This window comes from Haliotis rubra, unplaced genomic scaffold, assembly GCF_003918875.1.
Source record: "Haliotis rubra isolate DU_JTF1 unplaced genomic scaffold, ASM391887v1 Scf87, whole genome shotgun sequence".
NCBI classification, from domain to species: Eukaryota; Metazoa; Mollusca; class Gastropoda; order Lepetellida; family Haliotidae; genus Haliotis; species Haliotis rubra.
In genome coordinates, this window is record NW_025767601.1 from 712 (window position 1) to 61,659 (window position 60,948).

The 60,948-nt window shown below is 39.5% G+C and overlaps 2 protein-coding genes across 4 annotated transcripts; one reads left to right on the top strand and one right to left on the bottom strand.

Moving 5' to 3' along the window:
• The first annotated feature begins 5,340 nt into the window (after positions 1-5,340).
• On the top strand, positions 5,341-16,653 carry LOC124263173 (protein DGCR6-like). Of its 3 annotated transcripts, XM_046697742.1 has the most exons (6): positions 12,985-13,004; positions 13,310-13,378; positions 13,987-14,136; positions 14,342-14,502; positions 14,832-14,938; positions 15,300-16,653. In XM_046697742.1, the coding sequence occupies exons 3-6, from the start codon at positions 14,024-14,026 to the stop codon at positions 15,510-15,512; spliced, it is 594 nt and encodes a 197-aa protein (XP_046553698.1). In that variant the 5' UTR covers positions 12,985-13,004; positions 13,310-13,378; positions 13,987-14,023; the 3' UTR covers positions 15,513-16,653. The 3 variants fall into 3 exon arrangements, with proteins under 3 accessions (XP_046553699.1, XP_046553698.1, XP_046553696.1); XM_046697743.1 differs by lacking the exons at positions 12,985-13,004; positions 13,310-13,378 and adding an exon at positions 5,341-5,345; XM_046697740.1 differs by lacking the exon at positions 12,985-13,004 and having other exon boundaries at positions 13,218-13,378.
• Positions 16,654-27,725: 11,072 nt separating this feature from the next.
• On the bottom strand, positions 27,726-59,346 carry LOC124263181 (glutathionyl-hydroquinone reductase YqjG-like). Its single transcript, XM_046697754.1, has 7 exons — positions 59,136-59,346; positions 53,582-53,760; positions 52,549-52,621; positions 49,078-49,276; positions 33,920-34,013; positions 28,153-28,269; positions 27,726-27,866 (listed from the first exon to the last, which is right to left on the bottom strand). Exons 1-7 carry the CDS (start codon positions 59,332-59,334, stop codon positions 27,726-27,728), a joined length of 1,002 nt encoding a protein of 333 aa, XP_046553710.1. The 5' UTR covers positions 59,335-59,346.
• Between the last annotated feature and the right edge of the window lie 1,602 nt (positions 59,347-60,948).

Genomic DNA, 60,948 nt, shown 5'->3' on the forward strand with positions numbered 1-60,948 from the left:
TTAAGTTAACAAGCATAGGGCCCACCTGATGAGATGCAATTGCAGTCCTTTCACTCCACTTTCGCCTAGATTTCATTATATTTCATAACTGCACACTCACATGGTCAAGAAAGATTTCAATAAATATCAGTAAATGTGTGACAGAAATACTATTTCACTAACTCAGCTGTCCACAGGGATGGCAACAGGAAAATAAATTTGCAGCTGAAAACTTAATATTATGTCTTCAAATTGGGGGTTAAAGGGATTCAACAGATTTAGGCGATTAAGCAGAATTGATCAATTTGAAAAAAATATTGGCGGATCTCTATGGATCCAGCGGAAAATACCATCCCTGTTTCCAAAGGTGACAGGCCATACACATCACTGTCTTATCATGGCACCAGCATGAGGCCAGGTTTAAAGAAGAAAACAGATTTTGATCTCTTCCAAGCATTGTTGGAACTTTGAAACCCAGAAAATTTGAGATGAGATGTTTGGATTTCCTCATGTGTGTAGATCTGTAAATAAGTTAAACCCAAAAAACGAACACTTTGTTTCAGTGTAACCCGGCGTCAGATTATGAACTACCCAAATCTGTGGGGATACACCCGTGACATGTATCAGCTCCCTGGGGTGTCAGCCACTGTTGACATGGAGCACATCTTGAAACACTACTACGTAAGTACACCTGTAGTGTGCACAAGTAAGATACACTTATAGGATACCTGTGGTGCATACATGTAAAGTTACAACATGGGATGCACCCGTAGGATACCTGTAGTGCACACCTGTAAGTTACAACATGGAATGCACCTGTAGGATACCTGTAGTGCACACCTGTAAGTTACAACATGGGATGCACCTGTAGTGTACACCTGTAAGTTACATGGGATGCACCTGTAGGATACCTGTAGTGCACACCTGTAAGTTACAACATGGGATGCACCTGTAGTGCACACCTGTAAGTTACAACATGGGATGCACCTGTAGGATACCTGTAAGTTACAACATGGGATGCACCTGTAGTGCACACCTGTAAGTTACAACATGGGATGCACCTGTAGGATACCTGTAGTGCACACCTGTAAGTTACAACATGGGATGCACCTGTAGGATACCTGTAGTGCACACCTGTAAGTTACAACATGGGATGCACCTGTAGTGTACACCTGTAAGTTACATGGGATGCACATGTAGGATACCTGTAGTGCACACCTGTAAGTTACAACATGGAATGCACCTGTAGGATACCTGTAGTGCACACCTGTAAGTTACAACATGGGATGCACCTGTAGTGCACACCTGTAAGTTACAACATGGGATGCACCTGTAGGATACCTGTAGTGCACACCTGTAAGTTACAACATGAGATGCACCTATAGTGTACACCTGTAAGTTACAACATGGGGTGCACCTGTAGTGTACACCTGTAAGTTACAACATGGGATGCACCTGTAGGATACCTGTAGTGCACACCTGTAAGTTACATGGGATGCACATGTAGTGCACACCTGTAAGTTACAACATGGGATGCACCTGTAGGATATCTGTAGTGCACACCTGTAAGTTACAACATGGGATGCACCTGTAGTGCACACCTGTAGGTTACAACATGGGATGCGCCTGTAGGATACCTGTGGTGCACACCTGTAAGTTACAACATGGGATGCACATGTAGGATACCTGTAGTGCACACCTGTAAGTTACAACATGGGATGCACCTGTAGGATACCTGTGGTGCACACCTGTAAGTTACAACATTGGATGCACCTGTAGTGCACACCTGCAAGTTACAACATGGGATGCACCTGAAGGATACCTGTAGTGCACACCTGTAAGTTACAACATGGGATGCACCTGTAGGATACCTGTAGTGCACACCTGTAAGTTACAACAGGGATCAGCCTGTAGGATACCTGTGGTGCATACATGTTAAGATTGCAACATGGTATGGTATGCACCTGTTATGGGATACCTGTAGTGCACACCTGTAAGTTACAACATGGGATGCACCTGTAGGATACCTGTAGTACACCTGTAAGTTACAACATGGGATGCACCTATAGGATACCTGAGTAAAGTACATCTGTAAGTTACAACATGGGATGCACCGTGATACCTGTGTGTACACCTGTAAGTTACAACATAGGATGCACCTGTAGTGTACACCTGTAAGTTACAACATGGGATGCACCTGTAGTGTACACCTGTAAGTTACAACATGGGGTGCACCTGTAGGATACCTGTAGTGCACACCTGTAAGTTACAACATGGGATGCCTGTGGGATACCTGTGGTGCACACCTGTGAGATTACAACATGGGATGCACCTGTAGGTTACCTGTAGTGCACACCTGTAAGTTACAACATGGGATGCACCTGTAGGATACCTGTAGTGCACACCTGTAAGTTACAACAGGGATGTAGCCTGTATGCACCTGTGGTGCATACATGTTAAGTTGACATGGGGGTGCACTGAAGGAATACCTGTAGTGCACACCTGTAAAGTTACAACATGGGATGCACCTGTAGGATACCTGTAGTGCACACCTGTAAGTTACAACACAGGATCCGCCTGTGGGATACCTGTGGTGCATACATGTTAAGTTACAACATGGTATGCACTTTGCTTCATACCTATAAGTTACAACATCCGGATGCACCTGTGAGTGCACACCTGTAGGAGTTACAACATGGGATGCACCTGTGGGGTTACCTGTGAGTGTGCACCTTGTAAGTTACAACATGGAATGCACCTGTAGTTATCCTGTAGTGCACACCTGTAGAATACAACATGGGGATGCACCTGTAGGATACCTGTAGTGCACACCTGTAGAAGTTACAACATGGGGATGCACCTGTGGGATACCTGTAGTGCACCCTGTAAGTTACAACATGGGATGCACCTGTGCATACCTGTAAGTTACAACATGGGATGCACCTGTAGTGCACACCTGTAAGTTACAACATGGGATGCACCTGTAGGATACCTGTAGTGCACACCTGTAAGTTACAACATGGGATGCACCTGTAGGATACCTGTAGTGCACACCTGTAAGTTACAACATGGGATGCACCTGTAGGATACCTGTAGTGCACACCTGTAAGTTACAACATGGGATGCACCTGTAGGATACCTGTAGTGCACACCTGTAAGTTACAACATGGGATGCACCTGTAGGATACCTGTAGTGCACACCTATGAGTTACAACATGGGATGCACCTGTAGGATACCTGTAAGAGGATTGCAACACCTGTAGTGCACACCTGTAAGTTACAACATGGGATGCACCTGTAGGATACCTGTAGTGCACACCTGTGTAAGTTACAACAGGGATGCACCTGTAGGATACCTGTGGTGCATACATGTTAAGTTACGACATGGGGTGCACCTGAAGGATACCTGTAGTGCACACCTGTAAGTTACAACATGGGATGCACCTGTAGGATACCTGTAGTGCACACCTGTAAGTTACAACATGGGATGCACCTGTGAGTGCATACCTGTAAGTTACAACATGGGATGCACCTGTAGGATACCTGTAAGTTACAACATGGGATGCACCTGTAGTGCACACCTGTAAGTTACAACATGGGATGCACCTGTAGGTTACCTGTAGTGCACACCTGTAAGTTACAACATGGGATGCACCTGTAGGTTACCTGTAGTGCACACCTGTAAGATACAACATGGGATGCACCTGTAGGATACCTGTAGTGCACACCTGTAAGTTACAACATGGGATGCACCTGTAGGATACCTGTAGTGCACACCTGTAAGTTACAACATGGGATGCACCTGTAGGATACCTGTAAGTTACAACATGGGATGCACCTGTAGTGCACACCTGTAAGTTACAACATGGGATGCACCTGTAGGATACCTGTAGTGCACACCTGTAAGTTACAACATGGGATGCACCTGTAGGATACCTGTAGTGCACACCTGTGGAAGTGTCATCATTACGTTCAGATTTGAGAATTGCAAAAATGTGCAAATATCCAAATTTTATTTCCCTCAATCTTTCATGGGTAACATACCCCTGTTATTATGACATGACACAAAACAAAACCCCAGTGACATCTGTATTTTCAGGAAATGAGACTATCAACCCCTTGGCATCGTTCCTGTTTGTCCACGTCCAGACTTCACAGCCCACGACAGAGCCAAACTATCAGCGTAGGATGTCAGATGGTCCATAAAGAGAGCACAGCACTGTATTATGTCTCAACCCAGGAACATATTTTGGAAGCCATTGAATGGCATTTAGTACTGACAGACACTTCTTTTTCATGATAAGGAACACAATGTTTTCGGAGTATATTCATACTGAATGAAAGCTAGGATGCAGCATATATTTATATGTGAGAACAACAAAAGTTGGATGGATACATATACCCAAAGGGAAACTGGTAATTAATTGGCACTGATTGGTTTATAGCCATGGACAAGCGGAAACGAGGTGTAAATTGAATTCCTTCAAGGGAGATTTTGTTCATGTTGTTGGAATTGTAAATGCTTTGTTAAAAAAGGAAATTGGTATCCTGAATAAAAGAATTTTACAAATCAATTGTAAAAATTATTTGTGATTCTTCTAACAAACTACTTGGTCCATCAATCTGTGACAATAATATGTATCAACCAAATGGGATGGTGACTTGTTGATTCAAGTTTTAATAAAAAGATTTTCAAAATATAAAAATCTTTCAGAGTGTATATCCTTTGCACTGGTCCAGTATATCCTGACTGAACTATGACTGGAAAGTCTAAATATAGGATGGGTGATTGTGCTCCCTTTCAGGTGTAGATGCCCACGACACTCAGAAGACCGCGATCATGGATGTCACGAATAACCACAATATAAGGGCACAGACTGTATAGAGTTAGATTTGAAAGTTGTAGTTCGTTTGTTTTTCATGATACAGATATCAAAATGCTTTTCTAAATCCTTGAATTTAAAGCTTCCAGATAGGTTTTATGCCATATCTTTCTTAGAAAGATTTCTCATACTTCCACCAAGCAGACCTTTGTTGTTGTTCAACAGATCAAATGTCAATAAAGCGTTCTAAAATCTTAACTGTTGGGACATTTCCTGTCAGTGTCAACTTTCAGTGTTGTCACAACCCCTAGTGTACAGTACACAACCCTGTGCACTTATAAGAACCACGAATCCGTTGGTATATGACCAGGCGGTGGTCACATACAAATGTGCAAACACCTAGTTTTGCGGGTAAAGCAGCGTGCAGTAAACTTGGACAAAGTACTGTGACTGTGTGTCCCAGTTCACCCAGCTGTGAATGTACCTTGTAAGGATGGGAAAGCCACAGTAACTTGTGCGCCTTGTGGCAGCAAGAGTTGTATGGTCCCCAGGGAGCTGTGATTAATAATAAGATGTTCCGTTGCGATTGACATCGAATTATTGAGGGGAAAAATACCCAGCGCCTTGAGCATGCACTAGTGTGTGGATATGTGCGCTATATAAATATTAAATAGCCAATAATAATAATAATAATAATTTGTTATGCACTTTTAGTACTGTCAAAGTGAGTTCACCAGACAGATTGCCTCCCCTTGTGCTCTGTAAGAAAATACTGTTTTGTTGCATATTTCAGGGTTTTTTTCATACACACAGACAAGCTACGTGGTCACTCTAAGTGTCATAGTAATAGAAACTATATTTTGCACCTAAGAATGCTTGCATTTCTATCCCTTGTGAGTGACTAAAATATAATATATGCAAATAACTCCATTCCATTAAAGAACATTTCCCATTGGACTGTTTGTATACTTACTTAACATAGTTGATGCCGCCTGTGTGTGGTCTAATTGGGCAGACCAAGCGTGGTTGGGTCATACCAAATGATGTTAAAAGATGGCTAGCAATTGGCATAAAGAGGGGTATAAAGCGAGAACTAGATGGCTAGGCCTCAGTATACAGTGTTTGAATATATCCATGTTAAACTGTAGCATATTACCTCAGACCTATGCGAGTACACACAAGTGATCATCGTGTGTTGGTATTTAATTTGCAATATTCTTAAAACAGCCTATTCACCTCCCTCATCCGAGATCATCTGTAGAAATCATGTTTCCTACAGATTAACTTGATAAATTGTTTTTTCTTTTTAAGACACATATTGAGTATAACTTATCAGCATTAACTGAACAAACTATAAATAACAATTAATACATTTATTTCTATGAGAGTGACATCAATTATACAAAACAACACTCAACAACTGGTATTGACTATATCAGTACTTGTAATTTCATAAAAATAATTTCTAGAAAATGTCATGAGTATCCCAATTGTGTAGGTCAATGCTCATGATACTTGATAACTGGATTGTACCAGACTTGATTATTTACGACTGCTGCCATCATATAGCTGGAAAATTGCCAAGTGTGGCAACAAACAAACTTGTATGGATATAAAACAATAAACATCAAAACATTGGAGGTTATGTTGAAAAATGTAATGGTCAGACAAAGAAAAGCTAACAGCGGGACGTTTCTCAGCCATCTGTTCCAGAACATTCTGGTTACTACAACAGAGGCAGTAACTATATTTCAATTTCACTGAATAAGAACACTAAATTAAAGTTGATGAAAAATAATTGCCCTCTATTTTACACCTCTGCACCTATAAACATCTAATCATTATATTATGCATACATTCTCTGCATTCAATATGATGGACATATTCTAAACTATAATGTTAATGGTCCTTTCACCAGAGATAGTGGACAACATTAATAAAGAGAATCATGCAGATAATAAGATAATGTACCTTTATTAAATTTTAGCAGGGTGCATAAATTAGAATCTATGAAAGAAACAAAAAACTCATCACAAAAAGCAAAAATAGTGAGCTGTTGCCACAATATGTTCTTAATTAAGAGTATAATCAGTGTACATAGAGGCTGCATTAAATCCAGCAGCTTGTGAAATCGGTTATCAGATCAAGAAGTGCTTTGGGACCATTTGTGATAATGACCTACTCCTACTGGAATCAAAGACACTTTTATAGTGTAAATGTCTTGATAATATATAACCTGGACATTACATTATGCTACATCACTGTTGGGCCTTTTCTGTGAGCGGTTCTACTGCTGAAGAGTACAAAAGATCTGACCTGTTGAGTCTGGTGCAGCTGTCAAGGAGACAGATTTAAAGATATCTGTATACTGCAGCACTCTCATAATTTGACATGCCCTTGGTAATATACTTATATCTATGTTACATCTAGTTTTACATGATTCTAAATTTAAAAGGACATTAGCAAAATTAAATCATCTGTGTGCCAGCGTCACCTGAGAATTACTGCTTCTATCAAGCAGAGATGATGAAGAATGAAAATAAAGGCGAGGAATCAAACAACTGACAGCAGAGGAAAGGCTGTGGAAGGCAAGATTTCCATGGTGCAAACATCGTAAAGTGAAACATATTCTGTCTTCTTTAGTCAATGTTTGGGATGCTGTAGGGAGGTTTTCAGCACTCACAACTGCCTGGGTGCCATTAATACCCTTGAGTAGATTTGTGGCTTTGCTTTCCAATGAAGCGACTCTGGTACACAGTGTACCACATTGACATTTATCACCATTGTTGCCAGTGCCGTTGTTCCTGTGAGTCATTTACATGCCATGGTGATGTCATTGTGATGTAATGGAGGAGATGGGAGCAGCTTGCCTCAACAGCTGTTGAAGGCAAGATTTGCAAGGTACAAGAATGTTTGGGGATGCCATGGAGAGGGTTTTCAACATCCAGGATGCTGTTATTACCCTTGATGGCAGAAGCTTGGCCTTGCTGCAGAACCCTGCTGGTGGCAGGATGACTGTTGACAGCCATGCCCAGGATGTTTTAGGTGTCACTGACATTCATGGGAAGTCGAGTCTTCCTTCCCTAAGTCACATGTTCGCCTATTACAGTGACATGGCAGTTAGATCCACCCAGTAGACACTAACATGTTCAAGTCAATGTCACCGGTGGCTTAATCAAGTAAATGTTTCTGGAAGTTAACAAGAGAGTAGATTTGTGATTTGCTATCAAAACACTCTGGCACCCAGTGCCACATTCATCGCCATAGTTACAAGTGCAGTTGTTCCTGTTGGTAATGTCCTTGTGATGTAAAGGAGGACTGTCTCAAAGGCATCACCCTAGGGGGAAGAAGTTTGCCTCAATTGCTGTGGAAGGCAAGATTTGCAAGGTACAAGTATAGTCAGGGAAAATGTTTTTGTACCCTGCTAATATTTTTTTTATGCCAATAGGCTATATAAAACTTATCAGAGCAAACATGAGTCAATATGGAAGATGAATTCATGTTATTATATATAAAGGGTTTTTTTCACGCAAGATGAGAAGGTATAGTATCTGCATTATTATGTCTGTAAGTACTAGTTATATTCTCTTTTATGATCAAAGATTGTTGAGGATGCCGTGGGAGGGTTTTCAATGTCCCGGACTGTCAAGTGCCATTATTACCCTTGATGGCAGAAGCTTGGCCTTGCTGCAGAACTCTGCTGGAGACTGAATAGTAGTTGACAGCCATGCCCAGGATGTTATAGGCACCACTGGCGTTGAGGGGAAAATTGGGTCTTCTTCCTAAAGTCACATGCTGGCCTATTACAGTGGCATGGCGAGTTAGACCTAACCAGTAGTCACCAACATGATTGAAGTTCAAGTCGATGTCACCAGTGGCTCAATCAAGTAAATGTTTCGACAGTTAACCAGAGAGTAGATTTGTGACTGCTTTCCAATCAAAACACTCTGGCGCCAGTGCCACACTCATCACCATAGTTGCAAGTGCAGTTGTTCGGTTGGTGATGTCCTTATGATATAATTGAGGACTGTCTCAAAGGCACCACCCTCTGAACAGGGAAGAAGCTTGCCTCAATAGGCGTGGAAGGCAAGATTTGCAAGGTGCAAGAATGCGTCAGGAAAATGTTTTTCGTACCTTGCTAACTTTTTATGCCAAGAGGCAAAATATGCCTTATCAGAACAAATATAAGTAGATATGAAAGATGACATCATGGTATTATATAAAGGGTTTTTAGGTGTGAAGATGAGAAAATATCTCTTTATCATATCTGTTAGTGCGTGTCATATTCTCTTTCCATTTTGTGGGATATGAAGTGAAGAGGGTATTTAAGGCTATAAGAACAAGTATAAGCTAATATGAAGATAATATCATGATATTAAATACAGGCTTTCAATATTAAATACTAAAAGGTGAAAAATCTATTTACTCTTCATTGTGTCCTTTTAGTACCAGTGATATTATCTTTTAGATGACAGAATGTTGGGGATGCCATGGAGAGGGTTTTCAACGTCCAGGACTGCCAGGATGCCATTATTACCCTTGTTGGCAGAAGCTCGACCTTGCTGCAGAACCCTGCTGGTGGCAGGATTGTTGTTGACAGCCATGCCAAGGATTTGTAGGCACCACTGACATAGATGGGAAGTTGTCACTGACAGGGTTCAAGGCATAACTGTTTTATCAGTATATCACCACTCACAACTTCCTACAGGTCAGTGTAGATTTGTGAGTTGACTTAAATTTCTGATCAAAACACTCTGGCATACAGTGCACATTCATTGCCACTGTTGCCAGTGCAGTGGTTCTCATAACATCATGGGACACTGTTTCATCATGCTACCTTCTGTTGATGACAAGCAGCTTGTCTCAACAACCGATCTTACAGGAGATGGTCTATGACAATATCTGGGTGTAAGCCAAATCTGCCAGATGCAGATATTTCTGTATATGGCAGAACTCAATTCTTCTGTGAGCTGTCAAGTCGGTCTGTCTGGAGCAGCACAGTGTGTGAGGTGCAGGGACTTGGGTAGTCTAGGACTTGTACATTTTGTCCTCTATCTCTCATTTGATAGCATTGAAATCCATCCTGAAAAGTGGAACAATATATCAATGAGTTCAACAATAATTAAAGTACCTTTCAATAGAGGCCAAATGTACACTTAAAAGTTAGTGAAAGCTTAGCACAAAGGCATATAGCCAATACATTCCTAACAAATCAGTAAACCAAAGAATTAGAAATGCAGCTTCATGTCAGTTGTTTGTTTCATGTAAGCTTATATATAACCTGAATCTGAATTTCACTTATACAGTTGTTGAGTTTGAAGAGTGTTGTCCAATCCATTGACTGAATAAAGAGTGCAATTCTGCGAACATGACATTGATGCAACATTTTGTTTCTTTATGTTTTGAACACCACACACAGCAATATTCCAGCTATATGGTGATGTAACATTGTCTCTATGACATCTGCTACATAACATATCTACGTGTATCTATTTCTCTCTCACTCTCTCTCTATATGTATACTGAAGGGGTCGTTGGCGATTACAGATTGCTACTGTGTCATAATTTAATGCTTTCCTTTTCTATTGAGTATTTATGAATATAATTGTAAAAGAATGAATTCAAACATTTCAAAAAGACATTTTGCAACAAAGCTCAGTCATTTTTCAACAAAGACACTTCTTGCAAGAAGAATTACATATGCTTCTATGACTATTGAAGCAATTATGGTTCTGTTGACTTTGCTGGAATATTTGTTGTTTAATCTGTGTGTGGTAGTCACAGTGAATAAAGTTGTATCAATTTTGTCTTCAAATTTTGTATCAAATGAAAACAAATCGCACATGTGTAAATGCTGGCTGGGTTTATTTAAGAAGCATATCTTAAATCATCTGTTCAATAATCATTAAGAAATTTAGTACATATGAGACAAGAACCGAGGTGATGTTTTGTACAAAAGACTTTATATATAACTACTAGTGTTGGGTTTTCAAGCCAACACCTGTTATATATTTGAAGGCATAATAATATGGTCTATTTCTGGAGGCATAGTCATAAGCCAGGGATGTAGACAGGCTCATTTTTTAGTTCACCGATTGGCTTAAAATTTGTTTCTTTTCAGATATGCTAACGATGGGTGTTTCATCAAAAGATGAAAGATAAATGCATGCCATTTGTCACTGTAACCTGTTCAATCTTATGGGTGAAACTTCGCATATGAATAAAATTAATCAGACATGTTAAACTGTTGACTTTTGAGAGTCCTGTCACTTTAGTAAACATGTGACCTGCCTGCAAAGTATGCAAGATTCACTTCAAGAACATAACGCCAGGTTAGAATCTTTGCAACTCATGCTTCTGTGCCCTGTTTCACAAAGCGATCGTAGCGCTAAGGTGATCGTAGCTCCCATACTTTAACACAGACTTACGACAGTCGTTGCGGTACGATCGCTTTGTGAAACGAGCCCCTGGGGCCGTCAGGTATCTAAAGCGTGACGTACGGGATCGGACACCACCAGAGGCAAATTTCGAAGTGAACTAAAAAGGCAAATAATGAATATAAGAAAAATATATTCACGGAAGACTCACAACATCATACAGGCCCTGCTGGCCCTTTATATATTTTCACACTACTGATATTGTAGTTTGTGGCCTGACGTTCACTTGTACACGCCAGACGTCCTCCAGACGACATTTTCTTCTGCGCCATCTATTGAAGGGGAGATAACTACGAAACGTGCCGCTTAACGTGCAACCGTTCTAAAACGCGCGTGGTACCAGAATAAACAAATTCAAAGGCTGATTTGCATAGCACGTGACCGGACTTGTTTGGAAACAAACACGCATATATTTGTAAATCAGAAAATACTCACCTAATGCAGAGACCATATACCGGTATATATTAATGCAAGCTTTTCTGTGCGCTCATCATATATTGTTTTACATTTTTAAATAGATATTCGTCTACGACTGCAATACTCCTGTTTGACTTGATGTTAGGTGTATACATGGGACTTGACTCTGAAGGTGTGGGTTCGAATCCCGGATGGGAATCAACCCATCGAAATTACTAGAAACTGTACTTTAGATCTACTGCGAAAGTGTAATTCCAAGTATACCATTTTGAGAGTACAAGTTGTATTATCTCTAGAGTAAATTTATTTATTTAATCGTAAGGTCTGGCTCAAAAAGTGTTAGCATAATCATGCTCCGGAAAAACTTCATTTTCTTCTCTCAACAGATTATGTAAACATTCTTGATGGAGTTAGAGTGAAAATGTTTCTTTCGAGTGGTAACTAAGGTGGCATATAGTTAGTCATTATCACTCTTGAACATTTTGTGTTCAATCACGAAACCTATCTTACGCCAATTTTCGTCAAGCGTTTTGAGGCACGAATTTCGTCAGTATGGTAACAAGTATCGACGACAGTTCTTTCTTGCATTGGGGTATGTGTGCTGCGAATAGTCGAGAGAATCGACTTTTAAAAAACTTCCTTGTCATCGTCACTGGTCTATTGTGAGATTCTGTCAAAGTGAGTGAGTTGAGTTCTACGCCGCACTCGACAATATTCCAGCTGTATGGCGACGGTCTGTAAATAATCGAGTCTGGACCAGACAATCCAGTGATCAACAGCATGAGCGTCGATCTGCGGGAACCGATGACTTGTGTCAACCAAGACAGCAAGCTTGACCCCCGATCCTGTTAGTCGAATCTTACGGCAAGCATGGGTTGCCGAAGATCACTATATTCTAACACGGACCTTCACGGGTATCCTGTCAAAGAGCTGTGTTAGTCAAGCCTGACGCAATGTACTGACAGTATATACTCTCAAGTGTAGGTTAGTTTTCTTCTGGTCCATCTTCGGGTGCACTATTTTCAAAAAAAAAACCTGACCATTTTCACTCAGCTGTGGCGCCATTTTATCAAAAATGTCTGTGAATTGTTTTTGCAAGGGGATATTTCCTCTTTTATGTATTTATATACCGTGATTGTTTATCTTAATTGTTTAATTCTTTCAATGCAGTATCAAACAAGAATATGAAATCGTGGTGTCATTTATAATATAACCAAGGTCCACTTGTAGTCACGACAGTAAGATGGGTGTGCACCAGTGAAAGTGTTTTTGCAAAGCTTCCAACTGCGTTTGAGTAGTATGTTACTGTCAGGAGTTTCGCGTAAAGCAGAGTTGCTTCCCTTACCTTGTGAGTCTTTTCTTTGGCCGCTTTCTCACAGGAAAACATAATTGATAATATATAAAACAAACTTAATACCGGCGCTCCAGCTACATTCACTTACTTGTAGTATATCTGTTCTTAACCTGAGCACATGCCAATGCCAAAATGCCTATGGATTTATGCGAAGTGATGTAAAGTTACGATTGTTCAGTTTTCGATCGACAGTTGTGTACCAGTGATTTGTTGACAGGACGTCATTAGCGTTATTCAATACATGTGAAGCTAGAATATTTCGGAGAATCAGCCTAAAACATAACTTCTCTCACCCAGAGGACAGGAGTTGGAGAACACGGTTGGAATTGCTGACATGTATCCTGTTGTCAGTGTTGACAGTATTGTCCGTAAGGATGTTTGATTATAAGCTTTAATTACTGATGTCACAACTATGTTCGGAAAGAGTTCCTTCCGTTCCCCCAACCCTAAACCTAACTCTAAACCTAACCCTAACTTAAATTTTGGACTTTTAGTCATGTTGTGAGTACTCTAATAATTGTTGTGTTAAGTTTTGTTAATAATTTTAGTATATTTATAAATATTATTTGGGATGGGAGAACGGGAGGAACTCTTACCCTATGTTCAAAATCAATATTTTACATATCTTAACGTTTACCACCATATGTTTTTTGTTGTGTGAAGTGGAACATCCGACCTGCAGTGGATGTAGGATGTTTGGTCTGCAAACCTGATCTATAATTGACATTTTGTTTTTCCACATCAATAACTGCATAGTGCGTATAACTATGTGCTTTTGTTTTGATGTTTTTATATTATTTCAATCTTCACCTATGTCATATTATTATCTCAAAGTGCATATGCATGTTTATAACTGTATTTTTATCTGCAAACATGTTTACTGACATTTTATACATGTATGATCACATCTTCCATATTAAGGGAGAGAGCCATTCTACATGCTATTCAAAGACCATCTTCCATGTTACATTTGCAGCTTTTCTACACTGGTGAATATACTTGAATGCCGCACAATGAATGCAGGGGATGCTCAATCCAGTGATGATCAGTCCCTCAAAGAGCAGCGTCAGAAGAATCACTACCTCCTCAACAGTGAACTGCAGAGCATGGCTAGAGAACTGCCCATGTGAGACATGCTTCAATTACACGAATATGTATTGTAACATTGATGAACCTTTTCTTGAATTTTAACTTTAATCAATATTTAGACCAGATATTATCTAGTTTCTTTCTTGTAGTAGCTAGTTTAGTTTATGGGATATGATAGCCAGAAAACTACATGCGTATAACTGTGTTGTAAGAAGCACATTTTAGTTTGAGAGTTGTTGTAGGAAGTTCCAACAGCGTCTGCCCTATGACCTGCTGTCTGGCCTGGCCAATGCCCTGCTGGATGGGACAGTGTTTGAGATTGTCCGGAGTCTGGAGGAGGTGCAGCATCTCGAAGAGAAGAGTCTCTTCAACCAGAGGTCAAAGCTCAACAGTGAACACAAGGGTAGGCGACTGTTCATAGCGTCATTGTACCTTGTAAAACCAATGGGAGAGAGGTGTGTGCCACAATTTGACTGACTGATAACCATTGTTCAATCGACTTTTCACTGGATATGTTTTTTCAAAATTTGTGTAGAACCTTACTTTTTCAGACCTTCACCAAGAGCATGATATTTATGTGATTTTATTGATATTCATGTACACGTTTCATGTCCTTTTGCTTACCCTCCCATTAAAAGGCATTGTTATGTGTGTCCTAAGACAGTAATACTTGTTGTGTACCAGAAAAATTCAAGAACCCCAGTTAATTCTGATTGTGACTGGTGTTTGAAGCTCAGCGTCACGAGATGCAGAAGAAACACAAAGAAATGCTGCAGTCTTGTCAGACCAAGCCCCACAACCTTCCACTGGTCCAGTCGCAGATCCAGAGGGAGTTGGAGGTCAGTACTTCTAGACTTTGCGGTGGTAGCCTGGAGGTAGAAAGGAAGGACAGTACTTAGCAAAATATTACTTTCCGTGGCAAAATACATAGTAGGTTTTAGTTTCTCAATCCTTGTATTCTATAGCCTGTTTTTATCTTGTATTGTCCTAATAGTGCTATTAGTTTTAACCTTCCACACTAGTTTTAAATCTAATTGTGATATTCTAGTTGTTTTACTGTCCTTCGTTGACAGGGTTTTATATATTATATGTCTGTATTACAAAGTTAGAACTAGTTTTAGTCACAATATGGCTGAAATATTGCCGATGTGACTTTAAATCTTAACTCACTCACTCAATCCTTGTATTGTTTCGATTCAGACAATGACCAAACGCTGTGACGAGGAGTTGAAGAAGAAGGACATGAAGGTCATCCTTGACCTTGACCAGAAGGTTATGGACCAACAGGTTATGTTGGAGAAGGCTGGAGTCCCAGGATTCTTCGTGACCAACAACCGTCAGGAGATCCGACTTCAGATGTACCTGCTTGAGTTCATCCTCAGACTCAGTCGGATGAATATTCCTCTGTGTTGAGACACTGATATCCCATTCTTGTTATTTAACTGGATCTGACCAGTAATGATCAGATGGATATATTGAGTGCCCTGACTCGTGTCATGGTGCAGCAAAACTGTGGATTGTTGCCTGTGATGTCGACCATAGGTTTGTCTTGCTAAGAGACTGTTATTTACAGGCCACCAGTATTATGCTGGAATATTGCAGACTGTCATGGTACAGAAATTCATTCACTGGTTGTGTTTGGAACTGAATGGAAGAAGATGTATATGCACATCTCTCTGCAGTATTCATCCTTTGACTCGCGTCGACAGCCATTTCCTGTGTTGAGGCCTGACTGAGGTTAACCACAAAAGCATTCATGTCTCTGGACAGTTTGCAGATGACAATACCATGAAAAAGCCATATCAGAATAAATCAGTGTCTTACTGTCAGTTCTTCAAAACCAACAATTCATCAAAGCCTGTATGAACAGGTATTGGGGAAAAGAATTACTGACAATCAAAGGGACGTACTGATGACAGATGTTGGTGTATTATGAACAGTATCTCTTTGTTTTTGTTAACACCACAATCAAAAGATGTTATAAGAAACCCAGTAAAGAGATGTTATTGAAGTCTGTAATAAAATGATACAGCACATTTGTAGTAAGCCATATCCTTGTGTATTGTGATCAGATGTTGATGCTCTGAATGAATATGCCCTGCCGTCATATATTGCAATATTGCTAAAAGCGGCATAAAACTCAACTCACTGACTGCCTGACTGAATGAATGAATATGTCTCGATTTGCGTTGAGTTGAGTGAGACTATGATGGGAATTCTGTTCTGGCAATGATCACACTTATAATGTATATCAGGGCCTGTACTACCGGTACTTGCCATGTGATGAAAATAGTTCAGTGCTGTGTTGGTGTAGAGGCAGTGTTGTCAAACATAACACTATCTGTGTGGAGGTGACGAAAAATATTCAAATATGTGAACATGCAACAAGTGAGCTACAGTACTGTAGCCTTTGCTTGATATACTTCTGTTAAGTGTTTTAAGAACTTACTAAGAGGAATGAGTGGGTCTGACACATCATAGATGCCACAACATTATTATCAAAGCAGTATCTATACTCACTTCTGTGGAAGGAATAAAACTTTTCCATACTTGATGTATTTGTTGAATTTGATGTATATATTGCAGGTTGTTCTTTTCTGAGATTTAGACCCAAGTACATTGGACACCAGATGGAAAGTACTATTCAAAAGACTGCACAAAGAGTGACTAAAGATGCTTTGCCTTCTTGTGTTTCAAGACTACTTTTAGTCACCATATAAGCTCGCTGTTTAGGAGTGTTCCAGACCGCCTCCAGGGTGTAGTGGCTAGAGCGACCGCCCGGAGAGCGGAAGGTCGCGGGTTCGCTCCCCGACCGCGTCATACCAAAAGACGTTAAAATATGGTACTTGTTGGTCCCTGTCTGGCGCTCAGCATTAATGGGTACAACAAGGACTGGTTGGCTCGGAGTCAGTATAATGTGTCTGAGTGGGGTATTCATGCTTCACCGCGGCATGGTATCTCAGTGGGCTAGCACTATAAACCAGCTTAAGTCTGGGCTAGTACAAGCAGCCGCACATACACATACACACGCATGCACGTTGTCATATGAGCGAAATATTCTCAAGCACGACGTTAAACCCAATTTCACCTCACCTCACCTCACCTCAGGAATGTTCCAGCTGTATGATGGCAGCTACTGAACAATTTCCTTGCCTTCCACTATGTTCATGTGTAAGCAATAAATATTGATCTCAATCAATTTCACACATCTCAGTCAATGTGCTTGTTGATCCGTCTTAAAAGACAAACATTGGTGCCAGTCAGAAGCCATTGTGCTGAAATAATTGGAAACTCCTTTTTAAACAGTTACCAACAGTTTAATCAAAGAAAAATCACAGAAATCAAAAACAAGTTATGAAAGGGAGGCAACTCTCAGAACAAAGGCAACGAAACGACATTCTCAAAAAAGAGCCTTTCTTAGCAGCCCCATTATACAGTTGTGCATAGTTTATACATCCTAAAAAACTGTTGTGTTTGAGTTTCCTTTGGTTAAGATTGACAATTCTGAATTGAGATAGTAAACAAATGAAGCCAACTAACTTTTAACAGCATACCATCATTCAGATTGTGCTGTCAAAGGGTTCATCTTTGTATATAAGTCACAAAGGATTTTCACAATTTGATTTGTAAAATTAGAAAAACTAAATATAAAGGCAAAGATTACTGTGACGTGTTTTTTCAATGGTGAATGAATTTTGGGATTATAACCAGAGAAAGAGTGTGGTAAAATGGTCAAAGAAATGCAGCCACGCAGCTGTTTGAATTGCCCGAAATTTGCAAGAAGCAAGACAAATTTGAGAAATAAGAGAAAAACACCTCGATTCATTAGTAGACTATAGTCTGGAACAAGTTAAACATGCCACCCATTAGAGTAACATGACAGATGGAGTACTTATGGCTTTCAACAAACAATCCAGTCTTTGACCGTTCCCTTGGTGGCCAACCAATGGTAACAACCCCACAACACTGCAGGAACTCCGCCAAATCCTTCCTCACATATGAAAGGATTTTCTCCAGGACTTTTTTCCATGTTCGGTACTCAATGAGGTGAAGGTGCCAGGTCTGTTTCAATGCACACGGTGGACACACTCGGTACCGACCATGTGAACATACTTGTGAACCTTTCTTGTGTGATGGCTCATTTGCTCATGCCAGCTGTGCTGTTCTTATGTACTTTTGATCATTCCCATCCCTTGAAATATTTGTTTTTGCGACAGTGAAAGTTTACACAATTTCTGTTAGTTGCTTGTGATTGCGTGTTACAGTAACTTTGGCCTTTGAGTATAAATGTTTATTTGAACATGATGTCAATCAGAGAAGTGGACAGCTAGTCATGCAGTTGGACCACACTCCGGCACAGCGATGACTTAACATAACATCACTGCCACAGGCTAATTTGCATATCACGTGACCGGACTTTTCTCTTGTTTGTAATCAAACGCGCATATTCATAATAAGAAGAGACTGGATTCCCGAAATCTTTTCGGCGCTCTCTTCATAATGTTTTACATTGTTACATATATATTCTTCCACAACTGCGACAGTTAGGTCTATGACAGTACATATTTAGATATCAAACTGGCTGCATCGTTGTGCTCTCAAGTAAACCCGATGACAGCACGTGGTGCCGCATTACAACCTATGTAAACAAAGGATCGCATACGCAAATCGAAATATTGTTACAAGTTTTTGGATATTTTCTCAGTGAAACTAATTCATTCTATTAAAGAATTTTAGTTAGATGTGTAGACTCGTCAAAAATAAAAGAGTAAAAGAATTCTGTACATTATATTGAATGGACAGTGCAAGATGTGACGAATCGTCACATTTTTCTGGCCTGTGGCAGAGGTACTATGCTGGCTTGCCGCGTGGAACTCGGGGTAGGAGAGTGGCAGTCGGACCTGGTCATGGAAGAAAATGATCCACACAGAAAACATGTTTTATAAGAATAACTGTTTGAGCTGAACCTGATGCAGATGATAGTGAAGTTTCTCTCAGACTCTATCATCTTTATTCAACTCTGACTGTTGAACAATTGGGTTGAAGCTTTTCTATAACAACATTAGATCAGTATATTCCTGTGAAGACTTCTGTGGTTCGCTTGTCTTGTTGATCGACCTTATCTTAATGTAATCAAGATAGCTTACAAATGCACAGATACTAAAATATTTAGTGTAAAATAAGACATGGATTCACAGTATGTTGAAATGTGTTTTATTTTGAAAGGCAGTTGGCGTTTTTGTAACCACTTGGCTTCTTACAGTTAATCTGTTAAGAAGAACCATATATATGTAATTTAAAACAACACAAAACAAACAACAAATATATATAAATTTAAAACAACGAAAAAAAGCTACAAAAACAAAAGTGTTTCATTTGTAGCATCCTACTATCAGAGTGTTGAATATATAAATGTGTCCATACAATTGCTTGATTTGTATGTAAAAAATATATAAAACTAACTAATATGCAAAATATAATCTCCATTATGTGTGAAGTAAGTTTGCTCCTTCACAGAGTATATTAGTATATCAGTATATATGAACTGAATGGAGTATTGTGAATGAGAACAAATTCAGTGCTGTTATCCCTTTGTGAGAATGCTAGGCTGATTGTGTCAAATCAGTCTGAGTGTAGTGTCTGTCAAACATCAGGCCCCGATTTCTCGAAACAAACTTAAAGGGCAAGTGTACACGAAAATAAACCTTTTTGTCTTGCACTTTTTCATCATGAAAAATGTTTGTCAAGTAGTTTTATATCCAAACCCGTACATATATCAGAAGTAACTAATTTATTATTTGCGTTATATCAATTCATATTTTCAACATTTACCAAGAGTTCTATGTCCACAATAAACACACCATGGCTTATGTCCCTTGGAAATGACGTCATTGGTGCCCAAACGATAAACTTAGACGTCGTTAGACCTTATTAGACCCATTTCACGTGGTGCAGGTATAGGTGTGGTTCTTGTGTCTCGATGCGCAGGCTACTGTTTTAATCCACCTGTTGCTTGGCCGTCAGCTGGCTATGTGGCCAGTTCTACACTGTAATGACGTTGCAGTTTGAAAACACGTATACATTGTACTAAAGGTGTTACCACGTAACCAAATTGTATAACATATTCGATCGGTCGCCCTTTCCAACAGTATCTTTTTTCATGAAACCTAAAACGTATATGCACTACATCTTGCTTGCCATCGGTGAATGTGCCGGCATTCTACGTTCTTACATAAATCGTACGATATGTCCCTCCTCTTCCACCTTCACTTTGATATCGATAGTACATATCCAAATACATCAAGCAGATAAATGCAATTTGCAATTTTTAAACACTGTTTGAAATTCGTTTTTCTATGATATCATCCACTCATTGTAGATAAAATTTATGCATCGTAAATCTCGCCAGTTTTGACACATTACTAAATCACCATTCACTGCGTTTTGCGTAATTTATGGTATGTCTTAATTCAAATGTCAAATTTTACTGGGAGAATTGAATTTAAAAGAAAAAGACGTGATCATTGTGATCAGCGGTAGTTTTGTTGTTGTATGATCGAATCACCAATGCTCGTTGTGAAACATTATCGATGAACCGAGAATCACTGGGAATGTTTTGGAAAATAACGCAAACGTCAAAGCGAATTTTCAGCCATATTACATAGTGTTTAAATATATTATATATTGTAAAATAACGTCACATGTATGTCGGTTATGTTTCGTCCATAAAATCAATTGTATAATTCAACACAATCTTCCTTACATTAATCCCTGAATTCCTCATACAGTTCAAAATAAACTGACAAATGGACTTTGTCACCAATACGAAGTGTTTCAGTGAAATCTAAAGAAATATATCGAGGATATGAGATGCCGTGCTGTGAAAGAATACTTGTTTGAAATGTATACAAAGCCAATCTCAGATTTTACACTGTGTATCCGTTCGCCTACTTGTTGCTCATTAGTTTTGGAACATGCATGGGAAAGGTATCGTAGCAAGCGATAGTTAAATAAAACAGGTGTATTCCAATGAGTTTCTAGATTCATCACAACGTATTATAGTTTTTGAAAGCATGACGCCATAACTGACGCAAACTCACGCAATAGGATGACGGTACTTCTCTTAATTCCTGACTATTTCCCTTGGTCACAATGAAAACAAAAGAAAATAACAACCAGCAGACTGACAGAATTTTCATGTAATTTTGGAGTAAAATTGATATTTTATACTTATCCTGACTCATGCTCTTTTGCTTGTCTTCTTCTTCTTGCTAACATAGTGGAACACTTGTATCTCCCTAATTGAAGCTCCCTTCAATTTAAAATCACTAATTAGTATTCACCACGAAGTTACCTCCTTTCCACAAGCTGCTGAACGAGGGAGGGCCACCTCTACCCATGTGCCTCACTCTCTCCTCATATACTGAGCCCAACATTTGAATTTACAGGGAAATCCAAAGTGTTATTTGGGGAGGATGGGAGGGCTGACCTCATGAGTCAGGATAAGTATAAAATATCAATTTTACTCCAAAAATTACATATTTTTCCTTATCCTGACTCATGCTCTTTTTGCTTGTAGCATCCTACGGAACGGAGGTGGGAATACTAATACTTTGGATTTTTAATAATTAGTGATTTGAACTGTGATGATTGTAATAACCCTATGGGAACTTCATAAAGGCACTGAACTGATGAATTCCTGCTGCTAACTTATCAGCTGCCATATAAAAGGTTATTACCATGTACTTATTATGATAAAGTATATATAACATTAATACAATGCTTAAGACTAATAGACTTAAGCTTGTTAATATGCTAGTATAAACTCCTTAGAGTTTGTTAGCTAAAATACTTTAAGATATAACATAGTCCTAAGCTTAAGATATGATTAAACTTAAGCTAATTATATAATAGCAAACTCTTTAGAGTTTGTTAGTTAATATACTTATATGATATAGATATAATGCTGAGCTTAAGATATGAATAAGCTTTAGCTATATATATAATAGCAAAAATCTGTAGAGTTTGTTAGCTAATATATTTTTATAATATGAGTATAGTACTGTGCTTAAGCTATAATTAACTTAAGCTACATATATAATAGCCAAACTCTGTAGAGTTTGTTAGCTAATATATTTTTATAATATGAGTATAGTACTGTGCTTAAGCTATAATTAACTTAAGCTACATATATAATAGCCAAACTCTGTAGAGTTTGTTAGCTAATATATATTATAATATTAGTATAGTACTGAGCTTAAGATATAATTAACTTAAGCTACATATATATAGCAAAACTCTGTAGGGTTTTGTTAGCTAATATATTTTTACAATATGAGTATAGTAGTGTGCTTAAGATATAATTAACTTAAGCTACATATATAATAGCAAAACTCTGTGAGAGTTTGTTAGCTAATATATTTTACAATATGAGTATAGTAGTGTGCTTAAGATATAATGAACTTAAGCTACATATATAATAGCAGAACTCCTCAGAGAGTTTGTTAGCTAACATATTTTACAATATGAGTATAGTATTGTGCTTAAGATATTATTAACTTAAGCTACATATATAATAGCCAAAAAAAAAACTCTGTAGAGTTTATTAGCTAATATGTTTATAGTGTAACCATAGTACTAAGCTTAAGATAAGATTAGACTTAAGCTAAATGTATATAGCAAAATAAACTCCTTAGAGTTTATTAACTAATATACTTTTATGTTAAAAACATAGTACTGAGCTTAAGTTATGATGAAACTTAAGCTATATATATATAATAACAAAACTCCGTCGAAGTTTTGTTAGCTAATACCTTTATAATGTAAACATACTGCTTAAGATATGATGAAAACTTAAGCTAATTGTATAATAGCGAAAACAACCCTTTAGAGTTTGTTAGCTATGATATAAACCTAGTATTGAGCTTATGAAGGAAAACTTAAGCTACATATATAATAGCAAGAACTCCGTAGAGTTTGTTAGCTAATACATGTTATAATGTAACCATAAAGCTTAAAATATGATGAAACTTAAGCTTAAATATATAATAGCAAAACCCTCTTTAGAGTTTTGATAGCTAATATACCTATATGATATAAACATAGTACTGCTTTAAGATATGAATAAGCTTAAGTTACATATATAATAGCTAAAACTCTGTAGAGTTTGTTAGCTAATACATGTTATAATATAACCATATTGCTTAGAAATATGATGATACTTAAGCCAAATAGCAAAAAAACTCTTTAGAGTTTGTTAGCTAATCTACTTATATGATATAAACATAGTACTAAGCTTAAGATATGAATAAGCTTAAGCTACCTATATAATAGCAAAACTCCTTAGAGTTTGTTGGCCAATATATTTTAATAATATGAGTATAGTACTATGCTTAAGGTATAATTAGCTTAAGTTACCTATATAATAGTAAAACTCCGTAGAGTTTGTTAGCTTAATTAACTTAAGCTATGTATAAAATAGCCAAAAACTCTGTAGAGTTTGTTAGCTAATGCATTTATCATGTAACCATAGTATTACTCTTAAGATATGAATAACTTAAGGTAAATATATATAATAACAAACTCTGTAGAGTTGTTAACTTATATATTGTATGATGTAATAATCATAGTACTGTGATGATAAAAGGAACTTAAGTAAATTATATATAGCATGAAGCTATTTAGTATTGTTATAAGATAAGTAAAAATCTGTTAGATTGACTTATCTTCTCCGAGGAACTGTCAGCTGTTGTGCGAGGACCATGGGATCGAATTGGTGTATACCTGAGACGTCCTCGGTGGTGATATCTCTCAGATAATGGTTTGCAACCACCATATCGGATTTCCAGAAATAAACCCTCCATTATTTCAATCACATTTGTGTAGAACAATTCTAGAAGTTAGCGCTATAATATCATGAGTATTAAGCTCATGGAGGGTCGGAATAGGTCCATCCGCATATGCACGTAGTATGACAGTTCTGATCCAAATGGAGATATAGTACACGAGACTTCACTCTGCGTAAGTTGATGATAGAGGAAAAAATCTGTTGCATTTTTTTCCTCCTGTTTGGTTTGGTGGAGATAAATTTACAGTGCTCTTGCTGGCCATCTTGATAGAATCATCGTATCATGGGGTCCAAGTATGTCATCCAGGCGTGTTCATAAACCTCACTTGTGAGGTGTTGGAGCACTATATTCATATCCCCAGGTTGGGCGTGAAATTTCCGTTTTATTCTCCAAACAGAAGTTTAGTAGGTTTACTAACCATCTAGTTGTGTTAGTCGCTTGATGAAATTCAGCTGTAGTCTGAAAACGCTGTGGATTTAGATCCACTTGTATCTTTCGTCTAGGTAATTCGCTGCGAAATCCTTGACGATGTAGGTGCACAACCAGGTGTGTCTGTCCTCGTTGAACTTTATGTAAAATCGCCTGACTGCCGATCCCTCGTCTTAACTTGACAGGGGAGGTCTCTAACTTGAAGAAAGGCAGTCTAATCAATGTTCAGGTTAACTGGACTGTAATGAGGCTTGCTCGTTCACTGATATATAGTTGTCACTTGTGACGTAAGTCTTGAACTGTGAACAGAGATCGACCTCTGTGTAGGTCGTTGTCCCTCGCGGTCCAATCAGAACAAGGCATTTTGATTCTGTATAAATACCCGCGCTGTGATGTCACCGGTGTAGCGGGAAAAAACCCACCTTGAATAAATTCTTGTCGTCGTTGATATTAGCATAAACGTCGGTCTTCACCGTAGCTTCCCGAAGTTATCCGAGTGACCACGTGTTTCGAGGGTTAATGGTAACCGCGCGAAACCTCCGGCGCGAAATATCTCGCTCTGTAAATTTTATGCTGGGTAGGTTATTTTCCTGGTTGTCGTGAAAATAATTTCAGTTTTGAATATAATTCCGACTTCCTTATATATAAGGGTATAAACAACTTGCAAGTTGTGAGCTTGTAGACTGTATACATGAATGTATCGTCATAATTGTAGAATTAACGTTGAACTTGTTGTACATATTTCTTCTCAGAAACTTTGACGATTAAGAGTTATACTCGCTGTAACAAGGCTGCTGTTCAATTTCGATATTGAATTGTCTGCAGATATGCGTAATGGTCACGCATGTAGATAATCGTATCGTCGTCCGGGATTGTATATTAGCAATTTATACGGAATAGTTGATTTCTGTGAAGATCTATGAAATGTCGTTGACTAATAATACAGCGACGTTCTGTGTTGTAAATAGCCTAAGCAATTATCTTCGCGTAGGCTTATAGACGGCATCTGGCATACAGTTGATAATCAACTTATGCGACGTCTTGAACGGACTGACGAGTAGCTATATATGACGAGTGGCTAGTATATGGAAACCTTGGAGGAGACTTCCTCGGTGAACGCCGGAGACTTCGCGAAGTTCTCGAAGTATCCCTTCTAGATCTTCTGGGTGAAGTAGACTTGGAGCCACTTAGCCTTCGCGACCATCGCGAAGGTGTCGAGTCAAAGCCCGATTAGTATATATATATATATATATAAATATATATATGAGCGCTTGCTTCGTGAACAGCCTCTGTGTTTAACAGGATGTGGGATCGGCGAAGCGCTTGCCTAAGTAGGGCCGCATGGATCATCTTATATTCAGAAGTCGTGTTACGAAGTCTGGTGATAAGTGTCTAATTGATCGTTCTAGATCTATTTAGGCCAGCGAACATACGTCTCGTCATGGATTCAACAGAACCAATATACGATTGTAGTTCTTATACTTGATATCGATGATCAACTTGTCTATGGGTTGATCTTCTCGGAGACTTGTGAGGGGAACGTTGATAGTTTCGCGAAGCTCTTGTATAGTCCCTCGATGTCCTTCTAGATGATGATGATCTGGATTCAGGTGTCCTTCGCGCATGCCTTCGCGAAGCTTCCTCTGCGTCCGGTCCGGGGGAACGACGATATGACCTTCGCGAAGGCTTCCGTGATGTCTGATGGTCCGAGTCCACATCTAGGGATGAAACCGCATAAGGTGATGATCTATCCTGCCTTCGCGAAGTCCTTCGCGAAGGCTGTACATCTAGGTTCTTTCCGCCTTCGCGAAGGCTGTACATCTAGGTCCTTTCCGCCTTCGCGAAGGCCTTCGCGAAGGCTGTACATCTAGGTCCTTCGTCAAGGTGGTCCGTGACTTCCTTCGCGAAGGTGACATCGTCCTGGCTGCTACGTTGACGGGGGGTGCCTCTGGGGTGTTGTTCACGTTGGAGCCTTCGCTGGTTTCGACCCTGCTACCGCAGATATTGGTCCTCCATGATGTTCATAATTTGTCGCGATCATGTCTTCTGGGATGGTCTGCGACGAGGTCGCCGGTGCTTTATCTGCGGTGTTAATGGAGGGGTCCACCGGAAAATCGTCCGACATCAGTGTAGAGGCATCAGGCTGCATGGTGATCTCTGCTGATGTCGCTGTAGCTGTCACCGGTCGTTTCTTGTGGCGACGCGGGGATGATGATCAGCTGATCATCGTAGAGGTCCAGGTCATCGGTTGGAACAATCTCGGCTGAGAAAGTCCTAGTAGACTTCGCTGATTTTCCCTCAGAGGTCGACGCTGCCCTGGGTGTGCGACGCCTGCGCTGAGTGTTGGTAATGATGGGACCCTCAGGACGCATCATCGCGATATCTGCGTTGGTACATCAGGCTGCATGCTGATCTGTGCCGACATCGGTCAATCTTTGATGTACAACCGGTATGATGACCGGCTGATCATCATACAGGCCCAAAACTTCGATGGGAACGGTCTCGGTTGTTGAGATGTAGTAGAAAACCTCTAGTCTTCTGCTGCGACGATGGGATGTCTGGGGAAGCAGGATGCTTCTTGAGATGGCGGACTACGCCCCACACCTCTCCACCACTCTAGCGGAACACCACACGGGAGGGGAGTCGGCCAACAGCAGTAGACTGGCGAGGGTTCCGTGTATCAGTCATACTAGACTCTGCATACGCCGACCTATCTGCCAGCGTGCCAAACGCAAAGTAAATATTAATAAAAAGGTAGAATTGGATAAATTAGTACCGCAACTGCAGTGTGAATATAATAAACATGGCGCCGTACATCATATTAAAGGTGGATCAGCAGCAGCATAAAAAACGTAATCTGCAATAGTACAGAATTTTCATCAACGTAATCCCTTGAAACAAACACGGCGTCCCGTGAATAAACTGTAGAAAAACGACTAAATATCAATATATAATCGTTGAAGGATACTAGCTAAACCTCTATAGATGTCTATACGAGGTAACTAACTAAATATAAAACAAAGGATATAGTGTGTCGGGAGACACAGGCGCTCTCACGTCCAGCTCACTGGGCGAAGAAGGAGAGAGTGAGGCACATGGGTAGAGGTGGTGGCCTCGCTCTCCCGCTTGTGGAAAGGAGGTAACTCGTGGTGAATACTAATTAGTGATTTTAAATTGAAGGGAGCTTCAATTAGGGAGATACAAGTGTTCCACTATGTTCGCAAGAAGAAGAAGACAAGCAAAAAGAGCATGAGTCAGGATAAGGAAAAATAAACTGTACCTATGTGCTGTACAGGTGTATTCTACAGGCATCTTATGGGTATATCTTAAAGCGCACTGTGCAGGTAATCTATGGGAATACAGGTGTACTTACGTAGTAGTGCTTCATGATGTGCTCCATGTCAACAGTGGCTGACACCCCAGGGAGCTGATACATGTCACGGGTGTATCCCCACAGGTTGGGGTAGTTCATAATCTGACGTCGGTTACACTGAAACACAGTCAACAGTTTTGTTTCACTTACAGGTGTACAGATCTGCACAAATGAGTTTTTTCCCCCCAATTCTTGCTTTTTATGTCAGTTACTGGTTACTAATTTCAGTTTCAGATTCAAAATCGTTTGACTTGTCACAAAAACACTTTCATTCCTGAAACTAGAAGTTTTTATGCGTATTATGAGATGAATTTTCATTTGTTTCAGTATTGCGTGTCTCTTAAGTAAATGACAAACATTAAGTTGGTGTTGAACTTATTCATACTGACAGGTAAATCTTTACCTTGAAATGCGTGTGGTAGACATTGTCAAACCTGACAAGGGTTGTGAACAGTCTGATGTCTGCCTCCGTGACCTGACTCCCTGTCAAGTAGCGCTGTTTGCTGAGAATCTCTTCAGCCTGACACACAAAGTAAATCCATGTTAGAGAATCAGTCTTACGATCATACATGTTAGAGAATCAGTCTAACGATCATCCATGTTAGAGAATCAGTCTTACGATCATCCATGTTAGAGAATCAGTCTTACAATCATACATGTTCGAGAATCAGTCTAACGATCATCCATGTTAGAGAATCAGTCTTACGATCATCCATGTTAGAGAATCAGTCTTACGATCATACATGTTAGAGAATCAGTCTTACGATCATCCATGTTAGAGAATCAGTCTAACGATCATCCATGTTAGAGAATCAGTCGAACGATCATCCATGTTAGAGAATCAGTCTTACGATCATACATGTTAGAGAATCAGTCTAACGATCATCCATGTTAGAGAATCAGTCTTACGATCATCGATGTTAGAGAATCAGGCTTAAGATCATCCATGTTAGAGAATCAGTCTTACGATCATCCATGTTTGAGAATCAGTCTTAAGATCATCCATGTTAGAGAATCAGTCTAACAATCATCCATGTTAGAGAATCAGTCTTACGATCATCCATGTTTGAGAATCAGTCTTATGATCATCCATGTTAGAGAATCAGTCTTATGATCATCCATGTTAGAGAATCAGTCTTACGATCATCCATGTTAGAGAATCAGTCTTACGATCATACATGTTAGAGAATCAGTCTAACGATCATCCATGTTAGAGAATCAGTCTTACGATCATCCATGTTAGAGAATCAGTCTAACGATCATCCATGTTAGAGAATCAGTCTTACGATCATCCATGTTAGAGAATCAGTCTTACGATCATACATGTTAGAGAATCAGTCTAACGATCATCCATGTTAGAGAATCAGTCTTACGATCATCGATGTTAGAGAATCAGGCTTAAGATCATCCATGTTAGAGAATCAGTCTTACGATCATCCATGTTTGAGAATCAGTCTTAAGATCATCCATGTTAGAGAATCAGTCTAACAATCATCCATGTTAGAGAATCAGTCTTAAGATCATCCATGTTTGAGAATCAGTCTTAAGATCATCCATGTTAGAGAATCAGTCTTACGATCATCCATGTTAGAGAATCAGTCTAACGATCATCCATGTTAGAGAATCAGTCTTATGATCATCCATGTTAGAGAATCAGTCTTATGATCATCCATGTTAGAGAATCAGTTCAATCTATCATCCATGTTTAGAGAATCAGTCTTACGATCATCCATGTTAGAGAATCAGTCTTACGATCATCCATGTTAGAGAATCAGTCTTACGATCATACATGTTAGAGAATCAGTCTAACGATCATCCATGTTAGAGAATCAGTCTTACGATCATCCATGTTAGAGAATCAGTCTAACGATCATCCATGTTAGAGAATCAGTCTTACGATCATCCATGTTAGAGAATCAGTCTTACGATCATCCATGTTAGAGAATCAGTCTAACGATCATCCATGTTAGAGAATCAGTCTTACGATCATCGATGTTAGAGAATCAGGCTTAAGATCATCCATGTTAGAGAATCAGTCTAACGATCATCCATGTTAGAGAATCAGTCGAACGATCATCCATGTTAGAGAATCAGTCTTACGATCATCCATGTTAGAGAATCAGTCTTACGATCATACATGTTAGAGAATCAGTCTTACGATCATCCATGTTTGAGAATCAGTCTTAAGATCATCCATGTTAGAGAATCAGTCTTATGATCATCCATGTTAGAGAATCAGTCTTATGATCATCCATGTTAGAGAATCAGTCTTATGATCATCCATGTTAGAGAATCAGTCTTAAGATCATCCATGTTAGAGAATCAGTCTTACGATCATCCATGTTAGAGAATCAGTCTTATGATCATCCATGTTAGAGAAACAGTCTTATGATCATCCATGTTAGAGAATCAATCTTATGATCATCCTTGTTAGAGAATCAGTCTTAAGATCATCCATGTTAGAGAATCAGTCTTATGATCATCCATGTTAGAGAATCAGTCTTACGATCATCCGTGTTAGAGAATCAGTCTAACAATCATCCATGTTAGAATATCAGTCTTACGATCATCCATGTTAGAGAATCAGTCTAACAATCATCCATGTTAGAGAATCAGTCTTACGATCATCCATGTTAGAGAATCAGTCTAACAATCATCCATGTTAGAGAATCAGTCTTACGATCATCCATGTTTGAGAATGTCTTATGATCATCCATGTTAGAGAATCAGTCTTATGATCATCCATGTTTGAGAATCAGTCTTATGATCATACATGTTAGAGAATCAGTCTTATGATCATCCATGTTAGAGAATCAGTCTAACGATCATCCATGTTAGAGAATCAGTCTAACGATCATACATGTTAGAGAATCAGTCTTACGATCATCCATGTTAGAGAATCAGTCTAACGATCATCCATGTTAGAGAATCAGTCTTACGATCATCCATGTTAGAGAATCAGTCTAACGATCATACATGTTAGAGAATCAGTCTAACGATCATCCATGTTAGAGAATCAGTCTTACGATCATCCGTGTTAGAGAATCAGTCTAACGATCATCCATGTTAGAGAATCAGTCTTACAATCATCCATGTTAGAGAATCAGTCTAACAATCATCTATGTTAGAGAATCAGTCTTATGATCATCCATGTTAGAGAATCAGTCTTATGATCATCCATGTTAGAGAATCAATCTTATGATCATCCTTGTTAGAGAATCAGTCTTAAGATCATCCATGTTAGAGAATCAGTCTAACGATCATCCATGTTAGAGAATCAGTCTTATGATCATCCATGTTAGAGAATCAGTCTTATGATCATCCATGTTAGAGAATCAGTCTAACGATCATCCATGTTAGAGAATCAGTCTTATGATCATCCATGTTAGAGAATCAATCTTATGATCATCCATGTTAGAGAATCAGTCTTATGATCATCCATGTTAGAGAATCAGTCTTACGATCATCCGTGTTAGAGAATCAGTCTAACGATCATCCATGTTAGAGAATCAGTCTTAAGATCATCCATGTTAGAGAATCAGTCTTATGATCATCCATGTTTAGAGAATCAGTCTTATGATCATCCATGTTAGAGAATCAGTCTTATGATCATCCATGTTAGAGAATCAGTCTTAAGATCATCCATGTTAGAGAATCAGTCTAACAATCATCCATGTTTGAGAATCAGTCTTAAGATCATCCATGTTAGAGAATCAGTCTAACAATCATCCATGTTAGAGAATCAGTCTTACGATCATCCATGTTTGAGAATCAGTCTTATGATCATCCATGTTAGAGAATCAGTCTTATGATCATCCATGTTAGAGAATCAGTCTTATGATCATCCATGTTTGAGAATCAGTCTTACGATCATCCATGTTAGAGAATCAGTCTAACGATCATCCATGTTAGAGAATCAGTCTTATGATCATCCATGTTAGAGAATCAGTCTTATGATCATCCATGTTAGAGAATCAGTCTTATGATCATCCATGTTAGAGAATCAGTCTTATGATCATCCATGTTAGAGAATCAGTCTTAAGATCATCCATGTTAGAGAATCAGTCTTATGATCATCCATGTTAGAGAATCAGTCTTATGATCATCCATGTTAGAGAATCAGTCTTATGATCATCCATGTTAGAGAATCAATCTTATGATCATCCTTGTTAGAGAATCAGTCTTAAGATCATCCATGTTAGAGAATCAGTCTTATGATCATCCATGTTAGAGAATCAGTCTTATGATCATCCATGTTAGAGAATCAGTCTTATGATCATCCATGTTAGAGAATCAGTCTAACGATCATCCATGTTAGAGAATCAGTCTAACAATCATCCATGTTAGAGAATCAGTCTTATGATCATCCATGTTAGAGAATCAGTCTTATGATCATCCATGTTAGAGAATCAGTCTTATGATCATCCATGTTAGAGAATCAATCTTATGATCATCCATGTTAGAGAATCAGTCTTATGATCATCCATGTTAGAGAATCAGTCTTAAGATCATCCATGTTAGAGAATCAGTCTTAACAATCATCCATGTTAGAGAATCAATCTTATGATCATCCATGTTAGAGAATCAGTCTTATGATCATCCATGTTAGAGAATCAGTCTTACGATCATCCATGTTAGAGAATCAGTCTAACGATCATCCATGTTTGAGAATCAGTCTTATGATCATCCATGTTAGAGAATCAGTCTTATGATCATCCATGTTAGAGAATCAGTCTTATGATCATCCATGTTAGAGAATCAGTCTTATGATCATCCATGTTAGAGAATCAGTCTAACATGATCATCCATGTTAGAGAATCAGTCTTATGATCATCCATGTTAGAGAATCAGTCTTAAGATCATCCATGTTAGAGAATCAGTCTTATGATCATCCATGTTAGAGAATCAGTCTTATGATCATCCATGTTAGAGAATCAGTCTTATGATCATCCATGTTAGAGAATCAGTCTAACAATCATCCATGTTAGAGAATCAGTCAGTCTTAAGATCATCCATGTTAGAGAATCAGTCTTATGATCATCCATGTTAGAGAATCAGTCTTATGATCATCCATGTTAGAGAATCAGTCTTAAGATCATCCATGTTAGAGAATCAGTCTGATGATCATCCATGTTAGAGAATCAGTCTTACGATCATCCATGTTAGAGAATCAGTCTTAAGATCATCCATGTTAGAGAATCAGTCTTATGATCATCCATGTTAGAGAATCAATCTTATGATCATCCATGTTAGAGAATCAGTCTTTATGATCATCCATGTTAGAGAATCAGTCTTATGATCATCCATGTTAGAGAATCAGTCTTATGATCATCCATGTTAGAGAATCAGTCTTATGATCATCCATGTTAGAGAATCAGTCTTATGATCATCCATGTTAGAGAATCAGTCTTATGATCATCCATGTTAGAGAATCAGTCTTAAGATCATCCATGTTAGAGAATCAGTCTTATGATCATCCATGTTAGAGAATCAGTCTTATGATCATCCATGTTAGAGAATCAGTCTTAAGATCATCCATGTTAGAGAATCAGTCTAATGATCATCCATGTTAGAGAATCAGTCTTAACGATCATCCATGTTAGAGAATCAGTCTTAAGATCATCCATGTTAGAGAATCAGTCTTATGATCATCCATGTTAGAGAATCAATCTTATGATCATCCATGTTAGAGAATCAGTCTTATGATCATCCATGTTAGAGAATCAGTCTTACGATCATCCATGTTAGAGAATCAGTCTTATGATCATCCATGTTAGAGAATCAGTCTTATGATCATCCATGTTAGAGAATCAGTCTTATGATCATCCATGTTAGAGAATCAGTCTTATGATCATCCATGTTAGAGAATCAGTCTTAAGATCATCCATGTTAGAGAATCAGTCTTATGATCATCCATGTTAGAGAATCAGTCTTATGATCATCCATGTTAGAGAATCAGTCTTAAGATCATCCATGTTAGAGAATCAGTCTTATGATCATCCATGTTAGAGAATCAGTCTTACGATCATCCATGTTAGAGAATCAGTCTTATGATCATCCATGTTAGAGAATCAGTCTTACGATCATCCATGTTAGAGAATCAGTCTTATGATCATCCATGTTAGACAATCTGGGGCTCTTTCCACTATGTACTTGTGGGTTTATCTTACGTGGTCAAGTCCCTGGAACAGTCCTGTGATGGCGCTGTCGTATGCCTCTTGGCTCTGGGCAAACCCACAGCGGTAGACGCCATTGTTGATCTGGCTGCAACATAGAATAGGTCAGAGGTCATAACAGTGAAATTGGTATCTGCCCCACTTAGAAACTTGCAGCCATGTTTCTTTAGTACTCACCACTTCCGAATACTGACACCTGTAAGAATCATTTCGAAGCTCACACACATTTCATTTACATGACTGGTTTCACGTAATTTCAAAAGGAGTGAGTGAGCGAGTTTAGTTTTATGCCGCTTTAAGCAATATTCCAGAAATCATGGCAGGGAACACCAGAAATGGGCTTCACACATTGTACCCATGTGTGGAATCGAACCCGGGTCTTCAGCGTTACGAGCGAATGCTTAACCACTAGGCTACCCCACTGCCCCAATTTCAGAAGGAAGGCGACTGACTTAGTAAACCTCCTGCCTGGTATACAAGCTCTAGTATTGTTTGCCTGGACACTGTCTTCCATTAACTGGTCAATACAAGATTCATTGTGGAATATACTTGGGTTTAGCCCATGGCCTGTACAGTTTGAAACATTGAACATGGCTTTTCTTGTCAGACATCATGCTTATCTCACTGAGTGGACCCAAGGTCAATACTTGGTGATTATCCTATAAGTACGACAGGTGGAAATGCCAACGTTTAACCCTGACACATTGTGAGCAAGAAACCAACTTTAATATAGTATGTATTTTCTGACTGATTAAGTTTCCAGATTAGCTTGCAGGTTTCACTACAATGGAAAGTATATGAGACCTACACAACTGTGACTTCCATCTTATAACTCTCCTGTGATACAGGCAGACTGAATGTCTGTACATGTAATTAAACCTACGTATCAGTCATGGTGTACAGAGTGGGTGTGTTTAATACTGTTTTAAGAGGATCGGTTATATGACAGTGTGGCAGGTAACTTGCTGTTGAAGGAATACCTTAAGTGATACAGGTATTTATCATGTTGTTGAAACCCATGTGTAAAGACAGAGACCATACAGTGAATTATCATATGGTCTCGGGTAAAGGATAATGGCTGACAAACAAAGTACAGTCAAGCACCGTTGAGTCGAACTCTGATAACTCGATATCTCGGTTGTCTCGATATAGCATCTTGGTCCTGTCAAAATCCTTCATAATTTATCATTATTCAAGCTCTTTTAACTTGATACGGAGGTCTCGATATTTTGGATATCTCGATATAATTTCATGGTCCCAACAAGCAAAATTACCCTTTTAACCTGATATTTGCAAAGAAACTCGATATTTTCCTTCCTTTCATGGACAAGTATCAGTACCTCTGAACTGAGGTTGTTTCCACACGCTACACACATGGGCGGCATGAATCAAAGGGATGCGATAAATTGTAAACTAATTAGGGCTAATTGAGTTGAAGGTGTCACTTGCTTGTTATTTAATGAGGATCAAGTAACAAGGAATTAATTAGGAAGTACTCACTGTTACGACTAAACACTACTGATAACGGATAATACATGTACAGTGGAAACCTGATAAGTAAAATTTCAAGGGACTCGCCAAAATTGTTTACTTATCAGGTATTTTACTTATCCAAACTTATAAAACCTGCAAATGACAACCATATGCATGTATATTTATACACATGTAACAATGAACAACTTATCAGGGCTGGCCTCCAGTTGTCAGTGTATTGTCAACTGCTTGACGCCAGCGAGCTGTAAGTAGGATGTTTGTTTGACTGGAGACTGACATGACTGCCCCTCATGTCGCATTATGTGGTGATTGCTAATTTAGTTATCCAGTCTCTTTTGTTAAGTAATTTACTTCCAGGGACTGTGAGAAGACGTTTAGTTAAACGGTATTGTTTACTTATCCGAGTTTAGTTAACCAGACTCTAATAGTGATTATTAATGAAGAAATTTTCCGGGACTAAAGAAAAGTGTTTACTTATCAGGTCTGTTTAGTTAAGCGGTCTTTACTTAGGCGGTTTCCACTGTAGTTTTGAATCAAAACATACTGAGAATCCAATGAGGGTTTTGTGCAACTGTAACATGACCTGTATTGTGTGTGATCGCGATCCCTGTGAGTAAAAAGGTATATACAAATAAATATACATGAAATCTACTTTCTACTTTTTGTTTTCTTTCAGTGATATGTGATGATATGCCCTGGTCGGATGTCTCGAAGTTCGAATAACTTCGATATTTTTTCTTGGTCCCATGAATATCGAGACAATGGAGCTCGAATGTATCATTATCCGGGAGATTCTGGGAATCGTCCCACGGTCACTGGATCCTTGATTTATACAGTGCTTCTCTTCACAGCACATTGCAGAGCCTTAAGTGTCACCAGATAATCTTAATGCCATAAGTTGCACAAAGGGAGGTCACCAGGGCAGGTTTGATTTCCAGTCCATCGTAATCTCATGCCATAATCCGTACAAATCCTACACCACTTTCCATTGTTTCATCTGCTAATCACGCTGCCAAGCTGGCATATGAAATAGAGGATTTTTTCATCATTTTTCTTCTATAACACTTATAGGCTAACATTACATTTCCGTAGTGATTTACTATACAAAAAGCCATCAACAGATAATATATAGCGTTACATCAGACACTTCTGGGATGAGCAGTTACCATGACAACTCACAGGTCTTATGTTATCAAACCAATAGCAATACAGAGCCTTATCTCTGATCAGCTATTTAAAGAGTTTGATAGTGTAGGTCATCCATGATTGGAACACATCCATACAGAAATCTCTAAACACAGACTGCAACAACTGGGTTAAGTCTGCACTGCCCCAGTCTTGATGCTGAAAAAAGGTACAGGGGAAGCTGACAAGGCAATAATGATATGTTGTCAGGTAATTGGTGTCAAGATAGACCAGTAACATCAAGGTGTGGCAACATAGGCCAATAACATCAAGGTGTGTCAATAAATGCCAGTAACATCATGGTGTGTCAAGATGGGCAAGTAACATCATGGTGTGTCAAGATAGGCCAGTAACATCATGGTGTGTCAAGATAGGCCAGTAACATCATGGTGTGTCAAGATGGGCAAGTAACATCATGGTGTGTCAAGATGGGCAAGTAACATCATGGTGTGTCAAGATGGGCAAGTAACATCATGGTGTGTCAAGATGGGCAAGTAACATCATGGTGTGTCAAGATGGGCAAGTAACATCATGGTGTGTCAAGATGGGCAAGTAACATCATGGTGTGTCGTAACACATGGGCAAGTAACATCATGGTGTGTCGAGAGATGGGCAAGTAACATCATGGTGTGTCGAGATGGGCAAGTAACATCATGGTGTGTCAAGATGGGCAAGTAACATCATGGTGTGTCAAGATGGGCAAGTAACATCATGGTGTGTCAAGATGGGCAAGTAACATCATGGTGTGTCAATAAATGCCAGTAGCATCATGGTGTGTCGAGATAGGCCAGTAACATCATTCTGTGTCAATAAATGCCAGTAACATCATGGTGTGTCAACAAAGGCCAGTAACATCATGGTGTGTCGAGATAGGCCAGTAACATCATGGTGTCACAATATAGGCCAGTAACATCATGGTGTCACAATATAGGCCAGTAACATCATGGTGTGTGAGGATAGGCCAGTGACATCATGGTGTGTGAGGATAGGCCAGTAACATCATTCTGTGTCAATAAATGCCAGTAACATCAAGGTGTGTCAACAAAGGCCAGTAACATCATGGTGTGTCGAGATAGGCCAGTAACATCATGGTGTCACAATATAGGCCAGTAACATCATGGTGTCACAATATAGGCCAGTAACATCATGGTGTGTGAGGATAGGCCAGTAACATCATGGTGTGTGAGGATAGGCCAGTAACATCATGGTGTGTGAGGATAGGCCAGTAACATCAAGATGTGTCAGCGTTGGCCAGTAACATCATGGTGTCAGGATATAGAGAATTCTAAACGAACCAGTACCCAGGTATGGTGCTGCCAGTATGGGACGTATTTGTGATTCAAACATAAGACCAGCACTTTATCAACTGAAAGTTTTGCTGTTTCTTTAACCTAAAGTCTTGCAAGATTTCAGTTGCTGGTTTCTGATAATTACCCTTACTCATTACCCAGGTTATCAGCCAGACTTGATACCTGTACATTTCACATCAGGAACACAAAAGAACTTTCGAACTTAAAAATCCGCAAACATCAAACCACCATACATCTAAAAGCTGTAGGCATGCCACACAGTAGGCATACCTCCTTTCTACCATGACACATGATCATACATCTAAAAGATGTAGGCATGCCACACAGTAGACGCACCTCCTTTCTACCATGACACATGATCATACATCTAAAAAATGTAGGCATGCCACACAGTAAGTACACATCCTTTCTACCATGACACATGATCATACATCTAAAAGCTGTAGGCATGCCATACAATAGGTACACCTCCTTTCTACCATGACACATGATCCTTCATCTAAAAGCTGTAGGCATGCCACACAGTAGGTATACCTCCTTTCTACCATGACACATGATCCTACATCTAAAAGATGTAGGCATGCCACACAGTAGGTGCACCATCTTTCTACCATGACACATGATCATACATCTAAAAGATGTAGGCATGCCACACAGTAAGAACACATCCTTTCTACCATGACACATGATCATACATCTAAAATATGCAGGCATGCCACACAGTAGGTACACCTCCTTTCTACCATGACACATGATCATACATCTAAAAGATGTAGGCATGCCACACAGTAGGTGCACCTCCTTTCTACCATGACACATGATCATACATCTAAAATATGTAGGCATGCCACACAGTAGATACACCCTATTTCTATCATGACACATGATGATTCATTTAAAAGCTGTAGGCATGCCACACAGTAGGTACACCTCCTTTCTACCATGACACATGATCATACATCTAAAAGATGTAGGCATGCCACACAGTAGGTGCACCTCCTTTCTACCATGACACATGATCATACATCTAAAAGATGTAGGCATGCCACACAGTAGGTACACCTCCTTTCTACCATGACACATGATCATACATCTAAAATATGTAGGCATGCCACACAGTAGGTGCACCTCCTTTCTACCATGACACATGATCATACATCTAAAAGATGTAGGCATGCCACACAGTAGGTACACCTCCTTTTACCATGACACATGATCATACATCTAAAGATGTAGGCATGCCACACAGTAGGTACACCTCCTTTCTACCATGACACATGATCATACATCTAAAGCTGTAGGCATGCCACACAGTAGGTACACCTCCTTTCTACCATGACACATGATCATACATCTAAAAGATGTAGGCATGCAACACAGTAGGTACACCTCCTTTCTACCATGACACATGATCATACATCTAAAAGCTGTAGGCATGCCACACAGTAGGTACACCTCCTTTCTACCATGACGCATGATCATACATCTAAAAGATGTAGGCATGCCACACAGTAGGTACACCTCCTTTCTACCATGACACATGATCCTTAATCTAAAAGATGTAGGCATGCCTCCTTTCTACCATGACACATGATCATACATCTAAAAGATGTAGGCATGCCACACAGTAGGTACACCTCCTTTCTACCATGACACATGATCCTTAATCTAAAAGATGTAGGCATACCTCCTTTCTACCATGACACATGATCCTTAATCTAAAAGATGTAGGCATGCCACATAGTAGGTACACCTCCTTTCTACCATGACACATGATCCTTAATCTAAAAGATGTAGGCATGCCACATAGTAGGTACACCTCCTTTCTACCATGACACATGATCCTTAATCTAAAAGATGTAGGCATGCCACATAGTAGGTACACCTCCTTTCTACCATGACACATGATCATACATCTAAAAGCTGTAGGCATGCCACACAGTAGGTACACCTCCTTTCTACCATGACGCATGATCATACATCTAAAAGATGTAGACATGCCACACAGTAGGTACACCTCCTTTCTACCATGACACATGATCCTTAATCTAAAAGATGTAGGCATGCCTCCTTTCTACCATGACACATGATCATACATCTAAAAGATGTAGGCATGCCACACAGTAGGTACACCTCCTTTCTACCATGACACATGATCCTTCATCTAAAAGATGTAGGCATACCTCCTTTCTACCATGACACATGATCCTTAATCTAAAAGATGTAGGCATGCCACACAGTAGGTACACCTCCTTTCTAACTTGACACATGATCATACATCTAAAATATGTAGGCATGCCACACAGTAGATACACCCTATTTCTATCATGACACATGATGATTCATTTAAAAGCTGTAGGCATGCCACACAGTAGGTACACCTCCTTTCTACCATGACACATGATCATACATCTAAAAGATGTAGGCATGCCACACAGTAGGTGCACCTCCTTTCTACCATGACACATGATCATACATCTAAAAGATGTAGGCATGCCACACAGTAGGTACACCTCCTTTCTACCATGACACATGATCATACATCTAAAAGATGTAGACATGCCACACAGTAGGTACACCTCCTTTCTACCATGACACATGATCCTTAATCTAAAAGATGTAGGCATGCCTCCTTTCTACCATGACACATGATCATACATCTAAAAGATGTAGGCATGCCACACAGTAGGTACACCTCCTTTCTACCATGACACATGATCCTTCATCTAAAAAGATGCCACAGTAGGCGGCACCTCCTTTCTACCATGACACATGATCCTTAATCTAAAAGATGTAGGCATGCCACACAGTAGGTACACCTCCTTTCTAACTTGACACATGATCATACATCTAAAATATGTAGGCATGCCACACAGTAGATACACCCTATTTCTATCATGACACATGATGATTCATTTAAAAGCTGTAGGCATGCCACACAGTAGGTACACCTCCTTTCTACCATGACACATGATCATACATCTAAAAGATGTAGGCATGCCACACAGTAGGTGCACCTCCTTTCTACCATGACACATGATCATACATCTAAAAGATGTAGGCATGCCACACAGTAGGTACACCTCCTTTCTACCATGACACATGATCATACATCTAAAATATGTAGGCATGCCACACAGTAGGTGCACCTCCTTTCTACCATGACACATGATCATACATCTAAAAGATGTAGGCATGCCACACAGTAGGTACACCTCCTTTTTACCATGACACATGATCATACATCTAAAAGATGTAGGCATGCCACACAGTAGGTACACCTCCTTTCTACCATGACACATGATCATACATCTAAAAGCTGTAGGCATGCCACACAGTAGGTACACCTCCTTTCTACCATGACACATGATCATACATCTAAAAAGATGATAGGCATGCAACACAGTAGGTACACCTCCTTTCTACCATGACACATGATCATACATCTAAAAGCTGTAGGCATGCCACACAGTAGGTACACCTCCTTTCTACCATGACGCATGATCATACATCTAAAAGATGTAGGCATGCCACACAGTAGGTACACCTCCTTTCTACCATGACACATGATCCTTAATCTAAAAGATGTAGGCATGCCTCCTTTCTACCATGACACATGATCATACATCTAAAAGATGTAGGCATGCCACAGTAGGTACACCTCCTTTCTACCATGACACATGATCCTTAATCTGAAAGATGTAGGCATACCTCCTTTCTACCATGACACATGATCCTTAATCTAAAGATGTAGGCATACCACATAGTAGGTACACCTCCTTTCTACCATGACACATGATCCTTAATCTAAAAGATGTAGGCATGCCACATAGTAGGTACACCTCCTTTCTACCATGACACATGATCATACATCTAAAAGCTGTAGGCATGCCACCACACAGTAGGTACACCTCCTTTCTACCATGCGCGCATGATCATACATCTAAAAGATGTAGACATGCCCACAGTAGGTACACCTCCTTTCTACCATGACACATGATCCTTAATCTAAAAGATGTAGGAGGCATGCCTCCTTTCTACCATGACACATGATCATACATCTAAAAGATGTAGGCATGCCACACAGTAGGTACACCTCCTTTCTACCATGACACATGATCCTTCATCTAAAAGATGTAGGCATACCTCCTTCCTACCATGACACATGATCCTTAATCTAAAAGATGTAGGCATGCCACACAGTAGGTATACCTCCTTTCTACCATGACACATGATCATACATCTAAGAGATGTAGGCATGCCACACAGTAGGTACACCTCCTTTCTACCATGACACATGATCCTTCATCTAAAAGATGTAGGCATGCCACACAGTAGGTACACCTCCTTTCTACCATGACACATGATCATACATCTAAAAGATGTAGGCATGCCACACAGTAGGTACACCTCCTTTCTACCATGACACATGATCATACATCTAAGAGATGTAGGCATGCCACACAGTAGGTACACCTCCTTTCTACCATGACACATGATCATTCATCTAAAAGATGTAGGCATGCCACACAGTATGAGTACACCTCCTTTCTACCATGACACATGATCCATACATCTATAAAAGATGTAGGCATGCCACACAGTAGGTACACCTCCTTTCTACCATGACACATGATCATACATCTAAAGATGTAGGCATGCCACACAGTAGGTACACCTCCTTTCTACCATGACACATGATCATACATCTAAAAGATGTAGGCATGCCACAGTAGGTACACCTCCTTGGTGAAGCTGATTAGATTCAACATTTAAGATTAAATTACAGTGTTATATTTATACATTCTTTCAAAACATGACAGGGTTTCACAAAGCAGTCAACATTGTCATGAGTGTTATCATGTCATGAGAGTAACACTTTGATCAATGACAGGTTTGAAGCAGTCAACATTGTCATGTTATGTTATTAACACGACATGGTGGTCAACATTGACAGGGTTTGAAGCAGTCAACATTGTCATGGTGTTATGTCATGGAGTAACATGACAGGGTTTGAAGCAGTCAACATTGTCATAGTGTTATGTCATGGAGTAACATGACAGGGTTTGAAGCAGTCAACATTGTCATGGTGTTATGTCATGGAGTAACATGACAGGGTTTGAAGCAGTCAACATTGTCATGGTGTTATGCCATGGAGTAACATGACAGGGTTTGAAGCAGTCAACATTGTCATAGTGTTATGTCATGGAGTAATTATACATGGCTAACATGATCATATTATCTTAACAATATATGTGATGTAAATCATCAGGTTTTCTTTATAACATTAATAACCATTAAACAAACATGTTTGGGGTTCAGGTTTGTTACTAAGATTAAACAGATTCTAAATAAATTCATTTAGTTGTTATAATAATGGGGGTGTCAAAACACTTCTATATCTTAATCAATGTTTTTATAAGTTGCCTGATGTTACCAGATATTGTATATATTTCTTTTGTAATATTTACAGACGTTCATATTCTGCCATTCTTCATTATCCACCAGTAACTGAATCATTTCTGAGTCAGATCTACACAGGATTTCTGACAGTGTTGAAATGCCATATGTCACCATAGTTATAGCTGTCAATCTTAGACTCTTCCAAGTATCATTACATCCTCACATAGACTCTCCCACACACAAGACAATATTATCAGAACATGATATACAACAGTGACAAGAACAGTCCACTACAACATAGGGGGAACAGGATGCCTGTACTTGATTTCTCATTCCCCATTCGCCTCTTCCGGTGACCTCTTTGAACTGAAAAAGTGTCAGCCTGTCCTGTGGCAATTTCACTAAACCCATGGTTTGACTTCTACATGACCTTGTGGCCATGAATGTCATCAGGCTGTGCTACACACCCCTGAGAACATAACACAGGTCAATGGTCTCTGGAACTGTTGCACTGGTTTGCCATGGTGGGAGAGGGCAGGTGCACTAAACATGAACTTGGACTGTACTGAGCCCATGGTGACCTGGGTCACCGACAGCTAAGAGTACATGTTGCACTGACCATTGGTGTCTGTGTCTGCTGCATCTCTTCAGGGACCTATTTACCTAGTCTGTGAAGGTCACCTGACCTCTAGCTGTGTAGCTGGACTTGGGGACAGAAATAGCACTTGTAGTACTCTGTAATGAGCTGTGGTAGTGACATGACAGTCAGGATGATGTGATGTGTTGAAGAGATATTGTGGGCGTAGATGAACTTTATAGCAGAGTGTGATAACTGTCTTATGGATACTAAACCTGTGTTTCTTCTTCAACCTTGCAAGATGGAGTTTATTTTAAGGTGGATTTGTATTAGTAAATTGCAGTAAATCATAAATTGATTTTTAGTTTAAAATCTAATCCATTGTTCATTTCTTTTAAAAACACATGATACAGATATATTGTCATGATTTCACTACAATGTTTTTCACATTAACATATAAAGTGGAATTACCATTACCACATATGATATTGATAATAATTTATGATTCTCACCACCAGTATAGCATTATCATGATTATCATAGTATTATGACAATCAACTTCATCATAGAAAATCCCCACCAAATTATAATGATAATTACCATAGTATTGTGAAAGTCATCAGCACCATTGTATGATAATCAACATTAATTTACGATTATTACAATTTCAAAAATACTGATATGCACCATATCATTACAATAACTAAGGGCAGTGCATGGTCTGTTGAATAGAATAAACAATTCTGGGGAGAGGTTGCCAATAGGCTGTATATCATTTATCACCACAAGGAAGAGTCCATTTTAATAAACAATTTACTTCCTGGTAGGATAATGGCCAACAAAGTGGACTGTTCCATCCTGTTTAGGGCAATAAACTTGAGAACTAGGTGACTTATATCATTCTGACAGGTCACCAAAGTATACCAACTATAAGTGCAAATGTAGGTGGGGAAATCTTAAGTCAGAATGAGAATGGTTTCTTCCGTGATTGGACCAATCATGAGAGAAACTTTCAAATTTAAGATTTCTTCAAACTTCAGTCCCCTATCACTCAGTGGACTCTTCCTAACAGTTTAAGAACAACATCATTACTATTGTTAAATCAACAGGGGCTTGTAACATTAGGGCTGATATAGTCAATGACGGGATATTAACACTATATATAGTACACAGTCATTGATGATAAGACCTTAATGCTAGCTGTTTGCACTACAAGTCCCTGTGGTTACATAAGCATGATTAACTCATGGATGGGATGATCCCTGAATATATGATTAAATCTTTTAATGCAATTATACATTGAACAACCATCAACACTTTTGATAAAAGAATCATGTGTGTTCAAATCATCCCATAGATATCAAGTCTCACATTCTTAAACACATGGGCACTCACACAGTTAGACTAACATCTAATTTCTGAAATAAACATATTTCACAGAAAAAAGACAATTCCTAAATTATAATCATAAAATATAATGAAAAGGAGCCCAAAGATTCACGCAGATTAATCTGAGCTAATGTGGTCTCATTGTAAGATTCGGGGCGGTGGTGGGGTAGCCTAGTGGGTAAAGCGTTCACTCGTCACGTCGAAGGCCCGAGTTCGATTCCCCACATGGGTAAAATGTGTGAAGCCCATTTCTGGTGTCCCCCGCCGTGATATTGCTGGAATATTGCTAAAAGCGGCGTAAAATCAAACTCACTCACTCACTCATTGTAAGATTCCATGTGAGTGAATAGAATGCTTTTTAAAAACAGAAATATAACAACAAACAATGTGTTTTAAAAGCTGACATAAGAATCATTAACTCCCGAGATCCTCTCATGCCTTGTCAGTATGGGCTGATGGTTGATTAGCTTACATGAACTTCTTCTGCAAACATGGACAGGCTACTGTTTCTTGGTAGATAAAGATACTAGAATGGGCAGGGCTTGTGTTACATCATTATACCAACTGACTTGGCATCTTCAGATTCTTGTGTTCATGATTAATGTTTGGTAGGATATATTAATCACCAACAAACTGGACTGTTGAATCCTGTTTACATTTACAGCCCACAGTTTGAAAACTAGAGAAGCATGTACAATGTGAATGGCACCCCCTAAAATGTATGTAGAAAGTAAGTGACACCCTCCCCCATGTCATGTACAAAATCAATGCCCTCACACACACCCAATAATTTTTAAGCATTATTTTCATGTAAAAAATTGATGATAAGGCCTTAGAAGTCATCACCACAGTATTACCATGATGATGTTTTCCCTCTCTACATGACGATCTGAGGACCTATCCATAGGAGGTTACTTCAGATGAACATCATAACACCCAGTCAGAGTCAAGACTTTTTGTCATTTAATTATTCAGACCAGCACACCTGCATCTCAAGGATAAGCTTAGCTTTTCTCCAATATCCATACATTAATAGAGGCAACACAGAAAATCTATACCCAGTGTTTATCACAAGGAGCAGTCCACTTCAATCAGTCATTCACATCCTGGTAGGTGAATGGCCAACGAAGTGGACTGTTCCATCCTGTTTACAGGCCAGAGCTTCACAACTAGGTGACTTCTTTCTTTCTAAGAGGTCACTTCACCGAGATCTGCACCCATACCTGACGTACCTTGGATAATGGCTTCTTCCAATATTAGACCAATCCTAAAACTTCTTTGAAATTCTGATATCTGTCACTCAGTAAACTCTCTGTACCAGCCAACTGAACAATGACAGTTGTCATCACTATGGTTACATCAATCAAATAGTTCTAACTGCATCTTTTGTTTTTAACTTAATTCAGTGTTTACATAATAAGTGATAATGTATACTATAGGACTGCAGTATTACCAGTATATCACAATATGCTTTCCAAACAATATGTATTGCAACATCTTTTCTGAGTGAGTGAGTGAGTGAGTGAGTGAGTGAGTGAGTGAGATTAGTTTTACGCTGCACTCAGCAATATTCCAGCTTTATCACGGCAGTCTCTAATAATCGAGTCTGGACCAGACAATCCAGTGATCAACAGCATGAGCTTCAATCTGCGCAATTGGGAACTGATGACATGTGTCAACCAAGTCTGCGAACCTGACCACCCAATCCCGTGAGTCACCTCTTACGACAAGCATGGGTTACTGAAGATCAAAATTCTAACCCGGACCTTCACAGGTAACACCTGTTCTGAGAACCGGTACACTGGGTAAAGAAAATATATGAAGCTTTTGTGATTATCTTTATTATGGTTTAAAGTAAAATTAAAACAGACTTTCATTCACAACTAATGTTTTCCTTCGTTATTCAATGACAAAATGGATTACTGTAATACTATCGCAATACAGTACCTGAATCGCAATATATTGCAATACAATTTATTTGCCAATACACAGCCCTAATATACTAGTTATACAAATTCAATCTTCATTATTTTTAAACCAGTGTTTCAAGGTTCCTTGTTGCATAGTTTTAACTGACATTATCATGAATACATTAAGGTGTTAATTCAATGAAACAGATTCTTTCTGTACACATCCATATTTAGGATGTTAGATATGATTCCGATGGGGATTTTTAACACCCATTATGGCTACTGTAATAAATGCGAGGAAAGTATTGACGTAAAAGTGTATTAATACTATTATCTTTGCCAGAGTGTTTATATTCTACTTTGACATATTAAATAAAACGTTGACCAGTAAGCTATGTTTTAGTGCAGAACTTCAAATTGATGCTCTTTTGTTCCAAATGTTCTTAATCACCATCAAAACCACAGGTAACTTAGCTCTCCATTGTTTCCATAGTTTGTTTGTCCCCTATCTGATTGAAATACACAATCTAAAACCATTACAACAAACATGAGACTTGGTGCTGTACACAAGCCGTTCAAAACAATGCAGTCTGGTGAGATGGATAGAGCTTTATAGAGAAAACTCATCAGCTACTGGAAGGATTGTCTGATAACCAGGAACATAAAATACACTGGTTTACATCTGTCTGCCTTGGAATATTAATAGGCTTTGGACATCAACCCCGAAACACAGCATCTTTTGATTTATGCTCAAGATGTAGTGATTTTAGGACACTTCGATAAGGTTCAAAAGCTAGGACTGACTGACTATGGTTTTACGCCGTTTTTAGCAATATTCCAGCAATATCACGGCGTGGACACCAGAAATGGGCTTCACAAATTGTACCCATGTGGGGAATCGAACCCGGGCCTTTGGCGTGACGAGTGAACGCTTTAACCAAAAGAGAGGAACTGGTGTCCTCATATCACACTAAAATCATACAAAAACAATCATAAGAATATTTCAAGAGGAAAGTTTCCGATTTCTTGCGGATCATGTTAGATGGATCTGTTATGACTTCATCGACACAGAAGTATCAACTTCAAACATTAACGTCATGTGTTAGGAGCTTCATGCACTTGATAGTTATCTCCCTTGATGAATATGCCCTCCAGTGTACCCTCCAGGCTTGATTATTGACAGTCACATTATTCCACAACCATCTATGTTTCAACCACCAGAAAAGATCCGGGTTAGAATTGATCTTCAGTAACCCATGCTTGTGGTAAGAGGCGACTAACGAGATCGGGTGGTCAGGCTCACTGACTTGGTTGACACATGTCATCTTATCCCAATTGCGTAGATTGATGCTCATGTTGTTGATCACGGGATTGTCTGGTTTATTGTTGGTCTGACAATTATTTACAGACTGACGCCATATTGCTGGAATATTGGTGAGTGAGGCGTAAAACTAAACTCACTCACTCAGTCACTATGTTTGAACCAGAGCATGACAACTGGGAGAAGAATGGTGGTGAGTTGTACAACTCTGACTCTGTGTGCCATCCTGACACGGTGAGGGTCAACCAGACTCACTCACCCACTCTCACACTGACAGTGGATACATGTCATTTAGTTAGGGCTTTTAGTTTAAGCACGTGAGTGTACTCAAAGCTTCATTTATATGGCTTACACATTGCTAGCGAAACATGTCACTCTTAGCAACATCCCAGCAATATCACGTCCCGGGTTCACTCATGTTCTCATTCTGGGATTTGAACCCATGTCTTTGGTGAGACAAATGAACACCGACCAACCCCACAGACCCCTTAGCAACTCAACACCATAGGTGCACCAAATGTGTTTGAGTAACCATGGTAACATAAGAGAAATGTTTCACTCACGGGTACACCCATTCATTTACGCCATCAATGGCTGCCTGCAGTTCGGCTGGGTAGAAGTTCAGCTCCCGCTGTTCAGGCGTCTTACAGAATGCATTGAACTCTGTGTTGAACATTCTGATAATCTCACTGGACTCATTGTTGACGATTGTCTTTGATTGTTTGTCCCACAGAACAGGTACTGAGATTCTTCCTTGGTATTCTGAAACAGTTTGGCATCCAGTAACCATTCAGCTTACATGTAACCAACTGATAACCACTGTTGGATATCATGATAATGCTCTGATAACTGGCTCATTTCTGGGGTTTCATCACTACAAACAATACCAACCATTGTTAGATATCATAATATTATGATAATATTTATATTCATAACAAAACCTTGCAGCTCCAATTATAACTGTCAATCAGATGAACACAGTGGAAGAAAGCATTATTTGGAACTTAGCTACTTGGTGTGAATGAAAAGTATATATACTGAACATCATTGAAAACGCACCACTTATAAAAGTTCAGATTATTTAAAGCATGTGTAAGGAATTGATATTTTTTGAGTGGATAATAACAGATGGACGACTGACAAAAACAACAACACAGAAAAGACGCTCATTCATTGAAATGTTCCACAGTCAGAAAGGATCAAACACACGTGGGGTCAAATCGAAAAGTCAATATCACGTGTGACCGCCATTTGCATTGACACATGCAGTTCAACGTCTCCTCATTGAGTCAATAAGCGTCTGAATAGAGTTCTTGAGGATGGCATTCCACTTCTGCAGTTGTGCAGACTCAAGTTCCCGGATGTTTCGCATCTGTTTCACGAAAGACTGTGACCAATTTCGTCCCACAAGTGGATACATCTGGCGACTGTGCTGGCAAATGAATAACCTGGATGTGTTGCTGGGCCAGATACTGCATGGAAAGTCTTGTTGTCCTGTTGAAAAGTATGGACATCTTGGTGGTGATTGAAGACAGATAGGATGTGATTCTGAAGAATCTGCTCACGGTAATAAAGGGCATTAACTCTCCCTTGACAGACATGAAGGCAGTCCTGTGATTGTAATTTATTCCACCCAGACCATGACACTCCCACCACCCAAAGGTCTGTCTAAACCACACACTCATCAGCATAACGTTCACCACGTCTACTCCAAACACGTAATCGGCCGTCAGCATTACGTAGATGAAGACGTGACTCGTCAGTGACTACCACACCATGACATTGTTGTAACCTTTACTGAAAATGCCTGCTAGCCCATTGTATACGCTCATTACGGGCTTACGGTCAACCTTGAACTAGTGCAGCAGTCCTGGCAGTCGGAAGTGTTCAATCACTGATATGGACAAGGTCAATATGGCGATCCTGATGCAGCATCGTAACATGTTGTTGCCAAGGTCATTGAAGGTGACGGGTGCTGCCTGTCTACTGATGTCGTCTATGAAGCCTAACGATGGTGGAGTGGCCAAGTCCAAGTTGTCGAGCAATATCCCTGCTGCTGGTGCCAACCTGAATCATGCCTAGTGCACGTTCTCTTTTGTGAGGTGTTAACCTCGGCATCTCTGTCCTTGTTTCACAATCGTTAGTGAAGCAATGAGAATAGGTTCTCATACACCTGCTTTTAATGTCACAGTCAGTATGACTTCAGAATGAAATTCGCGCTTTTTTCATGGCGTGGCTGCATGTTGATGCATTTTGGAAGCATTTTTTCAACTGGACATGCCCTTCGACTTCATGTTAGTTATATTCATTGATCATAGTCATGCTGAAATCCATCTTGATGAAAATATGGACAATTTTAGACTGGTGTGTTTTCAATGATGTTCAGTATATTTGCATAGATACTTCCAGATTTTATGAATGCTTCTTACATTAGAGTTGTCTCTATTTTCCCCTACATAATACATTGTATCCACTTCACTGCAATCAGAGAAAAATTCCCAAAATCTTTTTCAAAATAGAGAAACAAATTCTGACTACTTCAGAGAACTTACCTGGATCAGCTTTCAAGTAGATGTCTCTAAGGTAGGTGGCCCCATTCAGTGTGTCAAGTGTAAATTCTAATTACCTGGATCAGCTTTCAAGTAGATATCTCTAAGGTAGGTGGCCCCATTCAGTGTGTCAAGTGTCAATTCTAATTACCTGGATCAGCTTTCAAGTAGATATCTCTAAGGTAGGTGGCCCCATTCAGTGTGTCAAGTGTAAATTCTAATTACCTGGATCAGCTTTCAAGTAGATATCTCTAAGGTAGGTGGCCCCATTCAGTGTGTCAAGTGTCAATTCTAATTACCTGGATCAGCTTTCAAGTAGATATCTCTAAGGTAGGTGGCCCCATTCAGTGTGTCAAGTGTAAATTCTAATTACCTGGATCAGCTTTCAAGTAGATATCTCTAAGGTAGGTGGCCCCATTCAGTGTGTCAAGTGTCAATTCTAATTACCTGGATCAGCTTTCAAGTAGATATCTCTAAGGTAGGTGGCCCCATTCAGTGTGTCAAGTGTCAATTCTAATTACCTGGATCAGCTTTCAAGTAGATTTATCTCTAAGGTAGGTGGCCCCATTCAGTGTGTCAAGTGTCAATTCTAATTACCTGGATCAGCTTTCAAGTAGATATCTCTAAGGTAGGTGGCCCCATTCAGTGTGTCAAGTGTCAATTCTAATTACCTGGATCAGCTTTCAAGTAGATATCTCTAAGGTAGGTGGCCCCATTCAGTGTGTCAAGTGTAAATTCTAATTACCTGGATCAGCTTTCAAGTAGATATCTCTAAGGTAGGTGGCCCCATTCAGTGTGTCAAGTGTCAATTCTAATTACCTGGATCAGCTTTCAAGTAGATATCTCTAAGGTAGGTGGCCCCATTCAGTGTGTCAACTGTAAATTCTAATTACCTGGATCAGCTTTCAAGTAGATTTCTCTAAGGTAGGTGGCCCCATTCAGTGTGTCAAGTGTCAATTCTAATTACCTGGATCAGCTTTCAAGTAGATATCTCTAAGGTAGGTGGCCCCATTCAGTGTGTCAAGTGTCAATTCTAATTACCTGGATCAGCTTTCAAGTAGATATCTCTAAGGTAGGTGGCCCCATTCAGTGTGTCAAGTGTATATTCTAATTACCTGGATCAGCTTTCAAGTAGATATCTCTAAGGTAGGTGGCCCCATTCAGTGTGTCAAGTGTAAATTCTAATTACCTGGATCAGCTTTCAAGTAGATATCTCTAAGGTAGGTGGCCCCATTCAGTGTGTCAAGTGTCAATTCTAATTACCTGGATCAGCCTTCAAGTAGATATCTCTAAGGTAGGTGGCCCCATTCAGTGTGTCAAGTGTCAATTCTAATTACCTGGATCAGCTTTCAAGTAGATATCTCTAAGGTAGGTGGCCCCATTCAGTGTGTCAAGTGTCAATTCTAATTACCTGGATCAGCCTTCAAGTAGATATCTCTAAGGTAGGTGGCCCCATTCAGTGTGTCAAGTGTCAATTCTAATTACCTGGATCAGCCTTCAAGTAGATATCTCTAAGGTAGGTGGCCCCATTCAGTGTGTCAAGTGTACATCCTGGTCTCTGTAAACAAACACGTGATGGAGCTGGAGTCATGTGACATGGTCATGATAATAATCACCATAGACACATTAAGTAGTGTTGTGCTAGTTAGTGCATGATTGTGAAAAATAGCTATTATGATTCAACAGACAATCTCTTGAAAGAGTAACAACTGATAAATGTGAGCCAGACTAACTAATCCCTGACTGTGTTGTCAAACCTCTGTTAAACCACAATTAATAATTTTTATTCCTGACAAAAATACAATATCTCATAATCTATATACAATGAACCTTTTCGATAAACAAAGGAGCAATAACCCAAATCCCAAAACAATCCAGTTAATGATTGTAAAGTTATTGGTTGAACAAATTTGAACTTAATCTTAGTTCAAGAGATGAAATTTGTGATAATTCTTGTTAAATTAAAAATATAAAAAAAACGCTCTGCACTGCACCTCTCCTATAGATATGGACGGTGATTCCCAAATCATATTGAAAATAATCTAAACAATAGTTTTCAAGTTACTGGTTGAACAAAAATGTCTTTGGACAGACAGAATTTATTACTATGTACACCCAGCCTTTGTTATTATGAATCGAGTACTGTAGCAAAATCATGTACATCTTCCTACGGCAAGGGAGCTAACTGACTATAAACGTCCACTTTGCACCTTTGCAATACTTAGCTGGAATTTTGTGGAAGCACCACCATTGGCTTTTATGCATTATTATCACTCAGATTTCATCTCTTATTTGACTTGTTTTCACTTGAACACATTCTTTGAAAACATGAAAAGATCTGGACTATATCTGTTGACACCCAGTTGATGGTACACATTTTTTTTGCAAATCTGACAATTAAAAAAATTTTCAACTTTCTTCAAGAGAAACAAAACAATTTTTTGTCAAACAACACAAGTAATATGACATTATTATCTTTTTCAGTAATTGAGAATTTGTAAACATTTTCATAGCCTACCTCATCAGTGAATTTCCACCCGCCCTCTCCCATTAGCCAATCCACGACTGTATAAGAGATGGCATCTTCCAGACCCTTCAGTGTACGAACTGTTAGGGTGCGATGGGCCCACGGACATGCCAGGGACACGTACAGATGGTAGCGGTTGGACTCCGCCTTAAATCCACTGGATCCATCAGCTGAAGAAAGCAGTGACCAGATGGAGTCATAGCATTAGGACTGGCTGGGGTGGGATGGGATGAGGTGGTGTAAGGTGGGGTATGCTAGGATGGGGTAAGGTTATGCCAGGATGAGGTGAGGTTATGCCAGCATGGTGTGAGGTTATGCCAGGATGGGGTTAAGTTATGTCAAGATGGGATGAGGTTATGCCAGAATGGGGTGAAGTTATGTTAAGATGGGGTCAGGTTATGCCAGGATGGGGTAGGGTTATACCAGGATGGGGTGAAGTTATGTCAAGATTGGGTGAGGCTATGCCAGGATGGTGTGAGGTTATGCCAGGATGGGGTAAGGTATGCCAGGATGGGGTGAAGTTATGTCAAGATGGGGTGAGGCTATGCCAGGATGGGGTGAGGTTATGCCAGGATGGGGTGAGGCTATGCCAGGATGAGGCTATGCCAGGATGGGGTGAGGCTATGCCAGGATGGTGTGAGGCTATGCCAGGATGGTGTGAGGCTATGCCAGGATGGTGTGAGGCTATGCCAGGATGGTGTGAGGCTATGCCAGGATGGTGTGAGGCTATGCCAGGAGGTGAGGCTATGCCAGGATGCTGTGAGGTATGCCAGGATGGTGTGAGAGGTTATGCCAAGATGGGGTGAGGTTATGCCAGGATAGGGGATATGCCAGGGTGAGGTTATGCCAGGATGGGGTGAGGCTATGCCAGGATGGGATGAGGTTATGCCAGGATGGGGTGAGGCTATGCCAGGATGGTGTGAGGCTATGCCAAGATGGGGTGAGGTTATGCCAGGATGGGGTGAGGGTATGCCAGGATGGGGTGAGGTTATGCCAGGATGGGGTGAGGCTATGCCAGGATGGGGTAAGGTTATGCCAGGATGGGGTGAGGCTATGCCAGGATGGGGTTAAGTTATGTCCAGATGGGGTGAAGCTACGCTAGGATGGGGTCAGGTTAGGTGGGGTTATGCTAGGATGGGATGAGATTGTTTTGGGATGGTGGGATGTATCCTAATGTATCATGTACAACCTGCAATACTGTCTCATTGTGAACGATCGAATTACTTACAAGTGATCAGAATGGGATATTTTATGAAAAATATAGTGAAAATTTACTGGCAGTCTAGGGTACAAGTTTATTTAGGAGCATATGTATGTAACACACAAAGAAGACACTTGACATAACAAAATTCCAGGGATCAATTGTCAACTCCCATCCCTGTATACAGAATGTTCCAATTAGAAACAACACAGATAGTTGTAACCATTCAACAATGACAATATCATCTGAATATACTGTGGTAACTATGGCTATCCTGTTCTAATAGTTCAGGGATTTATTTATCCAGGCCCCAAGCCTCACCTAATGTCAGTATGAAATCACAAATTCTAATTATATATTCCCCAGTTGATGTCAGCACAACCTTCTTAACATGCTATAAGTGTCACACTTCCCTGATAAATCAATCAATGATAGGCATAGAGAAATGCTTAGTTCTATGTTATATCATTGGATTCATTGTTAAAATACCTCAGAATCTTTGGCATGTATTTTATCATTGTAAGAAGATACGAAGTGCAACAAAACCCAGTTTGCCTGCCAAGAGCTGCTGCCAGGAATCGTAACAAATCCTTGCAGTTATAAAGCCCCAGTGGGACAGCATTTCTTATCTGTTTGATGCAGGTCTGTTTCTGAACCTGTGTTTACTCAAACTGCATTGCCTTAAAACTGATGATTCATCATTCGCTAGACTTGCTTAACAATCGAACAGTTTTGTAATTGGCCTACTTTCACAAAAATGCTTAATAAGAAACGGGAAATCTGTAACTATTCTGTAAACAGTGGCTATCATGCAAATGTGTCTGTTGATGTTAAACAGCCTGCATTTGGAATAACATGGAATCTGGGTGCTTTGATAAACTGTCTTCCTATTTTTAGACAAGGTCAAACTTTATGGATGAACAACTTCTTTAAGAAAGAATTTTCTATTTTTATTTCCAAACTTGCTGTGACTTGCAAATTGCCTTAGCTCCATCCCTGTCAAAAACTCTTTTTTCAGTATTGTAGACTGTTACTTTGACAACGGTAACACAATTATCCAGTTCCCTGATGGTTAATTCTTACTGATCAAATCTTTGAAGGGCATTTAGAAGTGGAATGCATAAGAAAAGCAAGATTTATGGATGTCAATAATAAAGAAGTTGACAGCCATAAAAAAAAATCTTTTTTATTCTTATTCTTACTGGTGATGGACAGGCCAGGGCGGTGATATGATTGTTGGTAAATATTAACAGTAGTAATTCATGGCTAGATTTAAGGAACCTATTTGCATCTGGGGCAACCATGGGTAATAATCTTGCTACACCAGATAAAAACAGGCTGCAACTATTGCTCAATATAAACTTAAACCATGAGATTGGGTATTCATGATTTGGAAAATCATTATAAGAAATTATTCAGGGTTTGTTAAGATTACTTTATCTTACTTCATAAGATTTACTGACATGAACACTAATAGACATTCAATCACTGTCCATGCAGTCAAAACAGTCACTGTTCCAAGCCATCTCCTTATCATTCTGTTCACCAGGTGTAGTCTATATTCTTTCAACAGGTAAATATTAACATGCACTGGGTGCAAGTTGGTAAAAATAATTGTAAACCAAAAGTCACTGTGTTCTTTAATCTGATTGGTTGAAAAATATGCCTGAATGGCATTCAATTCCTGGAAATTGCAAGACAATTCGCTGCGTATTAATACGTACAAACATCGCACACACCATTGTGTGGATGCATCGTCAGCAGTGGTGACGTAAAGTCGGAATGACATCACAAACGAGCAGTTCCAGATGCTACCATGGGAGACAGCTGAAACGTCCGGCTTCACTGCTGTAACCATACTCGATGTCAATGAGTGCAGACATGCTTTTGGTGGACATTTTGGTTTACTTTTGTGCCTACAATGTCGATATACATCATGTGGCCAATTTCCAGGTGTTATTGAGTATTTGAAGCACGGAATATTTCATTTGAAACCTCCAGCTAACCGCCATCGGTTCCAAATGAATTCCCATGCTTCAAATAACAAATAACACCCGGAAATTGGCTATCACACGATGCTTATCCCCTAAGAGGATACCTATTATGCCTGACCTGTTACATAATTATCTGTTCATGACCCAAATGAAGATATTGTTTATCAGTTAGGTTTATTTTGCTGACATCTCTATCCATTATGTTACAATGGTATTTCTTTAACCATGTAATGGTAATCATTAAGAGTATGTGTTCATTTTCCATTACAGATGTAAATGTCAATTCTTCTATATCTGTGATACCATGTTTGTCTTGACATTACTCAGTTCAATTAAGAAATCAAACCTTAACCTGTAACTACCTGCACAACTATCAAAAAATGTCGAGAAAACTTTTAGTATGCAATACTGTTGTCATGGTAACAATGCTGCCACTATTATGCACGATCCCTGTACTTGGTATCAGATTTGGTCCAGTCAAAATGTCTACTGGATGTGCTCTGAATAAAACTCACATGATGTGCTTGGAATACAGGTGACTAAACATATGCAGACTTATCACTTGCTAAACTTCATTATCCTACCTTCCTGTAAAATACTTTAATATAACTGGTCAATGACGCTTTAACAAGTTTCTGTGTCACCCCTCCCAGGAGGGTGACAACTGGAAAATATATTACCCGCTGCCACGGTAACGGCCAAACTCTCTGCCGAGAAGCAGTATTGCAAACAATCGTATTATGTCATAATATGAAGCATGGAGTGCACAGAGTTCGAAAACTGTACGATTAGTTGTTTTTGAGTTCACTATGTACACATTTATTTTACCTGACTTTCACTGCTTTATTTAAACTATTTTATACATTGAATCGTTTGCACACTCAACTTAAACATAACTAACCGTTCTTATAGCAGTTTTAAGCTTGTCAGAATATTTTTCACTGATTTTAAGAATCCCATCAAGAGGCAGATGCCATTTTATTTACATGTCATATAGTCGGTAGTGAGCTTAATAATCTTCAAAATAGAATATAATGATATTTTGTACATTTAACATGGCGGTAAGATAAATACATTGTAAACTTCTCCCTCAGGTAAATACAGTCTGATGTAGGCCTTTTTGTAGCAGTGTCATCCACTGCCTACCGGCTCGGCAACTCTGATACAAAGAGGCATACATCAGGCAGTATTAACCTCGAGAATAGCATACAACTTATATTTTTCTGACGATATTTATATAAATTGATTTACTGACAACTCTCGACCCAAATGAACATGTCGAAAACTGATGATAGTCACTAAACTAAAGCCAATATTAAGAGTGTATGGGTCAAGTCCTATATCAATATCACAAAGGCCATCATATTGCTTCCAGACAGAAGACTTCATGTTTACAGACGCCGTGCCCGAAACCGCATACAGGAAGTGGTTTTGGGAGTGTAATGATGTGGCCTACAGGTTTGGTGGTGGGAGGTATCCTAAGGAACTAAAGGTGGTGGGAGGTATCCTAAGGAACTAAAGGTGGTGGGAGGTATCCTAAGGAACTAAAGGTGGTGGGAGGTATCCTAAGGAACTAAAGGTGGTGGGAGGTATCCAATATTAAGAGTGTATGGGTCAAATCCTATATTAATACAGTATCACTAAGGCCATGATGCTTTAGTTTCGATCACATTTCATACTCAAAATAAACAAAACATACAGAGAGCAGAGAGAAATATCTTTGAGAAAGTATGAAGTACTATCCTATCTATCTATCCTATGTAACTGCCTTTAAACATACATCTGAGATGCTTTCAGAACTTTCAGTTTGATGCACAGATACATCTATGGAGATCTTTGACTGACTGACTGACTGTGTTTGGTTTTACGCCGCTTTTAGCAATATTCCAGCAACATCACGGCGGGGAACACCAGAAATGGGCTTCACACATTGTACCCATGTGGGGATTCGAACCCGGGTATTGGCGTGACGAGCCAACGCTTTAACCACTAGGCTACCCCACCACCCTGGAGATCTTTGAATCTACAGTACTGGTTTTCACTTAGTCCAGCATATAACTAGACGACTCTGCACTAGATCTCTATACCAATGTGTGCGCCTTGGCTGGAATACGAGTTTATTCATATGAACTAGTGTTCACTGTATGTTTTTCAAGCAATGTAATATATAACGATGTTACCCAGAACTACAGTATCGTGGATGTTGATGGGTTTGATATTTTTGCTGAGCATGTCTTTAAATTATTTGGACGAAAGTTTTCTTGAATGTGATTATAACACTGATTATGAACAAATGCAGCCGTCTCAAGTCTAGGTATCATACCACCGGCAGTTGGCCTCTGAGTCTTACCTGTCACAGCATCCCTGAAAGCAGATTCTTTCCTGACAAACTCTCCCTTCACGTTTGTTGACGATTTCATCGAGCCAGTAACCTTACTGTCACTTGCAGCATTCCCACTAGAGCTCATTTTCGTAATATGACAGGTGTATTTCCTCTCCAAGCACAACAACTTCTTAACAATCGGCAGGATGATCGTCGATCTCCGCATTCGTGCCGTAATGCCATTCGTAACTACTCGTGTCATTCCGGCAAGCCGGATGGCGTCTTGTAGGTCACGGAAAGAGGCGAGTAGTTACGAATGCCGTAATGCCACACTTGTGCACTCGGCAAACATCGCCCCTTTCCGTATAATAGCGTCAAACTTGCTGCCGACTGTATTCAGTTTCATTTGCAATCGATCATCGTACAACTAACGGTAACATGCGAGAGGAATTTAGTCAATATTCTTCAGCCGCAAAAATTGAATGGCTACCACAGGTTTTCAGTATGACACGTCAGTAACATATCTAAAATTCTATTCATATTCACGACTGACGTTGTCATTTGACTGATTTTATCCGCGTGAGTGAAGATTGGTTAATGTCGCAGGTGTGACTTGTCCATCTATAGATAACTGGGCTGCTCAAAATATTTTAGCTAACCCAAAACGTGTTGGTAAAGGAATCCAGCAAACAACGAATACGTGTTAAACAATTAACAAGTCTGTTGTAAACTTAACTAGGTTTACAAATCAGTTACTGCAAAGAAATACAAGGACAGTATCAACAGGGATAATCTATCTACAGCTTTCTTCTATTCTCCCATTCTCTTCCCACAGAGGTTACTCCTGTCATATCTTCCTACGTAACCTCTGTTCTAATACGGCCATATTTCCCGGTTCTCGTAAAATCCCCTAGCGGCAAAAGATCGCAACACAAATTATCTCCCTTCTTTCTATCCAATCAGATCACCTGTTACATCGACTTAGATTCAACTTGACTAACACAAGCAAATGTGGGGCCACAAATATCCCCCATCTGCCGGGGACTTGTGTTGATGTTACACACAAGACGTTTAATGGCTAGCTTGTCCGTTGTCAACGAGGGCGATGGAGACGCCACTGATCCGCCATAACATAACTGAGTTCTGTCTAGAAGAAACGTTTGCGCATCGCGCAGGGGAAGAAGTTTAGTTTTCTCGAAGCATACGGAAATTACCGAGGCCTTGCGAATGATGACTTTTGAAACAACGTTGCTGATTGCACAACTAAATCTGATTGTCTCCAATCACGAGTCTTGAACGCTCACACCATGAAAGGGCCGTATTAGAACAGAGGTTACGTAGGAAGATATGACAGGAGTAACCTCTGTGGGAAGAGAATGCTATTCTCCCTGGTATCAGTAAAAATTAATTCATTGTTAGTATAATTACAATGGCGATATATTATGAAATAGCAGTGATAATGGCAATAATGCCACCGACAACAATAGCACATAGCAGCAACAGTGGTATGGCTGGATATTCTTGGTGAATAACGATCTCCACTCACTCACTCACCCACGCAGGCAGTCTTCCTCACTCACTCACATACTCACTTGATGTCATGTCAGATTACTGCGGATACCTTTCATATATATATGAAAAAGGTTTCAGAAATTTCTTTACAAAGCTGTTTTTCGGCCGATCCAAAAACCTCCTGATTACTTTGTACTCGGTCTAAATAGGTTACTGGCAAACACTGCCCTCTACTGAATCTTCATAGAAACAACGTAGTACATCTACACAGGGATACTCTACAACCTTATATAGTCTCCCTGATCTACAACACCGTTTCACAATTAAT

What these genes read in the sequence shown, in the direction of transcription:
- LOC124263173 (XM_046697743.1), top strand. Translation starts at nt 14,024, where the DNA reads ATGAATGCAGGGGATGCTCAATCCAGTGATGATCAGTCCCTCAAAGAG. An exon ending in ATGGCTAGAGAACTGCCCAT is followed by an intron (nt 14,137 to 14,341) that starts GTGAGACATGCT and finishes GAGTTGTTGTAG; the next exon opens with GAAGTTCCAACAGCGTCTGC. An exon ending in AGATCCAGAGGGAGTTGGAG is followed by an intron (nt 14,939 to 15,299) that starts GTCAGTACTTCT and finishes GTTTCGATTCAG; the next exon opens with ACAATGACCAAACGCTGTGA.
- LOC124263181 (XM_046697754.1), bottom strand. Translation starts at nt 59,334, where the DNA reads ATGCGGAGATCGACGATCATCCTGCCGATTGTTAAGAAGTTGTTGTGC. An exon ending in GTAAATGAATGGGTGTACCC is followed by an intron (nt 34,014 to 49,077) that starts GTGAGTGAAACA and finishes TCTATGTTGCAG; the next exon opens with CCAGATCAACAATGGCGTCT. An exon ending in TCTACCACACGCATTTCAAG is followed by an intron (nt 27,867 to 28,152) that starts GTAAAGATTTAC and finishes ACTGTGTTTCAG; the next exon opens with TGTAACCGACGTCAGATTAT.